Source organism: Andrographis paniculata, unplaced genomic scaffold (assembly GCF_009805555.1).
Source record: "Andrographis paniculata isolate CXL003 unplaced genomic scaffold, ASM980555v1 Contig80END, whole genome shotgun sequence".
Taxonomy (NCBI): Eukaryota; Viridiplantae; Streptophyta; class Magnoliopsida; order Lamiales; family Acanthaceae; genus Andrographis; species Andrographis paniculata.
This window is the reverse complement of record NW_026137618.1, coordinates 1,231,925-1,304,013: the sequence shown is the minus strand read 5'-3', so window position 1 is coordinate 1,304,013 and position 72,089 is coordinate 1,231,925. Positions and strand designations below refer to the sequence as shown.

The 72,089-nt window shown below is 36.7% G+C and overlaps 3 long non-coding RNA genes across 4 annotated transcripts; 2 read left to right on the top strand and 1 right to left on the bottom strand.

The window, feature by feature from the left end:
• Positions 1 to 27,119: 27,119 nt before the first annotated feature.
• On the bottom strand, positions 27,120 to 32,927 carry LOC127241139 (uncharacterized). The gene is made up of 3 exons (XR_007836471.1): positions 32,172 to 32,927; positions 31,085 to 31,134; positions 27,120 to 27,893 (listed from the first exon to the last, which is right to left on the bottom strand). It is a non-coding gene; the product is annotated as an uncharacterized LOC127241139 (long non-coding RNA).
• A 2,653-nt stretch (positions 32,928 to 35,580) lies between these two features.
• Positions 35,581 to 36,649, top strand: LOC127241016 (uncharacterized). The gene is made up of 2 exons (XR_007836425.1): positions 35,581 to 35,661; positions 36,066 to 36,649. It is a non-coding gene; the product is annotated as an uncharacterized LOC127241016 (long non-coding RNA).
• Positions 36,650 to 43,573: 6,924 nt separating this feature from the next.
• Positions 43,574 to 48,990, top strand: LOC127241009 (uncharacterized). Of its 2 annotated transcripts, XR_007836423.1 has the most exons (4): positions 43,574 to 43,859; positions 44,699 to 44,776; positions 48,517 to 48,656; positions 48,747 to 48,990. It is a non-coding gene; the product is annotated as an uncharacterized LOC127241009 (long non-coding RNA). The 2 variants fall into 2 exon arrangements; XR_007836424.1 differs by lacking the exons at positions 48,517 to 48,656; positions 48,747 to 48,990 and adding an exon at positions 45,825 to 48,508.
• The last annotated feature ends 23,099 nt before the right edge of the window (positions 48,991 to 72,089 follow it).

Sequence of the window (72,089 nt, the reverse complement as noted above, 5' to 3'; positions counted from 1 at the left end):
ATCATAGTAGCAAGCACACCAATATCACCTCAACTCCCTGAAAAATTGGCAACTAAGCAAATGAAATGTCAAACTTAAAAAAGAAAAAGATAAAATAAAATAACCTCTCATCACACTTATTATGAAGAAAATGCCAAGTAAGAAATATATATGTATATACATCCAATGAAGCTCGCAAGAGCTCTTTGACAAATACCACCAAACTTAGCCAACTTGACCCAAAATTAGACTTACAATTGTAATTTTAGTGATGCAAGCACAATTCAATCAATTTAGAGAATTCCTCCCAAACTAACATCAAACATATCACCAAAGTAAGAGTAATTGAACTGGTCGCAAACTATATCAGATTTCACACCATCTTGAGACACAATTCAACCAATAATAATCACCGTTGTAACCACATCAGGCCAAAGCAACAACAAGTCTATAATAGAATAAAAAAGAGTTGACAATCATGAATTTATCAAGAAAAGAATCGAACCCACATTGAATGTATTTAAAAATTAGAAGCCGATCCTGACTGAGCTGGAATATATGCTAACTAAAAGCAGTCCAAGTGTTGTTATGAAAAGAGAGATTGAATGCATGAATACTAGAATCTCATTAAACTGCTCTAGGAAATACGTCTAATACATATCCAACCTTAAAATACTATTTTCTAATCCACGAACACAATAATAGGGCTAACTAACGAGAAAATAACTTACTTCCTAAATTCTAGAACTTATTCAACAAAAAGTTTAATTCAAACTTAACAAATCTAAAAATAAGCATAAGTATTTTGTCCACTTTTTAGTAATGTAAAACTATTTTTCATAAATTTTTGGGGGATGTCAAACAGATGTTAATAGACTTGCTACTATTTCTACCTTTGCAACAGAAACAAACTATTGTTCCATTGCTTCTAATAGAACCAATAAACAATTAACTTATCAGTCTGTTTGTTAATTAGAGACCACAAAATCATATTATAGGCAAAATTCGACAACGGTGAGTCGGTGACAAACCTAGTATTTTGCTAACATTTTGTCAAATTCATTACAACATAAACCACGGTCAGCAAGAACCATGAACCCTACCAAACCTTCACAACCCACAACTACACAATCCCAATCAAAAATAAAATAAATTAAAACTCATCAAAGGCCCATCTCTATCCACCTCTAAATCAGACTGATTCTATGATCCAAATTGATGTATAATATATCTCCAAAATCTATATAACTATGACCTGCCCCAAAAATTAAAAACTCCATGTATGGAGGTCAAGAAGAACACATAAAAAACACCGAACAAAAGATCTTACCCTATCTGCAACTTTGAAATATGAGAATTAGCACACTAACTGAAAATTTGAAGCCAAACGCCTCTGAGATATCAAACTCACCAATTAACATCAACCAAACAGCTCAAGAAATCCTCTGCTTGTTATCAACCCGACTAATAGAATGCCATGCCCACCTTTGTTTCTAATCCAATTTAAATCCTCTTCAACTTCAGATTGCAAAGTCTTCTTTCAATGTAAAAAGCAAAATTCATCTATATGATTAGATCAACTTAAACACTTGTTCTGATTTCTCTGTCATTTCCTTAAAAGAAATTTGCCAAAAAAAAACCTTTGGCAATAACTCCCATTGTCTTCATCAAACAATATGTATTGTTGGAATATGAAACTGAAATTCTCTATTTCCTTGTAAAGTAGTCTTGGATTGATTCGCCTTCCTTTATAAAATTTTTTTTGAATTCACCCGTTAGAGTTTAAAGTGAAACCTTCTTCAGTTTGTCAACAGCCACGACAGATCTTTGAAGCTTATACTAAGCTCCCTTTGAGGTGGCCTCATTTGCAATTTTCTTAAACATATAATCATCAAAATATTGATGAATGATTATGAGAGCACATTGATCTTTCTTATGTAGCTTCTCCAACTCATTTCTCTCGTCTTGATTGACAGCTCTTTCATTCTCCGGCACCGTGTAGCTATTCTCAGCACTCTCACAAACACCATGTGCACCAAGTATAGCTTTTATATGAATTCCCCAATTCTCATAATTGTATTTAGTGGTTAGGGGTATTGGAAACAAAAAGAATTTAAACTCGTTGCCATTCTTTCCAGAAATGTGATATGGCTCTGAGAAAACATTGTGGAAGAAAATAAAAAGGAAGAAGAAGAAAACAACTAATAACCAAAACCTTTTATAGGAGAAAAGAGAAGAAGATACTTTCATTAATAATTAGAAATGAAATTACAACGCCTATTTATACACAAAAGAAAAGGCTAAGAAAGGTAAAGGAAAATAATTTCTCCTAAACCAATGCAAGCTAAATTTTCTACTAAATACATGCACGCTAATGTTTAGCCATGAATGTCTCTTAGACAAATGCAAGCAAATGGCATGATACTAGTCAAATTTCCTTCATGGGGTTGAATTTTATAATTTATTTATTATATTTTGGACAATGAATTAATTTTGATATAGTTCAGCAACTATTGTTTTTTTAAATCAAGTTTATTTCTCTACAGTTCTGGTGGTCAAATGGTTGTCTGCATATTGATGAAGACAAAATGTGACATGGCTCCGAATCACCCGAACCCGAGCTTAGACGGGGACCGATTGCAACCCGGACCCAGTCAAAGTTTTTTGTTTGCTTGGGAGTTGTGATCCCTTGATTTTAATTAAGATTTGTGGCTTAGGTTAGCTTGCCACTTAAGATGTGTGGGTTAAGTTAATTTGTTATTTACTATATATAGCTTTGTATTTTCTTGTTGGACACACAATCTAGACATGAAAAACAATTAGAAAGGATTTACCTTAGCTACCTTGGGGGAGATTCCTTAGAGTTGGAGTGATTCCATCCGCCGAGAGGGCAAATCGATTGTTTGAGCTTCGGATGCAATTACGTGAGAGACGGACGATGCATCGACAGCCTCGGAAAGTCCACGAATTCTCAAAAGTGCTTGCTCAAGAGGAGTTATTATTTTTTGGAATTCGATTTATCATATTTTTCTTTTGATTCTTCATTTCTAAGTTTGAGTTACCGTTTCCCAATTATATTAGACATTTGTTTTTCGAGTTTGATTCATGGAGATGATTCTAATCCATTTCATAAATGTATCAGAACGGTTGTTGATTTGATCATAAGATGTCAAACCTATTTTGTTCACAACATGTTTGATCATATGCCTTTATCTCCCGTTTGATCAAATTTGTGTTAAAATATAGGTTTAATTCATGTTATTTGGAGATAGTTCATAGTTTTCTAAAATAGCCATTTCACTATTGCAAAAATTCCCTCTCTAGTGGAAATGATAGCTAGTTCCAATCCATTGTTAGTTGCCAAACATGATTTGTGTTATTGAATTTGTCTCTCAAGCAAACACAAATAGTAGTGATTTTTGGCCGACACTAACAAACTTTGTTCGTAGTTTTCTAAGTATTCTTAGACCTTGATTGAGTCATATGGTTGGTTTTGAGCCTAAACACATCAAATGATCAAAGAATTGAGTGAATTGAGGGCTTAGAAGTGTGATTTTGTGAGTTTTGTCGGTAAATCGTATTTTGGCCGTAACTTTTGCATTAGAACTCTGATTTACTATTGTGATGAGATTTTGGAATCGAATCCTATATACCATCAGCACCAATATTCCGTGCTATGATCTGAAAATTATCAAAAGAAGCCCAGAAGACAGTTTTTAGTTAGTCTGAAAATTTTGGATCCAGCATTCTCTTTTTTGTTTTGAGCAATCAAATTGTTCGATTTATTCCTCTCAATTGGCTGGGAATTTTTGATTGATTTATTTTTTTTTTCTGTTAGATAACTCCTTGAATTTTATTTTAATGTTTGGAACTGTGAGATTTGGAATTGAATAGATCTCTGAAATAGTGTTTGAATCTGGTTATAGTGCAGTATGTTCTATTTTTGAGTAATGTGGAAAAAGTGCAATGAAAGAGCCAAGGTGGTAATATGAATTTGAAAAAGGTGAGCTCTAAAATTTAAGTAAAATCCTAAAGCATAAAAAAAAAATTAAAAAAAAATTAAAAATTATTGAGCAGCACACTTCCTCTTTATGTTACAGTGCATTGCCAATCATTTTGGTAGTCACGAAACCAGTTATGAGGGAGTAGTTCCATTTTTCTTAGGGGATTCTTTGAGTTTGGAGTGATTATCATGATCAAATGATGTTCTAGGGATTTCGATTCTTGTTTTTTGCTTAATTTTGGAATAAGAACTTGTGTCAAACCTTCTTTTACATTCTGTGATTATAGTTTGGCGTTGAATCCTTTAGTTTGTTTTCTAGTTTATGCGTCTTGTTTTTGTTCGACATTACGTATCCTTGAGTATGCATTTGAAGGGATTCCTACGTACTTTTTGAGATAATTTCAAAATGCTTCTTCTGTTTTGATTGTGGTTGCTTCTGATTTTCTTTACTGAGAGTTATGAGAGAGAGTGAGAGCACTTACCCTTCAATATACATATATATAATTTGTCTTTGTTTGGAGGATGGCTACTTTCAAACAATTGAAGGAGTTGTTGGAATCAAGTATGCAACAATTGAAGACCAAAACGGAAGAAACTTTATCCATGCAACAAAGGGCAACTTGGGATCATGTAGAGTACATCGTGAATAAGAAAATAAAGGACCTCAATCATAGGTTAACATTGTTGGAGATGGCACGAACTCAGGTTCCTTCTGGAGTAACTGATATTCGGGGTAGATATGATACAACTGAGGCTTCTCGTCATTGTGATATGAGTCTTTCAATGAGGTCAGACGCACACAATAGTCATAACTCAAAGCACTCATTCTATGAATGAGACCAAACTTATCATCAACATGGCGAAGTGGATGATGATCTCTCTACCATTAGGATTAACCTTCCCATCTTTGGAGAATTACGAGGGGCACAAGAATTTTTGGATTAGACGATGAAGTTCGATATGGCATTTGACTGCCATAATTACTCGGATGGCAAAAAAAATTTGATGATTTGTAAATTCAGGGATTATGCATTGACTTGGTGGGAGAATGTGAGACGTTATAGAGAACACCATTGACAAAATCCAATTGATACTTGGCCTCGGTTGAAGGAAATCATAGGAGGCATTTTGTGCTAGAAAGTTATGAACGAGATATGAATATTAGGTTACAGTCCTTGGTGCAAGGTTCAAAATCAGTGGAGGAATATTTTTTTATGATGCGATTGGATAATGATGAGAGCGAGTCATTGATAAAAGCTCGGTTTATTAAGGGTTTGACACGTGAGATAGGTGATACGGTTGAGCTGCACCATATTTGTTCTCTTCGGGAAGTTGTGGATTTGGCTATGAAACACGAGGAGCAGTTCAAGAGACCAACCTCAACAGGATTTTCATCTCAAAAGAAGTTCCCAATCATTTTCTATAGCTCGGTTCATATCTTCTACCGGATTTAAAGGAATTTTTTTCGCTAAGCCTTTCGATAAAAATATGAATAAAGACAAATATAAAGTAGTTGATAAAAAGGATGAGGCTGCGAAGTTCAAAGGAAATGAGTTTGGACAATGAAAATAAAAGATTGTAATGTGCTGTAAGAGTCATAGACAAGGGCACTATGCAGGTGAATGCCTCAATTGACGAACAGTTATGATTTTGGAGAATCGCAAATGGGGATATGTCGATGATAGTGAGGGCGATGAGATAGTAGAGGCTGAAGCAAAGGCTGGAAGTGGGTGATGACATTGAAGAAGTGTGCGATAGGATCCGTTAGTTAAATAGTCATGCGTGCCATGACCTCTTTACGGCGTGAAGATAAACATGCGGACAATGAGAAAATCTATTCCACTATCATTGCAAGGTAGCGGGACATACTATATCCAGGATAGTGGATTCAGGTAGTTGACCAATGTTATTAGTTTCTATGTGGTCGAGAAGCTGAGTTTGAATAACACCCCACACTCAAAACCATATAAACTACATTGGATGAGCGATGAAGGAGCTGTTAGTGCTGATAGACGAGCGATTGTTACCTTTTTTATTCATGGTTTAACCGATGATGTCCTTTGTGATGTGTGTCCCATGACTGCATGCCACCTCATTTTGAGACGACCATGGAAATTTGATATACGTGTTTTGTATGATGGATATAAGAATCAAATATCTTTCACTAAAGGTCGCAAGAAGCTAAGCATTTCCGCCCTTCCACTCGAGACCGTCCGTCGTGATGCTTAACATTTACATAGGACTATGCGAGATATGGTAAAATAAAAAGGGGTTGTTACAGTTTCGGCGAAACCTTCCGAGGGAGACGATGGAAAGTTGTTGCTTAGTCTGGAAGAGTTCCACAAATAAGTTCTCCAAAACAGTAACCAAGATGAGGAATATTAGTTTTATATTCTTTTACTCAAAGAAGTACTTGTTATTGATGATAATTTATTTCTCACTTGTCCTCTCATTTTGTAGACTTGATAAGGAGTTTGATGATGTCTTTCTGGATGATATACCACATGGATTACCACCATTGTGAGGCATTGAATATCGTGTTGAATTTGCACCGGGTGTATCAATTTCTAATAGGTCATCTTATAGATGTAATCCAAAAGAAAGTGAGGAAATTCGAAGACAAGTCCATGAGTTGCTTCTTGATAAGGGATGGGTTCGAGAATCTTTATCTCCTTGTGTTGTACCTATTTTACTTGTCCCTAAAAAGGAGAACTCATGGCGTATGTGCGTTGATTGTAGGGTTGTCAATGTAATTAGTGTGAAATACCGACATCCAATTCCTCGATTGTATGATATGCTTGACGAGTTGCATGAAGTACGGTTGTTTACAAAAATTGACTGAAAGAGTGGATACCATTAGATTCATATGGAACCCGGAGATGAGTGGAAAATAGCTTTAGAACCAAGTTTGGGTTGTACGAGTGGCTAGTCATGCTATTCTGGTTGACAAATGAGCCCAACACTTTTATACGATTGATGAACCATGTATTGAGAGAATTTATTGAACGTTTGTGGTGGTATACTTTGATGACATACTTGTCTATAATACTTTTTTGGATGACCATCTTGGACATTTTAGACATGTTTTTCATGCTTTAAGAAATCCTAAATTATATGGTATATTAAAGAAATTCTTATTATGAACTAATGAAATTATTTTCCTTGAATTTGTTATAGGTGAAGATGGTCTTAATGGTTGATGACGCTAAGTGATGACTCAAAATATGAGCATATTCTTAGTTTGACAAAACTGTGTATTACTCGAATTTCTGTATAAAAACCATCATAATAACCCGTTAATGGCATACATTATTGATATATATCGCTTGGCATGATTCAGATTTTGTTGTTGAGATTATTAACGATTTTTGACCTTTTTAAGCGGTAGTCTGGTACCAGAAACGCTAAGGCATGCGCCACAAGCGATAGTCTCCTCCGCTCGCAAGCGCCCAAAATATCTACTGAAAAAGACTAAGGCATGAGAGGCAAGCGGTAGCTTCCATCGCTCACAAGTGATAGCCCCTCCTGCTTGCAAGTGACAGCCTAGAAACCCACCACTGCAGAATGTCACCAGATTTCGACTAAGTGTTCCAACTGCAGCGGTTCAGCCATCTCATTTCCAGCCAGCACAAGAGAGCCTAACTGCACTGATGCCCTCAAGCTCTCCGGCAAGCGAGGAAGATCTGAGCCTTTACACTTCAATACAAGTGAAGTGGGCACCTTGGGAGTTATGGCCATCAACTACTTCAACAGAATAACTACCAGCAACCACCTAACTGCCCAGCGGTTGGAACCACCCAGCAACTGCTTCAACCGTCCCAGTTCATCTACTATAAATAGGGCCAGATATCTCTATGTAAAAAACTTCGATTTTTGGAGTATTTTGAGCAATTACTTTCTGCAGTCAAGTTGTCTTCCTGTCTCCGAGAGCTCCAACCCTGTAAGGGAGTTCTCCACAGGACTGGCCAAGGGAGTAGGGATTTTCCTCCTCCCTTGGCCAAGCCTTTATCGTTTTCTTAGATTAGATTACTGCTTTCAATTATAGCTTTGTAGTTCTAATCTTTCCAGCTTTAGTAGTAATTAATGAAATATCATTCAGTTCTCCATCCTCATTTCTTCCACACTTTATCCATACTTATATAAACTTTGAATTTAAAGAACTTCATTTCACTGGTTTAGAGCATGAGAATAATTGATTAATCTGAGCCTTGTTTTCCGCCAAAAGCGGTTTCAAGGTAGTTCAACGTAGTTAAGTACGCGGGAGCCTTGTCGACCTACTTAACTACTGTTTTGAATTCAATTTTGATTAAAGAGAGGCAACATAAGGGTAAAGCCACTAATGAGGTAGAAGTTTGGATAATTAATGGGGCATAGACGGTGGTCTATTAGGTCACAGAGATTCCTAGTCACAGTAGAGTTTATTTCTTATAATGTCTTGATTCTGGGTGTCATTGAAGTTATGCTGTAAATCCCTTAAGGTCAAATTCCAGTGTTATGAATTCTTTATACTTTAGTTTATCTAATTACATCATCCCCTTCTAACCGTTCCCGTAATATACATATATCTTCGTTAACACACTTACATCATTCGCTCATTACATCCAGGGGAATCTATCCATTTAGTAACGCACAATTCAGACATAACACCTCTCATTCACTCTTTGTCGCTTACCTATATACATATATATACATAACATAATGTGCCACCCGTCCATGTCCCGTTCACTCGGTCCCGGCTTCCGCTCATGTCCCGATCATCTGGCTACTGCTGGCACTTCACTTTACGCCTTTGCTTCGCTCGCTTCCACTCACCCCTTTTACCGCTTTACTTACCGCTTTCAAATAGACTAGAAGTTGTGATCTTCACCATTTGAAATTCATGACTTAAGTCCTTGTGTTCGACCTGGAAAATCACCAGTAAAAAGAGTATAAATAATTGTGATAACTACTCAGGGTCTACAACCACAAAATTTACTATATCTGATCGCTTTTCTATATACATCACTCATTGACTTTCGTATATAAATTCCCCGTGGATTTGTGCAAATTACAATACACACAAATTGAGTTATCACTAAGGTAGCTGCAATTTGGGAATGGAAAAAATGTACAAGTGTGGCCGAAGTCTGGAGGTTCCTTGGAATGCGTGGATGCTTTAGGTGATTCCTACCACACTTTAGTGTGATAGCAGCCCCCTTGACCTCTTTTTTGGAGAAGAATGTTCCATTTAAGTGGGAGGCAAGTCACGAAGCAACCTTTGAGAAACTTCAGGATAGTTTGACACATTCTCCGGTTTTGGCACTACCCGATTTTGAACGACCTCTTGAAGTCCAATGTGATGCTAGTGGAGTTGATATAGATGCAGTAGTATTACAAGAAGGCCGAATGATTGCTTATTATAGTGAAAAGTTCCATAGAGCAGCCCTAAACTACTCGACATATGACAAAGAATTATATGCGGTTGTGCAAGCCCTGAGAGTTTGGCAACATTACTTGCTTCCAAAGGAGTTTGTAATTCACCCGGATCATGAGACCCTCAACCATTTGCTTGGGTAGAAACAACTCAATCAGTGTCATGCTTGGTGGGTAAGCTTATTGAACAATTTACATAAGTGATTAAGTATAAACAAGGAAATAAGAATGTAGTTGTTGATGCACTCTCTCGGAGATATGTTTTACTTAATCATACTCATACACATTTGGTTGGATTTGCCCATATTTGTGAGTTGTATGAGCATGATGTAGATTTTGGTCATATATTTAAACTGTGTGAGAAACATGGTTTTGATGATTCCTATAAACATGATGGTTATTTGTTTCAAGGTGATAATTTGTGCACTCCTAGATGTAGCATTAGAGATGTTTTGATTGAGGAGAGTCATGGTAGTCATATGCTTGTACATTTTGGTAGACATGCTAAGTTTGATGTTCTTAGAGCTTACTTTTACTAGCCTCATATGCGTAAACATGTTGATTCTTTTGTTGATAAATTTCTTGCATGTAAAGTGGCGAAGAGTACTTTGAAGCCCCATGGTATGTATACTCCTCTTCCCACTCTGGAAAGCCCTTGGTTCGATATTTCTATCGATTTTGTCCTTGGTTTACCTCAGAGACCGTGTGCTAAAGATTCAATTTTTCTTGTGGTTGATAGGTTTCCAAAGATGACTCACTTTATTTCTTGTGCGAAAATGATGGATGCTAGTCATGTAGCGAAAATTTTCTTTCAAGAGGTTGTGAAATTGCATGGTGTTCCGAAAAATATTGTATCGGACCGTGATGTAAAGTTTGTATCATATTTCTGGAAAAGTCTTTGATATGAAAGGACGTGCTTACTTTTCTCTGCGACGTTTCATCCCGAGACGGATGGCCAAATTGAGACGGTCAATCGTACTTTAGGTAATCTTTTACATGTCATGGTACATGATAGTGGTCGAACATGGGATGAATACCTACCACATGTTGAATTTTCTTATAATAGGCATGTTAGTACTACTACTAAATTGTCCCCATTTGAGGTTGTTTATGGTTTTAACCCTCTAACCCCTACCGATATATTGCCACTACCTAGTAGCGAGCATTTGAAATTTAGTGCCAGGGATCGAGCCTACATCAATCAAGGAATTACATGCCAAGGTACGGGAGAACATTGATAAGGCAGCCACAACATAAGCAAACTATGCCAATCGCAGAAGAAAACTCGTGATATTTCGACTCGGCAATTGGGTATGGGTACATTTGCGTAGAGAACGCTTTCCGTAGTTGCAGCGTGGGAAACTTTCTCCTCATGAAGCTGGTCCATTTCGTGTGTTGGAGCGCATAAATGATAACGAATACCGCATTGCACTTCTGGAAGACTTAGGCGTGAATACGACTTTCAACGTTGCCGATTTGAGCCTATTTGACCATGCTAAAGATGCTACTAGCCTTGAGGACAAGGCAGCCGAATGGGGAGAGGATGACATGACTCCGGATCACCTAAACCCGACCTTAGACAGACGATTGCAACCGAGACCCGGTCGTAGTGAATTTTTTTCTTGGGAGTTGTGATCCTCTGATTTTAATCAAGATGTGAGGCTTAGGTTAGCTTGCCACTTAAGATGTGTGACTTAGATTAATTTGTCATTTAGTATACATAGCCTTGTATTTTCTTGTTGGAAATACAATCTAGAGTTAAAAACAATTAGAGAGGGTTTACCCTAGCTACCTTGGGAGAGATTCTTTAGAGTTAGAGTGATTCCATCCACCGAGAGGAAAAATCGATTGTTTGAGCTTCGGATGTAATTGTGTGAGAGATGGAAGATGCATCGGCAGCCTCGCACAGTCCGCGGATTCTCGAAAGTGCTTGCTCGAGAGGAGTGATTGTTTTTTGGAATTCGATTTATCCTATTTTTTTTTATTCTTAATTTGTAAGTTTGAGTTACCGTTTCCCAATTATATTAGATATTTCCTTTTCGAGTTTGATTCATAGAGATTATCCTAATCCTTGTCAAAATGTGAATTCACAGATACAACAACATTTTTTGTCTAGATCTTCATCCACAAAGTTGCTTAAAAATCAACCAACTATCCAAGTGGGTTTTTGTGGGAAATTGATTCTAATTTCTAGACAGAAAAGAGAAAGTTGTGTGTTTTGTCTCAACATTTTTTTTATAACTTTCTTCATGTTCTTAGGTTGTTCTTAGTATCCAGGAAGCTTCTAATATGATTTGAAGACGGAGATTTTAGTGTTCCAACCGGGTAAAAAACCAAGTAGTAATCGTGCTAACTATCCACTAGAATGTTGATTTGCTGGTGTCATGTATGCAGGATGACGATTTGTTTCTTGTACACTGTGATGTAGAGAAAGCTATTAGAGAGGTTAGCTTTGATGTAGGTTTTTGGTGTTCTAAGTTCTTGTAAACATGGTTATAAGTTGTAGTAGAAGTCTTCTGGATTAGACTCCCGAAGATGTAGGTTTTTGCATTGATTTAAGTTCACAAATATTGCATTTTTTCTTTGTCTCCCTAATCCTCACAAACACCCCGTTGTCCTAACCATTGAACAATCACGCATTTAATATTTGTTCTAAACATTTGTGGTTTTATATTTTTCGCTCATATATAATTGGAGGAGTTGGCCTCTTAAGCATGATTAATATATCCGACAACCGTGATAGTCAAAATTTTGAACGAAAACATATATTGGATACAATATTTTAGAATTTTAAATTTTGAAAAAAAAAAGTTAAAAATGGTATATTATTTAGAAGAAGAAAAATAATTTAGAAATAGAATTAAAAGTGTGAAAACACAGGGTAACATAATCAAATAAAGTAGATATGATGCTAATACAACATTCATTTAATTAATTTTCACATAAATTATATATATATATATATTTCAATTGAACATGTTAAATATTATAGATACATAGTATCCGTTTTGAATCATCAATGCTAGGCCCTTTCGAACGGCAAATTCTAGGCCTACAAAATACTTACCTTTTGTAGCGCTTATACATGCTGCAACAATAGGTTCATAGCAAAAAATAGTTTCAGTTACAAATTGTATCATGACAAAAATGTTTTTATTTAAAAAATATTTATTTTTTATTTTATTATGGTAATTAGTCCGTAACTAGTACAAATATGACATAAGTCGTCCTAAATACATTTATTACACTGCTATATTTGTATGAAATAAATTATATTGTTTTCTTAATAAAATTAATTTAAATTAAAATTTTAAAAAATAAAAAAATGCCTTAGCCGTTCCAACAACAACCCATACTCACTATTTTCATACAATCCCCTGTATAGAAACCCTCTGTTCTCTCTATCGCGTTGGTTCTTTGTTGATGCCCCATAGTGCTATACCCTAGTGGGTAAGTGTTCCCCCCACCCACCCCACCCTTCTGATGTCCACGGCTCCCTCCGATTTTACACAAATTTTAAAGAAAAACCACGAAAATAAGTTTTCTTCCTCCATTTACAAGAAAACATAATGATCTAACAGCACAAACCACAAAAACCAAGTTTCCCCTGATACCACTTGTGTTTTTCTTAATAAAATCTTATGTAAGAAACAAAGTTAACATATACACGAACATGTCGTAAGCAAACAAAATAATCTTGAACTTTGCATATATTAAAAGAAAACAAACAATACAAGTTTATTTCGAGGCCGGCTCAAGCCCGTAGACACACTGAAACACAAACAAATCAACGCAAACAACAGAAAATTAACCGCATCCAAACACAATCGGCCCCAATCTCAATAATAACCGAATGAAAATCCTTGTGTTGATGGTATTTTTTTTTTCAACAAACAAAAAGTAAAATCCGAAAATAGGAAATTATCTTCGAACTTGATTAATTAGTGCCTGAGATTAAGAATCTCTAAACACTGTACGGTACAGAAAATTAACTGGGGCTGAAAATTTAAATGATAATCCCCGAATCTCTTGACTTTGATGTTGATTGAAGATCCTCTGCCAGTTGCTGACCCCAATCCTTAAATACTCTTCAGAGACGGTACTGGAAACCGTCGCCCGAACGGTTACAACGCCTCTTTTTCAACCGTCTGCTAGCCCTTCTCCTGCTGACACGTGCCCTCAGCCGACTGAATTATCACTCTTACTCACTTTCAACAGTATCCGACCTCCATACCAACCGATCTGCCTATCCAACCACGAATCGGCCGACTCTTTGGACCGACCGCAGACCTTCCGCCTTTTTGGTCCGAACGCAGCTCTTCCTCCCTGTTCGTCCGACCGTAAACCTTCCGTCCTTTTTGGACCGACCGCAGTCCTTCCGCCTTGTTGGTCCGACCACAAACCTTCCAACTTACAAACCATCTGACTTGTTGGTCTAGCCGCAAACCTCCCGACTTATAGACCATCTGACTTGCAGTCCTTCTGACCTACGGACCTTCCGCCCTGCGGACTTTCCGACCTGCGGACCGTCCGACCTGCGGACCTTCCGACTTGAAGACCTTCCGACCTGCGGACCTTCCGACCTGCGGACTTTCTGACCTGCGGACCTTCCAACCTGCGGACCTTCCGACCTGTGGACTTTCCGACCTATGGACCTTTCGACCTGCGGACCTTCCGACCTGCATATCTTCCGACCTACGGACCTTTCGACCCGCTATTTCCTCAGAAATATGTCTATTTCACCTAATTTTCTCGAAACACTCCCTGATCGATCTAAACGGCTCAATTATAGGCCCATCTCCCTTTCTGACTTAGGCTTTTTAACCTAATCATAATTTTCATATGTAACAACTTGCCCGCCGCCATCGGACTTTCAAACGCCATTCCTCAATCGCCGTTTGGAACTTCACAACATAGATACTATCATACCTTTGTTACGAAACCGTCTCTGCAACCTCATAATCAACTTCCTTCATTCCTCAAAGTTTGCAACCCCAGAATCATGGCTAATCAACACCTACCTGCACTTCCTTTCGACGGATCAGCCCCTGAAACAACTTTTGTTACGACGAAAATGCTCACTCCGACCATTCGCCTCTACTACACTACCCCTGAAAAGTCCAATCGAATGAGAGAGGTCTTGGAGGCAAGAAATTTACTGGCTATCAACAATCCCAACTAAATGTTACCCGTCTTCATGATAACATCAAAACTCATCTGACGGACCCCAAAGATCCCTACCGCACCTGGTACCAAAGGGTAGCAGAATATTTCTAGGATCAATGGAAAACTTAACAGATCGACCAGGCCATACGTCTATCTACAATCCCATTCCATTTACATGAGAAAGTTCTTTTAGCAATGGCAGCGTTCTGGCACCCTGAGGCATGCACCTTCTTCCTTCCAACAGACCCCATCGGCCCTACACTCATGGATGTGGCCATGATCGCACATCTGCCAATCGTGGGAGAAGACCCTGTAATGGGTGCCGTAGATGGGCAAGAGTCCAATGCAGACCATTTGGGCTGGTCTCTGACGGATGTGAAGGAATGGGGCTGGACCAAATTTTTAAATGATCAACAAGGAGCAGATGGGACCCCTGTTACTGACCGGGAGCACACAGCTTTCCTACTCTTTTGGCTCTGTAAGTATATTGTAGTTTCTCCTTCGAAATGCGTCGTTCCCTCTCATCTTGACTTAGCCATACATATAGCCTCTGGCTGTTTCTTCTCTTTGGGCACTATTTTCCTTGCCAATCTTTTTGAGGGATTATCTAGGTTAGCATCCGCCTTACAGAGAAGGATGGTAAAAAATTAGATACTGCTGCATCAGGCCCCTTTTGGTTTTTAGAATTGTGGTTCAGTCTTTATTTCCCTGAAGTGTTTCAACTTGGCCACCCCCCTGTTGCGCCACCACCTGACAAATCTTTAGGGATAGCCCTTATCCGACTTTGTTTGGGTCGCAACAACCTCCAAGCGTCTGACCCCATCATAACTGTCATTCTTGCCGATAATCGTAATAACACCCATTTCTACATACATATAAGGTATATTGGTTATGCATCTGGCCTGTTTTGACCATTCCCTGTACCTTCACCTTTGTCTGAGCCGGACCCACTTCCGCACCCCACTTACTCCTCTTCCTGGGATGCTGCTCTTAAACCTAGGTCCTTATTCGTTAGCAAGAAACTGATAAAAAAGGCCCCAAAGCATTTTATACCGTCAACTATCAGCCTCAATTTTTGGCACGCCAATTCGGCTGCCAACAAGGCTTGCCTGGTCCTATTGCCCATCCACATTTAATAATTCAGAAACCAGATGGGAAAGTCATTCCTGATTTGATTGCCCCGTACATATCCCAGCTCATCAAGTACATAACTTCCAACTCCTATATCCCTTTCAAAATTTCTCCAGCTTCAATTGAAACCTTTCGCGAATGGTGGTCGGTCACCTGGGCCTTAATTGCTCCTGACAAAGATCGCCTGCTGGGCATCCTTCTTCCCCAACCTGCGCTGATATTAGGGGCGACCCCTCTGACCAACACCCGATGGAAATTAATTACTCAAGGCACTGGGTCGGGCACTCCACAGAGGAAAAGAAGAGCTCCTCAGACTCAACCTATTCCCTCATCTGGAAACAATCAACAGCCTTTGAGAGACTGCTCATCAGGTCGGGCACCTGTAAAGACCCGACCTCGTCCAGGTATTTTTCCAATAATCCTGATTCAATACAACTTCTGTACTTAACATTTTATTAACCATCATCCTGATAAACAGGTCCGACTTCGGTTAGAGCGACTGCCCAAACTGTTCCAACTCCAAACGAATTATCAGAATTACCAACTGACCAACTTCATGCACCTGAACCCCCGACCAAACGGCAGACCTTGATACAAGCACCTTTACCAGCCGAACTGACAACAATACAGATTTCATCAAACGGTGATGCAACTGCTTCTGCTGCAGTCGCCTCAAAAGACAGAACTATCCCTGAGACAGCCGTTCGTGATGCTTCCGACGAACTGGTTGCAACCGCCCCAGCTGCACCCTACCAAAGGGTAGCAGACTTAGGAGCAACCGACCTAGGGACTGCCGACTTGAGAGTAGCAGACCCGAGGGCAGCCGACATGGGGGTTGCTGACTTGAGAGTGGCAGACCCAAGGGCAGCGGACCTGGGGGTTGCCAACTTGAGAGTGGCAGACCCAAGGGCAGCGGACCCTCTACCAGAAATAAACAAAAACGAGAAAGAACCCGCAGCTGGAACACCGAGGGGCCTTTTGCAAGAATTTCAAGAAATCCCTTCCTCTGACTCAGAGACTTCTGTTAACTTGGTACACACTCAATATCCTTTTTTCCAAATTACAAGTTAGTTTTTTCATACTATTATATACACTGCATTCCTACTGTTCAGGGACCCAAATCCAAGCCTCAACGTCCATTCGAAGCAGCTAACGAATCAGTTAACGAAATACCAGTTGCTCATCCATCCAGACCTATGGCTATTCTGGCACCTTCAGTGACCACCATCCGTCCAGAGGTAAGAACAATTTCCACAATCAATTCCCAATATTTATGCTCCATTCAGTCTGAAATAAACATCTTTTCCTCCAGGGATGTTTTGATCTAGCCCTCTTATCAGCTGTCCCCATTCTGACGGACGTCCAAACTATAATTGCACAGGCTGTTGACCAGTCTTTCCCCGACCTAGGATCAGACTTGCTTGACAGCCTCCTTCAAGCTATTGGTGGTCTTTTGTTTCAAATGTCTTCAGAGTCGGCTGCTACCTCCATTTTTCACCAGCTGATGGAGCGACTATCTGAACTCCGAAATGAAGTTTTGTTCGCTCAACTTTTGACAACTGATACACCCTTGCCCGACCAGGAGCGAATAAATCTTGAGGCTTCTTTGACCAAAACCAAAGAATCCATTCAACAAGCGACTGGTCGGCTAGAAGGCCTTACTAACGCCAAAGCACAAATAGAAGGATCAATCCAACACAAAGAAGCAGAACTGAGGGTGCTTCATCAAGAAAAGTCAGTCCTTGAAGGCCACATAAATGACGAGCAGCGCCTGATTGATCGATACAAAAACAATGCAGCCGACCTGGACCAGGAGTTAAAGATTCACGCCCGATCCCAACTTATAAGGCAGTACCAGTCGGCTGCCAATAACAGGCGACTATCCAGGACAGAAGATAAATAATCCTAGATTAAACTTGTTTTAGGATCTCTTTTGTAAAATTTTGGAAACCTTGACTTGGTAAATAAATTTTCCCCCTTTTATTAATGATCGCCTTCCAAAATTCCTATCCTCCAGGGGACAACACCAACATCATCTCTTATTTAAACACTTGCAGTCTCCTGCAAAACAACAAACATCTAATCACCAATTATACCTTGAGCACCCCATAAATAAGGATTAACATGCCACCCAACTGTCCTCACGTTCCTGTAAACAATTGGCAGGGTGTTATTCAACCCTTTTTTGTGGGTAATCACCCAGTTGGAGGTCATGCCGAAGACCTGCTATGCATACTCAAACAATTAGATTTTAAATTCAGATTTTCCCAACGAGGCAGAAAAACCATTCATCGCATTATCCTCCTAATGGAAAACGTGCTAGAAGGATATGAAACTCTTCGGGACATACAAAATCGCCTTCCCGACATTGATCATCACATGGATTTGATTAAACACCATGTGACAGCCATACTCCCAGACCTTGGCTGGGATCATACCTTCTCCAATCAACGCGTAGTCTTTTCAAGATTACGCACTCTTGTTGATCGTAAACGCCAAGCCGTGACAGACATGAAAGTCCGAACCGACTATGATCTTGAGAAGATGCAAGATCAGTGGGAGAAGTATCGACCTAGCTTAGAGGACCTTGTTGATGAAGAGCCATAATTAATCCCTAACCACTGGAACGAAGATTCTGACTCAGGAGAAAGTAATCCTCTGCATGATTCAACATCTGATAATGAATGAACCCTTGTTAGGTTCGAACCCTTGGCAAATGGGTTCTGAATAAACTTACTGTTTCATGCCTTCTTGTTATCTGAAAAGGCAGGAAAATACTCTTCAGATATCTAACATTAATACAGTTGTGTACCCTTTTACCTTCTTGATTTATAATAATGAAGGCACTATTTCCGATCTCCTTTTGAATTATGAATGGTCCCTCCCAATTCGGGGACCACTTTCCTAATTGATCAATCTTCTTATATGTTGGAAGAATAGTCTTCCAGACCAAGTCTCCTTCTTTGAATGTTCTGTAAAAGATTTTATTTCCATAAGTCTTAGCCCTGATCTCATTCTGCTTTACAATTTGATCAATTGCATGAAGTTGGTTGACATCCAGACCTTCCAACTGCTGCAGCATCAGATGTTGATATTCCTTAGTAAATTCATCATTGGTAAAGCTTGTGCGTCCAGATGAGACCTGAACTTCGGCTGGCAACACAGCATCTTGTCCAAAGGTGAGTTGATATGGTGAAAACCCTCAGGCAGAACTTCTGTTATTCCTATGTGCCCATAAGTCTCGAGATAACAACAAATGCCATTTCCTTGGGTTCCTTTCAATCGTTTTCTTGATAATCTCAATAATAATCTTGTTAGCTGCTTCTGCCTGCCCATTAGCTTGGGGATAATAAGGCGAAGAATGGTTTAGATGAATACCAAACTCTGCCAAGAAGCTTAAAAACTTCTCCCCAGTAAAGACCAGACCTTGGTCGGTTGTTACTGAATGAGGTATACCATATCTATATATGATCTGATTCAGCACAAAATCGATCACCTCCTTTTGATCCACATTCTTCAAAGCAACCGCCACTACCCATTTGGTGAAATAATCTGTTGCAACCAGAATAAAACAATGATTCTTGGATGAAGGAGGATGAATTTTACCAATGATATCCATAGCCCAAGATTTAAAAGGCCATGGTTTTACCATAGCTTGCAATTCTGTAACTGGTAAATGAATTAACTGCCCATGCCTCTGTCATTCTTGGCAGCCCTTGGCAAATTGTATGCAATCTTAAAAAATCTTTGGCCAAAAGAAACCTAAACGATGGATAGCCCATCTCATATTCAGACCTGCCCGATGAGCTCCACAAATTCCACTGTGCACTTCTGTCATCACATCCAAGCCTGCTTGGGCCCCAAACATTTCAAGAGCAATCCCTCAAATGTTCTTTTGTATAGCACACCTTCTACCAATTGGAATCGTAAAGCTTTCAGTCGAATCCCAATCGGTACATTTGCTCCTGGATCTTGTAAATACATGACAAGTTCTGTCCTCCAGTCGGTTCCTGTTTCTATCTCAGGGCCAACCTCAGCACATATATCTTTTAGGATTCCCTTGCAAGCTTTTTGAGCTAAATCATCTGCAAATTCATTCTCCTTTCTAGGGACGAACTCAATTATCACTTCAGAGATTTTTTATAACAACCGACCTACCAAATCCCTGTACCTGCGTAGGTGGGGATAATTGCAAACATATTGTTTGTTTATCTGGTTAATCACCAATTGAGAATCCCCTTTTATAATAACCGACTGGACTTTCCTAGCTATCAAAGCCTCCAATCCCAAGATTAAAGCTTCATATTCTGCCGAATTATGGGTCATGGCTTCCAATTGCAACTGCAAACTGACCCTTTGGCCGTCTGGTCCTTCCAACAAGACACCTGCGCCCGATCTGTTTCCTGAGGTAGAACCATCAAAAAACATTAACCAATTTCGGGTGCCTACATAGGACACGCACCCGGTCGGTTCTTGTTCATATCCTGCGAAGTCTGCCAAAAAAATATGCTATTGCTTAGCCTTTGACCGTCCTCAAAGGAGAATGATACAAATCAAAAGGCGCTAATTTAATGGACCACTTCATAAGTCTGCCCTGCATCGTGGGTCTTTGCAAAATTAACTTGATGAGATCAATCTTTGAAATAACCTCAACTTTCCTGGGTAACATATAATGTTCAAGTTTGGTGCATGCAAACACCAATGAATAACACTATTTTTTTTGGCATTGTATAATTTAATTCTGGTCCTGTGAGAGTCTTGCTCAAATAATAAATTGTCCTTTCCTTTCCATCATCTCCATCTTGAGCTAGTAAGCAACTGACCACTTCATAGGTATTTGCCAAATAAAGTTTGAGGGGCCGACCTTCCATGGGAGGCATCAGTAGAGGTGGTTGAGCCAATGCTTGCTTTATAGCCTCTAAAGCTGTCTGTTGGTCTGGTCCCCACTCAAAGGCACTTCCTTCTGCCTTCAATAATTTAGTGATTGGTCTGACCTTGCCAGCAGCATTGGAAATGAACCGCTTGAGATAATTTACTTTCCCCAACAAATTTTGAATTTCCTTAACCGTCTGAGGTGGTCAGCTGATAAGAATTGCCTTGGCTTTATTAGCATCGATCTCAATTCCCTTTTCATGAACCAAAAACCCCAAGAAACTCCCGGCTGATATACCGAAAGCACACTTAGTCGGGTTCATTTTCAATTTGTACTTCTTCATCCGACTGAAAGCATCTTTAAGATCCCTCAAATGTCCCTCGAAACTAGAAGATTTGACGATAACATCATCAATATATACCTCCAAAGACTTACCAATAAGATCATGAAAAATTGAGTTCATGGCCCTATGATAAGTCACCCCAGCATTCTTCAAGCCAAAAGGCATAACTGTGCACTCATAAATACGTAATGCTCTTGGACATCTAATTGTTGTCTTGCGAATGTCTTCAATTTGTGCTCTGCTGCTGAGTCAAATAATATGTCGGCCATAGGCATCACATACTCATCTTTAGGAGTGGCCATATTAAGATCTCTAAAATCGATGCATATCCTGATCTTACCATTCTTTTTACCACTGGTACGATATTGGCCAACCAATCAGCATAACGGCAAGGTCGGATGAAACCTACTTTAAGAAGCTTCTGAATCTCTTCTTTGATTTGAGGCATCAAATCAGGACTCATACGCCTTGGATATTGCTTACAAGGCTTGAAATCCTTCTTAATGGGCAATCGATGTTCTATCAGACTTCGCTCCAGACCAGGCATTTCTGAATAGTCCCAAGCTAAACAATCAATATTGTTTCTTATAACCTCGAGCATCAATTTTTGTTGCTCTTCAGACAAATAACCACTCATCCTGATTATTTTTGGAACCAGGTCAGTTCCTAAGTTGAAATCCAATAAAGGATCTTATGCTGAGAAAGCTGGCTCTGTTTTCTCTAATAAATCAGGCCAATGAAATTGCTCATCTTCCTGGAAATGAACATCATATATCTTTTTATTTTTTTCTACTTTTTTCAAAAGCTGGTCTAAATAATACTGATTAATAAGTAAACTACAATCATGTAAATCTGCACCTTCCATAAGAAATATATTATAAAAATAGGTCTGGCTTATTCAAGAGCCATATAGTACAACTTGTTCTTTTAAAAGAACATTGAATTCTGGCCAATGAATTTAAAACCCATATTTGGGTATTCATTAGCCATAAAAAACTGAGACATTGAAGGTACATGACCAGAATAAAAAACTGATTCTTCAACTTGTTCTGATGCTCCGAATGGATTGTCATTTGCTTCCATTTTGAAGACCTGATTGCCTTCCCAGAACATTAATTGTTGATGCAGTGTGGATGGCACACATTTAGATGCATGAATCCAATCTCATCCAAGTAAGATTATGTAGTGTCTGCGTCCACCACAAAGAAAATAGAGGAAATCTTTTTTGGACCGACTTTAATTGAGGCGATCATCATGCCTTCCGGTGTGGTCGGCTGCCCTGTAAAGCTAGTCATCTCAAAATCCACAAGAGATAGATCGTGAATTCCCTTTCCTAACTTCTTGAGAGTCTTTAATGACATTACATTGAAGACGGCCCCATTATCTATGAAAACCTTTATGATTGGTTTCCCACAAATATGAGCATTAACGTACAGAGGCTTCAAATGAGATGCCGTGCTTTCTGGAATGGGAGGGAAGACTATTGGAGGGACCTCTGATTGAAAATCAGGATCCAAAATCTTTGCCTATTCTGGCTCTTCTATAAACCCATCCGCTAGACTTGCCCACAAAGGCTCTTCCTCAACCCAATTAATTTATGTCATTCGGCAGGGGATACGTGGCCCTAGTCGAGATTTGACGGACCTTAAAATGGTTTCTGGAATTTCATCTTTGGTTTCAATTTTAGGTTGAATCGTCAGAGATTCCAAATGAAATTCCTCCAGTGATGGGTTAATGTTAACCTTCCGCAGTGTTGACATCGGAAACCTTTAACATTCTTTTGCATGGACCGACCTCCTTCTGCCTCATTCGGCTGTTCAAACGAGACAACCCTGATAGACCGACCTCCTTCAGTATACTTAGCAGTACCTCGGGTGTCGTTCGGTTGCTTTGATAAGGCAACCCATAAGTACCGACCTCCTTCCGGAGAATTATCAGCGCCTTGCACATTTGGTTGCCTCGAGGAAGCGCTCTTGTTCCTGTATCTCACAGCATATCTGCGCTTGGCATTCTGAATCTGAATACGATTCATGCCTGGGAAGCGAGGGTCCACATCAATTGGTAAAGGTTTCTTATTTCGAGTCCATTTGCTTCCGACCGAACTCGTTCTCTTAGTCGGGTCGTCTCGAACCAAAACTTGCTCCTTCAATTCCACATTAAAAGAACCATCTTGGTTATCCCATTTTTCAGCCACTGTTTTTTCACAGACCTTGAGTTTCTCCTCTGGTCGGCCACTGTTTGATAAATTCGCTTTTTCTGATCTGGAACTTGCTTGTATATTAACTATTGTTGTGGTTACTTTTGGAAATGGTTGTTGCTCCACTCCCAAAGTAATATATTTGAGCTTATCTGCCTTAATAGCCTTTTGGATCTCATTTTGAAAAGTGCATTGACTTGTATTATGTGTGAAAGAGTTACGCCACTTACAGTATGGTCTCCCTTTGATTTCTTCCTTAGTAGCCAACCTCTGCCCTTTGGAATTCGGATCTGACCATCAGTTAGCAGAATATCAAATATCTCATCGGCCTTTGAATTGTCAAAGGTCGGTTGCCCTTTAGCTTCAGTTCCTGGTGCTGGCTTTAACTTAGAGCATACATAAGGCTTCCCTGAAATTATTTCGGCCGCCATCTCTTCTGTCTGATCAAATCAAAGTCGTATGCCTCTGTTTCCATACTACCCATATGTTGACCTTTATTACGCCTGAAATTCTGATCCCTTTCCCTGAAAAGAGATTCTAAACGTCCAGCCTTGGATGCGAGACTTGCCAAATCCTCGACATCATATACAGTGAGCGCATATCTCAAGCGACCATGCATATTTCGGACCACTAAGTTGGTCATCTCTTTTTCATTGATTATTGTAGGACATCGTCCTTTCATCAATCGCACCCTTTCAATAAACTGTGAAGCTGATTCTTCTGGATATTGTTTCATTTCCAATAAATCAGTCAAAGAAACCGTTGGGAGGGGATTGAAAAATCTGGCATGAAATGCCATCTCTAAACCTTCCCAAGTTTGTATTTGCCCAAATGGCAGACTTACAAACCATGAAAAAGCTGTCCTAGTTAGAGACAATCCAACCAGTTGTAATTTGTAGAAATGATTGTTACCAATTTCCCCTAACTGTGCTGTGAAACGCCCCACATGCTCTATAGTAGAGAATCCATCCTCTCCAGAAAAAGCATGAAAATCGGGTGGCCTGTAATTCCTTGGGAGAGGATATTCATTAATAATCCTTTCTGGAAAAGGTCTTTGATAAGCAGGTCGGTTGGCCATCTGAGGATTTAGACCAAACTGAACCCTCAATACGTGAGAAATTTTGTCACCCAAACGAAAATGTTGATGATCAGGAATATCAATGGGATTTTGCACAGGAATAAGAATAGGATCCTGCACATATCCCCCTGGCCTTTCCTTCCTTGTATTGTTCGGCTGCACATTCTCAACCCTTGGCCCCAAAGGAATATTATTTGGGAAAGTCAGAGGAGTCTTTCCCCTATCTGTTCGGTTGAAATTTGTGGCACTTGGAAATATACTATCAACATATGATGGCCCTGCAAAATTTGCTTGCATTCTTGATGGTGACACCCCTGGCGGCGTCTGAGTGGGTTGAAGCGTAACCCTTGATAATGCTTGATCTAACATGTTCTGCATAAAGATTTTATTGCTCGCGCAACATGTTTTGCATAGCCGAAGTTTGCTGATTGTTCAATTGTTGAACATAAGACAACCAATCGGTAGGTGGTTAGGGAATCTCACCTGAATTCGGCATGACATGTGGTGAAATATTTTCTCCCACCGGTGCTGATGATGATTGAGGTTGTGAGCCTGCCATATCGATCTTTCTGATGATTCGGCCAGACCTCAGTCGTATGAAATTTTATGATGATGTAGGATCAGCAATCTTGTGTTTCTCCCACTGTGGTTGCCAATTTGTTGATGGTATTTTTTTTCACCAAAAAAAAATTAAAATCCGAAAATAGGAAATTATCTTCGAACTTGATTAATTAGTGCGTGAGATTAAGAATCTCTAAACACTATACGGTACAGAAAATTAACTGGAAATTAAAATGCTGAAAATTTAAATGATGATCCTCGAATCTCTTGACATTGATGTCAATTGAAGATGATTGAAGATCCTCTGCCAGTTGCTGACCCCAATCCTTAAATACTCTTCAAAGACGGTACTGGAAACCGTCGCCCGAACGGTTACAACGCCTCTTTTTCAACCGTCTGCTAACCCTTCTTCTGCTGACACGTGCCCTTAGCCGACCGAATTATCACTCTTACTCACTTTCAACAGTATCCGACCTCCATACCAACCGATCTGCCTATCCAACCACGAATCGGCCGACTTTTTGGACCGACCGCAGACCTTCAGCCTTTTTGGCCCAAACGCAGCTCTTCCGCCTTGTAGGTCCGACCGCAAACCTTCCGTCGTTTTTGGACCAACCGCAATCCTTCCGCCTTGTTGGTCCGACTGCAAACCTTCCGACTTACAAACCATCCGACTTGTTGGTCTAGCCGCAAACCTCCCGACTTATAGACCATCTGACTTGCGGTCCTTCCGACCTGCGGACCTTTCGCCCTGCGGAGTTTCCGACCTGCGGACCTTCCGACCTGTGGACCTTTCGACCTCCCGACCTTCCGACCTGCGGACCTTCCGACCTGCGGACCTTCCGACCTACGGACCTTCCGACCCGCAATTTCCTTAGAAATACGTCTATTTAACCCAATTTTCTCGAAACACTCCCTGATCGATCTAAAAGGCTCAATTATAGGCCTATCTCTCTTTCTGACTTGGGCTTTTTAACCTAATCATAATTTTCATACGTAACACCTTGAAAAAATCCATATATTGTGCTATAAATACACTAAATATATCACACAAGGGAAACGCTAGACTGGTCAGTTGTGGCGTCATCTTAGCTCATGGGATTACTCTAAGCCCATGGAGTCATAAGTGACGGAACCAGAACCCAAGTCTCAAACTTCTCCGGACAAAAGTCAAGTACTCCCAAGGACCATGATGAAGAAAAAAGAAAATTGAAGAAGGGGATGTGTTTTTAGAGATAGATGGATAAGTGAATAATTAACTGATTGTGGAAAAACTGAGAGGTGCAGGTACAAACACACATGTATATTGTAAGGTTAGTTTTTACCAATGGCTCAGATTTAATACCTAGGTCGAATGGTGTGGTTTGCCAGGATTGTTAGGAGTGAGCCGAGATGCAAGAATTAATTGGTGTTGGATTTGAGGTTTCGATTATCATGGGCCCAAATTTATAACAGATATGTATACGAGCAAAATTATATAAATATATATCGAAAAATCATATTTTTTTCAACAATTATATAAACCCATGCTTTGAATCATCTATTATTCAATGTATGCTTCCTTCCCTATTATAACAATGATCTGAGCGTTAGATATTTCATACTGGATAAAAAGAGTAAATTCTAATTGTCAATCATTACAAAGAGTTCTCAAATCTAATTGCACCTTGAAATCAAATTTCCAAAACTATATACTGATAGAGAAGCAGAGAATTTGTCACAACCTTAAAAAAAATGTAAAAACCTAAAAAATATTTGTTTCAACATAAATTTGAGAAAACAGATGCAAGCAAAAACATGAACTGAAAGGAAGTAAAAGTAATTAAAGGAGGAAAGGAAGCAACCTTGATGGACATAGTTTAAAATTGAAGAAACACAAGGGAACTGATAAAAGAAGTGATGATGACCATGGTGAACGTAGACCAACACCGGTGAAAACCCCTGATTTCCCAACATCATAAAAAACCATGCAAATCAAGATATATTTAGCTGAAACGATGTCTTCAGAGAACAGAGTGCTTTTCCAAAAACTAGATGAAACTTGGTTTTGTAAATAGTTTTTAGATTGAAAAAATATTAATTATGAAATAAATGACATCCAACATCGTCTTTTATATGTAAACTCCCCCACCCTATTTTTCGTAGTGTTTCAAATTGATGACCATGGTTAGAATTTTAACCATATTTAGTAGTCTACCAGACATGCTTGGAAATGTAATTGGAAAATGCCAACACATTTCAGTCACTAAAATTTTGGTTAGCTGATTTCGATTTTCTTTCAAATTTTTGCATTACATAACAATTCTGTTACCAAATCAAAGCAATGGAATAAACCAACAATTATATTGTGGGGAGTGAGGAACGGCTAGACTCTGAGTGTCATTTATTGACAAGTATTCTGGTGTACAGAGGGTGGCGAGTATTACGATGACACGCCATGATCACAAAGGATCCAATGCATAAAGCAACACATGAATAAACTCTAGGAAAGTCACCGTGTTGTCAAGGGAACACTTACATATCACCTCAAGTGATTATTAAACTAGCTAAAAAGCTGTAAATCAAGACAATAGCTCAAATGCTGTAAATCAGAACAATACAACCTAAACAATGATTATCCAAGGGCATAAAGCATCAATGGTGCTTTCGAAATACCTCGTACATCAGTTATCTGTTGTGAACCTCAAGAACTCACAAAATCAAGACAAGTATTTGTGAAAGAGGGAAGATTAAAAGAAATAACTAAAAAAAAGGTTAGTGATAAAGATATGAGGAGTGAAGGAATAATCAATACGGAGACCGATTACAGAGCGAGAGAAATGTGGGGGAAGCGAGATGGTTCAAGTAACCATTAAAGAGTGCTATGTGTGTGAGAGGATGTGTATGGATATTGGTGAAGGCGTTGATGGCTTGCACGGTGAGAGCAGTGTGTGAAAGTGGGGCACAACGGCGGGGAATCAGGGTGAATGGATGATTGTGAATGGATGCTGGTGAAATCAGCTAGGTAAATACATATATATATGTGGACATTATCCAAAAGGAAAGAAGAAAGTGGACTCAGCCCAGTAACTCATACCTGGACCAAGAGTGAAGTGATGGCTAGGCCCAATTTTAACACTCCCTCTCACTCGAAGGGCTATCATTAGCAACCTGAAACAAATCAAACAACCTGTTAAGAGTACCAAGACGGTAAAGTGACTTACTATCAAGGCTTTTTGTGACTAAATCAGCATGTTGCGCATATGAGGGAGTAAAATATATCAAAATGATGCCTTTGGAAATGTAATCCCTTACCATGTGGCAATCTACCTCAATGTGATTAGTTCTTTCATGGAACACAGGATTAGCAGCAATTTGAATAGCAGCAGTGTTATCACAATACAACTCAACAACATGCCCATGATCAATATGTAAATCATGAAGTATGCTAAGAAGCTAAGTTACTTCATCACAAGTCCAGGCCATGGCTTTATATTCAGCTTGAGCAGATGACCGAGACACAGTCGACTGCTTTTTGCTTTTAAATAAGATTAAAGAGCTCCTAAGAAACACACAGAAACCAGTGACTGGCTTTCTAGAAATTGGGCAAGAAGGGCAGTCCGAGTCATTGTAAGCTTTCAAGGTCAGATTTTCATCTTTAGAAAATAGAAGTCCTTGCCTAGGCAAGAAGGGCAGTCCGAGTCATTGACTCAAGACTTGAACACTAAAGGCTATATCAGGCCTTGTTACAGTTAAGACAACTTACCAACCAATTGTTGGTAACCAACAACACTTGATATTAAATGATCAGCTTCGCTAACAACATTATCAAGCTTTAGGTGTTGTTCCATAGGAACTAACGATGGTTTGCACCCCAATAACCCAAATTCGGAAATTAATTCAAGGGCATATTTTCGCTGAAAGGAAACAGTTCCTTTATAAAATCTAATAGTCTCTATTCCCAGAAAATAGTTCAAAACTCCTAAATCTTTGATTTTAAATTTTCCATTCAAAAAACTTTTAAACTCTGTAATCTTCTCAACATTATTTCGAGTAACAAGGATATCATCAACATAAACTACAACAGTGATAATAATATCAACTTCAGCTTTTACAGACAAAGAATAATCATGGAGAGACTGTTTGAAGCCAAATTCAATCATTGCAGATTTTAGTTTCTCATTCCACTGTCTGAGAGCTTATTTCAAACCATACAAAGACTTTTGTGAAAGACAGTGTTTGTTATGGAACATTTCTGAATACCCCTCAGGCAGTGTCATATAAACTATTTCATTGAGATCACCGTGTAAGAAAGCATTGTTCACATCTAATTGAAAAATTTCCTAACCAGAGCTAACAACAACAGAAAGAACACACCTAACAGTGGACATTTTCACCACATGTGAGAATGTCTCATTAAAATCTAATCTTTCTTTTTGACTAAAATCTTTTGCAACAAGTCTAGCCTTATACCTCCTAACTATTCCATTGGAATTGTACTTTATTTTAAACACCCATTTACACCAAATGGGTTTTCTATCCTTAGGCAAATTACAGAGGATCCAAGTTTTGTTGTCAATGAGGGCTTTTATCTAAAGATCCATAGTTTTTTTCCACTTAGGATCAAGGATAGCTTCTTTAACACTTTGAGGTTCAACTGACTTATCTAAATTAGCCAGTAATCATAGGCCGTCATTAGATAAATCAGCTGGAGGATGACACACTATACTAATGGGATACTTAGTAACAACAATTCCCATAGAAACTTGATAATCATGAAGGTAGGAAGGAAAACAATGTCTCATACTCGATTGGCACCTATTAGGACGTGCCTCAAAATTTAAATTATCTTTTTCTGTTACAGTATCAGGGTCACTACACTGATTTGTGTTGCCAACATCGGTAACACCTGGTTGTTGATTCAAAGAGGAACTTTGAATCTCATCCAAAGGTGTCACAAGATGATTACCTTCACAATTTCCAAAAAAGATCATCATAGACATCTAATGGAGAGGCAAGCATACGAGCAGGAAGAAGAGACTTATCTGCTACAACAACAGACTGGAAAAGAAATGTTGACTCATGGAAGACAACATCACAAGAGACAGAAACACAAAATGTTTCTAAATCAAGGACTTTGTAACCTTTCTTATTTTCAGCATATCCAACAAAAACACAACGTCTGGCTCTAGGATGAAATTTTTCAAAAATATTCAAATTAGTAGCATGGCACAGGCAACCAAACACCTTCATAATGTTCAATTCTAGTTTTCTCCCATAGATTACCTGGAAAAGGTTTTTCTTATCACGAAGAGGTGTTGGAAGTCTATTTATTATATGGACAGTTGTAAGCAATCAAACTCCCCAAAGAGTGACAGGACATGAGCTTTGAAACATAAGAGCTATAGCAACATTTAAGATGTGCCTATGTTTACGTTCAACAACACCATTTTGCTGAGGGCTATAGGTACAGGATATTTGATGCACTGTTTCAGATTTTTTAAAATGTTCAGAGAGAGATGAGTTTACAAATTAAGTTCCATTGTCTGATCTAAAAACCTTGACACTTCTATCAAACTTGATTTTAATTAGAGCAAAAAATTCTTTAAGACACATGAACACTTCAGATTTAGCTTCTATCAAGAAAACCAAAGTGGCACGAGAAAAATCATCAACAAGAGAGAGAAAATATTTGAAACCATCTCTGATCTCCACATGATAGGGTGCCCAGACATCACCATGAACAAGCTCAAATGGAGCTTTTGTTAAGTGAATGCTGGGAAGGAACGTAGTTATGGTTTGCTTTGACAAATGGCAAACATCACAAATTGGCTCAGTAGTACTTGACATACCAAGATCTGCCTTAAGGAGATTTGACACATCATGGGAAGGGTGTCCTAATCGCAGGTGCCATAGGGTAAGATTGTCATATGCTCCAGCATTAGAGCATATGTACAGTTCAGAACTAGATTGAGAACTCTCAAATCTGTATAGACCCCCTACAAGTTTTGCAAACCCTAAAACACTACTATCCAAAACACTTAGAATCACACAAGAATCTTTCAAGAAATTCACTGTGACAATTCCTTTAGAGGTAAGTTTACTAACATACAACAAGTTTAGATTAAACTCGGGAACAACTAAAACATCTTCTAGAATGATCTTATGACATAAATGCATCTTTCCTAGTTCAAAAGTAGTAGCAAACTTCCATGTAGGTAGGGTAACATGAATGGGGCCATTTTCAACATATTTAATATCGCACAATAATGTTCTATCAGCTACCATATGATCTGTAGCTCCAGAGTCAACAATCTAACTATTACACACAGCCACATTGCAAATTTGGGTAGGGGACATACCTGCCATATTGAGTCGAGAGGAACTAGTGCCTTTCTTCTCATGCAAGAGCCTGATCAATTCATCACAAATATCAGGTGTTAGTGAAATCTTAGTGGAGGTCACATCAGATTCACTATTACCATATTCAGTAGTGACATTATTGGCATCCATAGTTGTAGGCTTATTAACCTTAAAATTCTATTTTTTATCTGGATATCCTATCAATTGATAACACCTCTCAACTAGGTGACCTGTCCTACCACATTGTGAACATTTAAGATTTGAATTTTCTGCATTAGACTTAATTGGCCATTTCACAGCAAAAGCATCACTGCTCTTAGAAGAGGCAACATCACTACAGAGTTTCTTGTGAGATTCCTCTTGACATACTACGTTATATGCTTCCTTAATGGAAGAAGGTGGACTCATAGAAAGTATTGTATTGCGAACCACATAAAAATTATCACTTAGACCCATGAGAAACTGAACTAAATGTTTAGTTTTCTCATATCTATCTGAATAAGCTCTGGCACTACAAACACAACGATCTACATTCTTAATAGACTTTGCATGGTCCCACAACTGTTTCAGATTAGTATAGTATGTGTTTACACTATCATTTCCTTGTCTACAGTTAGCTATTTCCTTTAAAACTACATATATACTAGCTCCACTAGTACTTTCATATGTACTATTGATATCCTTCCACATCCCAGAGGTTGTTTCAAAAATACAAGAGTTCTATAAATCGACTTATTAACAGAATTCAACAACCATGACATGATTACAAGATTACACATACTCCATTTTCAGCTAAATCAGAATCTAAAGGCACAGGGACATAGCCTTCAACAAAATTAAGCTTATTCTTACCTTTTAGAGCTACAGTCATAGCTCTATTCCAGATCACAAAATTTTCACAACCAGTAAGAACACATGAGATTAAGGATATGTTTGCAGAATCCGAAGGGTGAAGATACAGTGGATCATAGTAATTAGGAACAACCAAAAAAGGATTATTAGTCATACAAGAGGTCAGACTGTTGTTTTCACCCATCGAGACAATTAAACGACACTAGAGAACTTATTGTTTTTTGTTTCCCTTACCACATAAAGTAAACAAAAGAAGAGGATGATACCTGCAAATACATAAAAAAGCAAAAAAAAAGGAGTTAACCTCGTTCTGATACCATGTTAACAAATCAAAGCAATGGAATAAACCAACAATTATATTGTGGGGGGTGAGGAACTCCTACACTCCAAGTGTCATTTATTGACAAGTATTTTGGTGTACAGAGGGCGGCGAGTATTAACATGACACGCCAAGATCAGAAATGATCCAATGCATAAAACAACACATGAATATACTCTAGGGAAGTCACCTTGTTCTCAAGGGAACACTTACATATCACCTCAAGTGATTATTAAACTAGCTGAAAAACTGTAAATCAAGACAATAGCTCAAAGGCTGTAAATCGGAACAATACAACCTAAACAATGATCATCCAAGGGCATAGATCATCAATGGTTCTTTCCAAATACCTCGTACACCACTTATTTGTTGTGAACCTCAAGAACTCACAAAATCAAGACAAGTATTTGTCAAAGAGGGAAGATCGAAATAACTAAAAAAAAAGGTTAGTGATAAAGAGATGAGGCGGAGTGAAGGAATAACCGATACAGAGACCGATTAGAGAGCTAGAGAAGCATGGGCGAAGCGAGATGGTTCAAGTAACCATTAAAGAGTGCTCTGTGTGTGAGAGGATGTGTATGGATGTTGGTGAAGGCGTCGATGGCGTGCACGGTGAGAGCAGTGTGTGAAAGTAGGGCACAACGGCGGCAAAATCAGAGTGAATGGATGGTCGTGATTGAATACTGTTGAAATCAGCTAGGTAAATACATATATATATATATATGGAGTAACCGCAAGGAAAGAAGAAAGTGGATTCAGCCCAGTAACTCATACTTGGACCAAGAATGAACTTAGGGCTAAGCCCAATTTTAATACCCCACAATTAGAATGAAATTAAATTACATTTCAAAACACACGAACCACTCGAAATACATTAATTAACATTACATTGAACGCAAAAATGAACTCTTCTACTATCCCCTATATATTTTCAAATTAGCTGTCATTAATTGTTTGATATCTAGTATGTAAAAGGAAGGTAATTATGAACTCACCATGTAGACTACCTTGAAGGAAATACCAAAAAAAATCTACAAAGTTGCTGGTAAATAAACATGAATTATTCTTTTTTTTTTTCATTTTTTGTTTACGAAGAAAATTTGCAGTCCTCAATCCGAATCCATGACTTGAAATTGGTACAAAGTTCATCAGCACCAACACAGATCCAGAAAGTGCAACTGCAGTTAGAAGTTGCCGAATGATGTGAATTCTTTCGAAGAGATAACTGTAGCCATGCCTCAATTCTTTTCAAATACATCTCATAATTCCCTGACAATAAAGTGCAACAGTGATCTATATGTATCGAGTTTATGGAGATGGAATAGATGTAATTATTAACACTCACTATAACACTCATCATGAACTCTGCGGCCCGCATGGACCAGACGTGCCTTGGTCTTCTGCAGCAACAACTCTTTTCAAGATTAAGTTCCCAAGTATTGTATCGCTACATATAGGTGCAGTGTACAAACGCATGTCCACACATACGTGTGTGTGTATATATGTGTATGTTAACATTGAAATTTCATGCATCACAAAAATACATTTGTAAATTTTTAATACATACAAAATGCATACACCGGGGAACAAGCACCAACAAAATATAGGTGTAAAGTCACCACTTTAATTGATACTGGTATTTTTCTTTTAGTTTTTTTTTTAATTTTTTGATACAGTGTGGTGAGGTTAGTGGAAAAATTGCCTTGGATTTTTGCTAATGACTTTTACAAAAATGGGGCACGTTTGTAAGAATAAATCACAAGATATTACCGATGACACTTCCATAATTAACCGTAACGAAAGTTGCAATGATCTCGTGACCCTAGATTGTTACAGAAATCATGGCATTGGCATGGTCTTTTGAATAAGAAAACCTGCAATGCGATTGAAACAATATTGTGATTGTTTGTAGGTGCAAAGATTGCAACATTGACATGTTGTAGCATTGCCATGATTCTCTCTTGTATTTCCATTACTATTGTTGTATTTTAATTCAAGTTTGGTGGGCTAACTACTTGGGAATAATGGGTGATGAGACGGTTATGAATAAACAGTGTTGTCACTAAAGCGTTAGTGTTGGTTCTGCCATTGTGTAGGTGCAGTAAATTGTAACAATATTTTCACTTACTTCATCCATCAACGGTGTTAGAAGAATTTTCATCAGTTATATTGAGTAGAGATCTAAATACTAAAGTTAGAAAGAATTACTTTGTCAAAAATTAAGAATAATTAAATAAAAAAATTAATATTTACCTTATCAATTATTCAAGGCCTTTTTTTCAATTAAATAAAAAGTTATCCATTGCCTATTAAAAGAACACAAATAACTAAATAAATAAAAGAATCATGGTACAAATTTGGCTTTTTTCTTTTTTTTTTTTTAATGATTTTTAGTTATTACTTTTTTTTTTCTTTTACATTGGATCAACTCTGTAAAGTAGTTTAAATTTTGTGTTTTTGTATCCATATGTGATTCTTGGTGATTTGATTGCCACATTACAATAAAATTTCACAACCGAAGTTATTGAGAATTAGAAATTAGTGTTCAGATTCATTAGAAAAATATAGGAATGTAGCAATCATTCTTATTGTGTTATTTTAGAAAGGATCGAAACTTTGTTTTCTTACAAAGATAGTTATTAAACTATTAGATTCATACAACACAAGGAAGAACATAAACAATCTAAGCAGAAAATTAAAGATTTACTATATATAAAACAACAACACAACAAAACAAGTTTAGTTCAAATAGGCACGGCCCTAGATTTACTTAAACATGAAAAAACCACCCTACAAACAAGAAATCAACCATATAAAAAGCCTCCAAACACAAAAGGCAACAGCCGCTCCCAATTTTTCTACTACGAAGTTTGAATTTTGTAGAAAAATTGTTATTGTGATACTTTTGATTAGTCCAATTGTTTTAACTTATGTAGTTAAGTACGGACTAATCACATATATTTTTCTTTTATAAATTCTTATTCTATTTTTTTTTTTTGTTTTTTTTGCAGGTAACAAATTTGTTTATTTCGGCAATTATGACACCTAATCACCCAAGTTTTGTGAGCTAAAAAATTAGTTGGAGGATTTGTTGAATTCTTGGGTCAACATAAAATATTGAGACCCAAAATTTTCCAATTCAATACCTAATCCCACACTTGATGCAACAAAATTTATAGCCCACCAAATACTTTGGCCCACTCCTATTTCGAGGATGAATCTAGGCCGATTGATCAAGCGTACTACAATTTGGACCCATGGACCCAACATTAATCCGAAAACCCTAAGTATAAATATACTAAACTTGGTCGACGTAATTCATTTACTCCCCTTTGCTTTCTCTCTTTGGCTGCGCAGTTTTGTTTCAACATCGTCTTGGCTCTCTTCGTTCCTTCTTGGATTCTGGTGATTTGATTTTAGCCTTTTATGGAATTGCATATTATTTTTTAGGGGATATGAGGCAACTAAATAATGTGTTTGTTGTAATTTAGTTGTATCTTGGTGGGTTAATATCTGTAGTTTTCGATTTGGGTTGTTTTCGGTGTCTGATACTATATCATCATCTTGATAGCTTAGTGTGTGATTTTGAAACAACGATTCCCATATTATTGTTTGTTTTGTTTGAATTAGTTAAATCAGTGTTAAAAGCAAATTTTCACTGGAATAGATAAAAAAATTTCCTTCAAAAGTTTCCTTCTAAAACATCAAACATTTGACTTAAATTTGTTACCTATCCAACAATGTTATGTACTCGAATATGGTGGATTCACATCACATTTTAGATTAACAAGGTGCACTTGTTGATGCAGCACTGTTACTTTGGCTCCGAGACATTAAGTTGTCCTCAAGTCATATGCATTTCTACTGTCCTTTTTGGACAGTACACTCTACGCTTCCGACAATATCTGAAATGCACCTTCTGCCCCTACTGACTTGTTCTTGTCAGGGTACAGCGAGAGGGCCATTCTTCGGTAATGTCTCTTCAGTGTATCATCATCAACCGATGAATCAACCCCCATTATGCCGTCGTATATCTTGTGGCTGCTAGCGATGTATATTTGGATGATCTCAATCAACTGCGACAACCCATCCAGTCCTGGAAAGAGGCTGTGAGCCCTTAAAGCCAACCTCTTGGCTCCCTGAAAGTCTCTTTCTAGAAATTTATTTTCAGCCATCTCTTTGGCTCTTATGGTTTCATCTTTGTTGCATTCTATTTTTTACTCTTTCTTTATTCACGTCAAACATTGTACTCATAGTTAACAAGAGCACATATAAGAACAAGGAAAAAAGGATTTGATATATTAAAGCATATATGATCTACTGCATAATCGATTTATAACAATCGATGAATAATCTTGGAGGAAAATTAGCATTCAATGCTTGTTCTGAGATACATCGAGTTACTATTTTATTTTCTTCCCATATACAGCTTCATTTACGAAATTATATTAACATCCATATCCTCAAATTACATGTTTTCAAATATTTTATAATCCCATGGTTTGAATCATCTATTATTGAATGCAAGCTTCCAGATTATACAATGATCTGTGCCTTCTAAGTAATAGTTCAAAACTTAAAACTGTAATTTTCAACATGTTCAAAGATTTTTGAGATGTAATTGCAGCCTTGAAATCCAATCTCCCAAACAACTTATTGAGAGGCACAAAATTTGTACCTTCTTGCCCAAAAAAATTAAAAACCTAAAAATCATTTGTCATTCAAATTAAATTTGTTGTCAATCGGATGCAAGCGAATAACATAAACGGAAAAGAAGAGAAAAAGATGGGGAAACCTGAAGAAGAATATTAAAAAATTGACAAAACCCCATGAAAGGAACATTGTTGTTAACCAAAAAAGACCCTAATTTCTGAAAATATTCAAAACGCTAGCTACAAAATCAAACGATCTCTCACAAACTGTGACAATTCACTACCAAGATTATTGAGTGCGATCACGTTATTACCACAAAAGAACATATTGATTCAGAAAACCTTTCAAACATCAAAAATTACCTTCTTTTAAAGCAATGTGTTAACTACACGGCGCTACTAAAAGAATTGCTGCTCTGCGAATTTAGAACTTGAAGATTTTTTAATACCCAAAAACTGTCTTCGGAAAACAGAGAAGTGTTTTCCGGAACTCCTGGTAACTATTTCTTTTATATTTAAAAAATATATATATTATGCAGAAACTTAGTTACTTGCAAACTCTGTCCACCATTTCTGTGGCAATGTTTTAAATCCGTGATCAGGGTTAAACTTTTAACCATAGTTAGTAGTATTCCAAAGTAGCTTAGAAGTAGAATTGGAAAATGCCAACACATTTTAGTCCCTAAAATCTTGCTTATCTGGTTTTCATTATCTTTTAAATTTCTCAGTAGTTAGAATTCCACAGTTATAATCAATCTGGTATATTCAATTAAGATTTTGTAAAATTTTATACTTTTAAAATCTGTGTTTTAAAATGAGGAGGTATTGAATTCAATTTTAAATTTTTTTTTAATATCTGTATTCAACAATCATGAATTTTAAGAGTAAGTGGATTTTAATGTAAAATTATGAAAAAAATGTACAGTATAAAATCTATCTTGATAAGCAGAGATTTTGATGAATTTTTAAAATATATAATAATAATAATAATAATAATAATAATAATAATAATAATGATGATAAATATTATGATAATAATTATTACTATTGTTATAATCTCTTCATAAAATATTAATAATTTCAAATTTTAAAATATAATAGCAAATTATTAGCAATTTTTTTAAAAATATATATATTTTTAATTGAAATTTTAAATTAATTCTTTTTTTTTTTTATGAATTGAATCCAAGTCACTCTATTGTCATTTCACATCAAATTTTTTAAATTAGTAATACATATACTCATAATAAAATTATGCTAAAATTCTAAGCAATTAAAAAAAATTAATATATTGAATAATATTATAATAAAAATTATAAAATTAAAAATACTAATATATAAAAATAGTATTATGCTATAATTATTATACATTATTATATATATATATATTATATAATGGTGATGGAGATGAAGATGAAAATGAAGATAATGAAGATAAAAATAATAAATAATTTAATGTATTTTTTAGATATATTATACTTTTGTATTTTTATTTAATTATTTAAAAAAATTTTATCTGCAAATGTATTTCATATAAATTTATACATTTAATATAAATCAATAAAAATAATAATAATTACAATCCTATGAAATCTTTATAAATTTATAATCAGTCAAATCAAATCTATAAAACTCATTTAAATAAATACATAAAATTCATCAAACTCTATATAGACTTTGTGGATATTATAAATTCACATAAATCTATAAATTTTATAAAATCTAATATAATAGAATAGAATCTCAAATAATGAATGCCCCTTGGTTTCGTAACTATTTTTTATATTTTTAAAAAAATATATATTATGGAGAAACTTTGTTACTTGTAAACTCCGTCCACCATTTTTACGGCAATTTTCAAATCTGTGACCTGGATCAAACTTTTAACCATTGTTAGTAATCTTCCAAAGTAGCTTAGAAGTATAATTGGAAAATATCAGAGTACATTTCAGTTACTAAAATTTTGGTTATTTGCTTTTTATTGTCTTTCAAATTTGTGCATCACATAATACTACTCCACAATTATAATGAAATTAAATTACATAGGTAAACAATGAAAATCTTCAAATACATTAATTAACACTGCACTAAACGCTCAAATAAACTTTCCTACTATCCACTATATATATATTTTTAAATTAGTTGTCATTAATAATTTATGTTTGGTAAAAGGATGACAATGATTAACTCACCATGTATATTACTTGCAAGAAATTATCACAAGAATCCGTTAAAGTTGTTGATAAAAATACATAAATCTTTTGTTTTAAGAAAACTGGCAGTCCTTGATCCGGATCCATTATATAAAAATCGTACAAATTTGATTGACACCTTTGCAGAGTTGGCAAAAAAACTTGCAGTTTGAACTTTTGAAGAGATAAGACGTAGCCATGCCTCAAGTATTTCAAATACATTGCATAATTCTATGACAATAAAGTGCAATTTAACATTAAATTCCCAAGTACTATCTCGCTATTTATAAGTGTAGTGTGCACATGCATGTGCTCTCATACGTGTAAATACATGTATGTTCACATTGTAATCTATTACAACACGAGAATGGATTGTACATTTATACAACATAGATAGTTCATATATCCGGAAAACAACCACCACACAAAAAATTAAGGTGTAAAGTAGTCATTTTAGTGCATGTTGGTGTTTTTTTATCTTCATTTGTTGTAAATGAAACCATAGGTGGGAAGAAAATAAATACTACCTCCGTCCCACATACCGTGTCTGCTACACTGTAGACACGGTATTTTAGAAGGGGTATAATTAGTAAATAATTATCCGATAATATAAATAATTATAAATTAAGATTAAGATAACTGATTAGTTTAATTAAAATTTTTTTAAAAAATTAAAAAGTTTAAAATGAGATTAAAGTGTGTAATCATTTTCCAAAAAACGGAAGTGACACGGTATGTGGGATGGACAGAAACGGCAACGTGGACATGGTATGTGGGACGGAGGGAGTAGTATTTTGACATTGCTATACCATGTAAAGGAGCCGACATGTTGTAGAACTAGCACAAAATACTAATTTTCCTGGAAGATTATTTACTTATAGAGGAGATATTTAATCACATTATTTGTCAAATATATCCGGATTGTTATACCTTAATTATGCATTTGATATATGCTTTAGTTTTTTTAGGTTTTCTTTTTTCCTTTTCCTCGTACGTGCACTCGTTAACTATAAATGCAGTTTTTTTTTTTTTTTTTTGTGAAAAATGGCCGAAACTGAAATGCGACAAGGATGAAGCAAGAAGACAAAAAGAGATGCAATACAAAAAAAAATCAATTTTTGCTACGGTATATTTCTGTAGCAAAATGATTCTAGGCATAGCAAACACAAATCAACTACAGAAACTGTGACACACTTTATTTTATAGCATCTTATTTGTTATAACTATTTGCTACGATATTTCATAGCAAAATTTTGTGACATAAAATTATGACAAAATGCGTAACAAACTTTTTTTGCGATAAATATTTTCTACAGCATTCCGTAACAAATTGTTAGAGTAGTATTTGTTATTTATAGCAAATTGCTAGGGTTGTATTGGAGGAATCCCATGAACTAAGATGACGCCACAACTGATCAGTGTTGTTTCTGTTGTTAATTGAGTTATTCTTGTGGTTTCCTTATGTAATATTGGAATTTTAGCATATTAATGTATATGTGTCTATATGGTTTTAGTTTAACGGATCTAATATGAAATATCAATTGCACAAAATGGATATGGAAATGAATTAAATGTCTCATTGCCGTCATTTGTGCCTGAAAGCTTGAAAATAGAAAAAAATATATTATTTACAATTTGGGTATACGTATATATATACATAGAATCTAATTATATATGGAGTAATATATATATATATATAGTTACAGTCTTCACAAAAGATTAATTTAAAAGGTGTGTCTATGTTAATAGGTATCTGCATGAATTGAAAAAGTACTTCATAAGTGAAAGGGTGCTTAGTAGAGGACACCTGCACGCATAATTCATAGAAATTAATTCCATTCACCAACTGAAATTTATTTTCTGGAATGTAGAAATCTCTTTGCAGGAATATACACACAATCCAGAAATCTTCAACATTATTATTAATTATTTTCCAAGTTCTATTATCTTCAACATTATTTTCACAACTAATTCAATTACCATTAATTCAAATTCAATTTAATTTTCCATCAAATGCCTCCGGTAAATTGAATTTGCTCTTGACTCCCAAAGCAGCAACATTTCTTGAGAAATCGGGCCCACCAAGCGGTTTGGGGAAGATATCGGCCAACTGCACTTCGCTTGGGCAATATGTAATGTCAATTTCACCTTCATTAACAAGATCCCCTAAGAAGTGAAACTAAGACAGATATGTTTTGATCTTCCATGAAAGACCGGATCTTTGGAAATAGAGATAGTCGATTTATTGTCACAGAACAATGTTGTATGACCATGCTCCTTGAAGCTCAAACTCTCAAGGATTCCTCTAAGCCACACAATTTGACTCCCAGCCAAAGATGCCGCTATGTACTCCGATTCGGTGGTGGAAAGTACCACAATTGGTTGTTTCTTTGAACTCCATGAAACAATTCCACCTCCAAGATTAAACACATAGCCAGATGTACTTCGAGAATCATCACAGCTTCCTCCCAAGTCACTATCTGTATAGCCAACAAATTTGATGGGAACGTTAGCTTCATAATATATGCCATAATCCAATTTCCCTTTCACGTACCTTAAAATTCTTTTGGCAGCCTCCGAATGATTCGAGAATGGCTTCTCCATGAATCTGCTAACGAAGCTCACAGCGAATAAAACCATGACATGTCCGTGACTTTATACAAATAGATGTTTTCTTTTACAATCTTGTTAAACGTTATGTTTTTCTCTTTTATCTAAATAGTAGACTTGAAGATTAGATTTAAATAAATCAACTAATTGAGTTTGAGTAATAAAAAAAAAATGATATTTGTTATTTTTTTCATTAATTTTTATCTTATATAGTACCCTTAAACCATTCTATCTAAGGCAAAAATCTCATTCAAACAATGAATGAAATAGTTATGTTAACATTAATAATATTAAAACAAAAACTTTTGTAAACCAATACTATTTTATGCTTTTATTTTTAATCACAACTTCTTCAACTATCTCGATTATCATGCTTGATATTCACCATGTATTATACATATCCATATATGTTTACATATATTGTTTTAGCAGTGATTATAGCGAATATAGAATTACAAGATGAATTTCAATCTTAAGCTATAAACAACAAAGATACTTTTGCAAGAAAATTTCTAACAAAACATTATACAACTAATAAAATAAGACTGCACTCAACAATATTCAACATAATATATATACATATATATTTGAAGCTTGGAACAATCATATAAATCTCAGAATGTTTAATATGTTTATTAAGAAAACACATAAATAGGCGTAAGGGGTCACAAAAATTTTGATATCCGCTTCAAGGAAACTAACGAACAAATGCAATGAACATGCTATTTGCAGCGGAAAAATAAGAAAAAGGAAAAACGTAGCTATGGTAGTCTATTGTGATGTTGTGATGCAAAGTAAATGAACCATAAAATTTATAGTGGAGAAACGTTGGTAAACATAATCATTGAGTATCTATTCCTTTTAATAACCTCAGATTTTTCATTATCATTTTAGTAAACATAACATAAATTTTAATTTTGTACGATAATAGAATATCGACAAAGATAATGAAAATAAAAAAGTGCAAATAAACACGCAAAACGGAAAATATCAATTGGTTTATGCACATATATATTTATATGAAATCTAGAAGGTGTTTATTAAATGCGAAATCAAAATAAAATATAAGTGTAGAAATTTATATATTGTTAATTTAAGTAAATAAGCCAATTGAATTCAAAGAAAATGCATGTAATTATTTAAAAGAACATGAGTATGGTCTGTTGTATTTCTTCTTTCCCTCTTGCCCTATTTTTTATTTGTCTTCTTTCGATTTTCAATTTTTAATTATTTATTAGATTGTTTTCTTACAAAATGAGATGCATGCACATAACTTATTTTTCAGTCAACCAGCTCTTTTTACTTCCAGGTAATCAACCTCTTTCTATAGCCAGGACATGTTGAAGGATCAAAGTTTGAACCCAAACCAATATGCGTCTTTCCAGCGATTTGACCATTGTCAGAAAATGTACTTTTTGTACGTTCAGAAAAAGGCTAAATGTCATTAAAAAGGCTTTCACTACCACAAAAATGATAAATTATCTTGAAACATTACTCAAAAAATGGCTATTGTAGCGAATCGTAGTGGCTACAAATTTTCTGTTACAAAAGCTATTTTTTATTCCGGATATTACCGTAACAAATGGTATTTTCGATTTGGTCAACATCTTTTCTTTTCTTGCTGTATTTTTTTGTTACAACTACAATAATTTTATTTTAAATTTCAAACTAAATCTAAAATAATATATCATATTTACATATATATATACTGTCATATATAATAGATACATAATACTTATATATTAATGTATACAAATTAATATTAGAATAATTATTTATTTAAAAATAAAAGTATTATATACATTAAAAAAAATAATAAAATTCTCAACCTATTACACATAACCCTAATCATTAATCGCGGAGCCCCCTCTACTTTCCTCTTTCTTTCTTGCTTTGTTCGTCTTGTATTTCTTCTTCTTCTTCTTTCTCTTTTGTTTTCTTCTTCTTCTTCCTTCGTCTTCTGGTTCGTAATCTTCTTCTTCGTCTTCTTCTTCTTCGTCATCGTCGTCTTCTTCTTAGTGTTCTTCTTTACCGACCGGCTGTCCTCCGGCCTACACCCCTAACAGTGCACCGCCTCACCGTCTTCGACCGTCGACCGCGCTCCACTGCTGCCTGCGGACGTCCTCAAACGCAAACCCTAGCTTTTCCCGTAAGTTTGGATTTATTTAATTTTGTTTATTTTTGCATTTTTTTACTAGTTAGGATTTTCATTTTTTAATTTTTGTTTGTAATGTTAGATTTCTGGCTTATAATTGTTACATAGATGATGAGTGATTTTGTAATTAAATGGTTCGTCTTGACACTACTTGATTCTTAGATCCATTCCTCTTGTGCGTTACTTTAGGTCTGACAAATAGCATTTGCCGGAAAGAAATAATTCAGACATTTTTAATTTACAAACAGAGTATAACTCATTACTAGGCAACTAGATATAATATTTTTAGTTCTAACATAAGTTTAAATGGGAAGTTTGTTCATGGCATGTCAAATTGTTCCTGAACCACGTGATAGCATAAATTTTATTTTTACAGGTAAAATTTACTATATAGTTGGTGGAGGAAGAACACATTTATAAGTTTATATATATGTGTATTGTTTGTATGAATTAATATTGCAACCACAAATGGGGAGGGTTGGGTACATCAACCACAAGAATTACTTGGAATATAAGGTTTGGGGACCACCTCCAAATCTAAATCCAACTGCCACCACATCAATTGATTTCTTCTTCAAACAGCTTTTGTATATATGTATATATATATATGTGTGTAAGAACATAGTGGTGCATTCTACTGTAGTTCCTATTCCGTGCTGATAAAGCACAACAACTACCAAAAGTCCAGTCTAAATATACTATCATCACTTATATGTATAATATTGTTTGTGTATTTTCTGTTACTCGGTATTGCTTTATAAAGTGTTTTGCTGATTCTTCGATCTACTAATATGTATTATGGATAACATGAGACCGTCTTTGAAATTGAATAGGTGTGTGATACCCGCCATTGAGGGACACCGTACTTTTGTGCATAATTCTAAGCGGCGATCCAAGCTTGCTGCATAATAGTAAGTTATTCATGCATCCATAGTATATCACATTACTTGTATAGTTTGTATGATATGAACATTTGAATTATAGTGCTGATATCCTATTTTTAGTTCAATACTACTATTATCCGTTTTTATATAGGCCGAGAGCAAGTTAGTATTAATAATGCATGTCTCGTGTATTAATTAATTTTGCATTGTATTATTTCGGGCAAGTCATGTTGTTTCATACTCACCTCTCTTGCAATGTTCTAACCGCACCGATGGAAGGTCAGAGACGCCGGGTACTGATGTCCATAACCCATTGACAGTTAGTAATTTTTTGTGGCTAATTTTATTTGTATTTCTTAACTGAATCACCCTTTAGATAAAAAATTCCACTACTAATACATCACTACCACCTGAGAACATGCATGTAGATTATAAGATTGACATATGATAACGTTTTTCATGTAGATCGGGTCTCGTGTTCTTCTCATATCTCGTAGTTTGGAAAAATGCGTTATTGGTTAGGGCGTGTTGCTATCCGATCCTACCCCAGGTTTTTGGTCAACCTAGTTATATTCTCTATATGAAATCGGTTTTGGTTGCAACTGTTTTGAGTAACGCATCTTCTATGGCTATTAGTGAGTCAAAATAGTAATACATGATATTATGACAATGCTATTCATGTGGAACTGTAATTGGGTGGTTGATGTGGTGCAAGGGGATCAACCCTTGCAAGTTTATCATCGACGGAGACGGGCATGAACCCATATTCCGTGGGTTAAGTTTATCTGAAATTCAAATTTCAATTTCTAATTCATTAGATTTAATTTTAATTATTGTCTTTAATTTCAATTTATTGTCATTTATTCTATTTCTAAATTTGGAATTGCTTAGTATAAATCCTTACCTTAGGACTTTTGGGGGATTATGGATGAAATAAATTATTGATGAATTATCCGTTTGAGAATGATAATTGGGGGAACACACTATTCTTCTTGTTCTATTTCTAACAATTGCTCTGACCTGCCGGATCCGTTTCCGTCTGGATGGTTGTGTCGCACGGGGAACGTCTGACCAGATTGGAGTCAGATCAGAATGAAATCACAGAAAAGATGGATGCGCAAGATGCGAAGTTAGATGCGCAGGGACTGAAGTTGGATGTGCAGGCGGCGCAACTGGCCGATATTGCGGCATCCCTGGCAGCCTTGACGGCGGTACTATCTCTTCCGCAGCCGGCTGTCCAGCCAGTGAATGGAACACCACTGCAGGAGAAGGCGCCGGGGGTGGCAGAAGATGAGACGAGCGCAGCCAGTGGACAGCAAGGGGGCATGCCGCAACCGGGTGGCAATGCGGCGACAGCCGCATGGGCGACAGGAGCACGGGGCGAAGGGGAGCGCATGACACACAGTAGGATGATAACGCAGTTGCCGTCCTTTTCCTGAGATGATCCAATCTGCTGGGTGGCGAGGGATGAACAACAATTTGAGATTTACTGCAGATCATCAAAGCGGAAGATAGCAATGGCGTGGTCGCAATGGAAGGACCGGCATTATATTGGGTGACATGGCTACGCACACGTCACCCGGGGCTGCCATGGGAGGAATTCACCCATGCACTAGTGGCGCGGTTTGACACGCGTTTTAAGGGCAACTGTTTCGAGTGACTGTCAGAAGTGAAGCAACATGGAACGGTGGATGAGTATATATCGCTCTTTGTTCAATTGGCAAGTCAAGTTCCGGGATTGTCGGAGGCGCACTACTTGGGGTATTTTATGAGTGGCCTAAAGGGTTCAATTCGGGGCTCACTTCGTCTGCTACGGCCCACTGATTTGGAGACCGCGATGGAGTTGTCCAGGGACATCGAAGATAACCTGGGTTTGCAAAATGACAAACAAGGGAGCCAGACAGTTAGTAACTTTGGAAACCGTTAGTGGGGGTTTTCCCGATCATCAGGCGGCGGTCCAATTTCTGGAAATATGAGCAATATGAGTGGTAATAGCCCAAGGGTTGGAAACCAGACTGTGGGTATGAGCTCAATGTCATCTGGACAGTCTACGGCACGTTCTCGGTTCACCCGACTTTCACCCAAGTTATTGGAGGAACTACGTGCAAAAGGATTGTGTTTTCGTTGCAAAAAGCCATTCTCGCCGGGGCATGATTGTCCCCTCAAACAACTACGGGTATTAATCGCTGAGGAAGACGAGGAGTTAGCTCTCCACCAGTATGAATATTATGAGGTGACCGGTCTAGAAGGAGGCGAAGAGGAATAGGCAAGAGAGTTGAGGGACTTGCCACTGTATTCGATGACTGGGGTGATGTTTAGTCTTCGCACGATGCGGTTACGGGGCATAGTTCAGGGCACGGAGATAACCGTATTAATCGACGGTGGAGCGAGCCACAACTTTATATGTTCTTCTTTAATTGACAGATTGGCGCTGCGCCCAAAATCGACCGGAAAATTCGGAGTCAAAATGGGAGATGGTCGTCGGAAGGAATCAGAAGGGATGTGTCGGCATTTAGCCATCGGACTACAGGGATGTGAGGCGGTGGCAGACTGCTACGTATTTTCCTTAGGGGGTGTGGAAGTTATCTTGGGTATTGTGTGGCTCGCCGCACTTGGAGAAATTGTTCATAATTGGGCAAAACTTTCCATGAGCTTTAAGGGAACTACCGGTCAAGTGAAGCTAAGGGGGGACCCAATGTTGTGTCGAACTCTTGTAGAGGGAGATTTACCGCCATGTTCGGAATTGCCTGTATAGTCGGTGTTTAAACCTGCAGAGGTTTTAGCGCAACAAGTAGTTCAAAAGGATGGGGCCCTTGTTGAGCAATTGTTGGTTAAGTGGAGTGGACAATCATTGGATGATGCTACTTTGATATCCCGTCCTGACTTCTTGGGATACTTCACAAACTTCAACCTTGAGGACAAGGTTATTTCCAAGGGGATAAAATTGATGTGGTGCAAGGGGATCAGCCCTTGCAAGTTTATCATCGACGGAGACGGGCATGAACCCACCTTCCGTGGGTTAAGTTTATCCGAAATTCAAATTTTAATTTCTAATTTATTAGCTTTAATTTTAATTTATTGTCTTTAAATTAAATTTATTTTCATTTATTCTATCTCTAAATTTGGAATTGCGTACCATAAATCCCTAACTTAGGACTTTTGGGGGATTATGGATGAAATAAATTATTGATGAATTATCCGTTTGAGAAGGATAATTGGGGGAACACACTGTTCTTGTTCTATTTCTAACCGTGGTTGTTTGCCCCGTATGACCTTGTTGGGTAGCATATAAATCTATATTTAAATATTTTTGTAGAGGCCGGTGAGTGACAGGATTTTATCCCCGAACCACTTTAATTTTTGATCTAATTTATGTGTTTGGTATTTGGCTACATTAACACTCAATTAATTGTTTTTTTTTTAAATTGATCATGTTTAAGTTGGTTGTTTAAACAAACAGCTTTCACACGTATCAAATAAATTGAGCACGTTGTTGGTTGTTTATACTTGTGGGGTTGTATAGATGTTGGTCCGGGTGTCATCGAGATAGGATCCATGCTATAATTATACTTATATTGATTTATGTTTTACAATTTTGATTACGTTGTTGTATGGATGGTTAAATTAGGCAAATCATCTCCGACTTTTTCTCTTACGAATACTATAATGTTTTACTTAATATCTTTAATATTTTATATTGATTAAATATTTCATGAGGTTTGTTTTCTTTCCGATAATATGCACATGTTTTCTTTATATGTCCGTAGGTAACACCGTTGACATAGTGAGGGTTTTTTTCACAATTGCTACCGTTCCAGAGACTACGCTCATTCTACGGATAACATATGGAGCACAAACACTTGGTGAGGTTGTCCGCGTTGAGCCAATCGACTGGACATTCAAAGATGTATGCAACCATATTTACAAGACTTTCTATTGGATTACAACTTAACCATATTGCAAATAAATTCTTATATAATTTTGCACAATTTGACAGCTTTTCGTCGCCTGAAACTGTGGTGTGTGTTTACATTGACGCTCCATGGGGCTTTGCAGCATGGCACGCAATTCTATGATGATTGACTTTTGTTTGTGGATTGATGCTAACTAAGTCCTTTATGTTGGTTGAACTTGTTATCTCTGCTATATTTTGTGTGTTTGTTGCTATGTTTTGTCGTATATGTAAGGCTATATTGCGTAATATTTATGTTCCTAGACAGTGCCTACTTGCTACAACTGATGGTGATACAGAATTTATGTAATATTTTTATATTTTGTAATGTCACTTGGCAGTATTTTCTCATATCGTACAGGTTTTTCGGTTCCGATACCAATTTTTTTAGGTTATTACTGAAAAAATACGGATACCTTTTTTGTTACGAAAAATTGGCCGTTACAAATACTGGTACAAAAAATATTAACTAGTTTTTTGACAACCAGCTATTGTATCGAAATTAGTACCGTAACAAAAACCATTACAAATGGATGAGCATTTATTGTAACGATTGTTTTATAACGATAAACGGCCGATACAAAAAAATCGAAAGTACAATGCTAGCGTTACAAACATTGTTACAATAAAGGCGTTGACTGCCCATTTTCTATTGCGGAAAAAGTCGGTACAGAGACTTTTTGTAGCTCGAGTATATGCATCGGTCAAAATTCGGTACAAAATCATTACAAATAGCTTTTTGTAACCAAAAAATGCCATTTGTGGCGGTTATTGAACTACAACAAATAGCCATTTTTTTAGTAGTGTATGTTATGTTCTTTACGTTGTTCGTTTGAAAAATTTGTTTGTACAATACTATATAGTCGTCACACTTTTTTCTTAGAAAATGTAAAAACATCGTTCAGTTCTAAGGAATTAAAGCAGAAGGTGTCTGAAAACTTTACTGATGATCAAACTTATGGTTTTGTTGCTCGAGGTGGATCGAGTTCGACAAATAACAAAGACAGATCTGCATAAAATTACAGACACTACCAGAAAATTAGGCTATAGTTGCGGTAAAAAAAGTCAGTAGGAATTAATGTCATTACTTCAAAGAAGAAGCTCACTTGAAAGATAAATGTCCAAAACTTAAAAGGTAAGAAAAGTATTTCCGACTCCTTAACCTCTAAGGATTCGGTTTGCGTTGCCAAGGAAAATATAGAATATGAAAAATTTCTTCCAGTATCAAATGGGTTAGTTAATGACAGTTGGGTACTTAATTCGGATAGCTCCTATCATATGTGTTGTAATATAGATTGGTTTTTCGGGTAGCATCCAGTTGAAGGTGTAGTTATATCTATAGGGAATGATGTAGTTTGTAAGGTGGCTGAAATAGGAAATATTTGAATAAAGATGCATGATGGTATTGTGCGTACATTGACTAATGTTTGATATGTGCCATAGTTCGAATAAAAATTTTATTTCGTTCGATTATGAAAATTTGGTAAATAGTCTCTATTTACTTCAAGCCAGCATTAGTTTCCACAAATTTTCCATCAAATCATGATTCAAACAATGCTCGTTTGTAGCATATTCAGTGACTACGAAAATAAACTTATTGGTGGTATCCGAATTCAGACGCTTCTTAAACTTGATCGGTTGATGTAGTACGTTAGTCCCCCAAGGGGCATTGGAGGAGGTGGCGTTGTGGATTTTTTTTTTTAGTTTGATAATTTCAAGTAAATGTGCAGATTTATTATTTTATAGATTGAAATAAAACATATTTGTCAAGCCCAATAATTAACCCGTGATTAAACTTAATTAATTACAGCTGTGAAATCCAAGAAAGAAACCATAAAACCACTGACGTCATTTGTTTCAATTAAGACAAGCTGTTGTTTGTTTGGAATTTTCAAAAAGGAAATTCGGTATTTTCTTGATTTATCCTTTTGATTGATTTATGCTGATTTTCGGGGACAAATTGTATTTGAGACTCGTTTTTATTAGTGGAATTCTTTCCAGTCTCTATCATTGGATGTATAAATTTACCTAGAACCACATAATAGTGTGTCTTTAGTTTTTCACTTATTTATGGATTAAATAATTTTTTTTTGGGGTTTTTTCCATTGATTTCATAAGAACATCAAATAAATATTCCAAATTAAAATTTTACTATTTAAAAAATTCAAATCCAAAATTGATACCTAACATAAAAAAAAAAAAAAAATTACTATAGATAATTTTTAAAATTAAAATAAGAAATTACTATGAATAATAATAACAAATTAATTTTTAAAAAGAGAGATAAAATAGATTTATTAAATACAATAAATATAAATAAAAAAATAGAAATAAACATAAATTCATGCATATGAATAAAAAACACTTTAACTATATTATAGATTTATTATGTAAAATAATTAATAACAAAATAGAAGATAATAATTAATAAAAAAAAAAATCTATAAGTATAATACCCTGCAAAATAAAATACGAGAAATTTGTGAGAACCTGCCGGAATCTGAGACGGAGTTGAACAATTTTCTTTTGGGCTTTGGTGTATAAAATAGATAAATTGCATTATAGTTTAGGGGTAAATTAGATTTTGGACAATTTTGGAGTCAGGATAAATAAAATAAGAAAAATAAATTCATATCTATTTTTTTTAAAAAAAAAAACGACAGACAAGACACATTCAGTTTCAGTTTTCTTCCTTCTTCTGCAGCTCCAGGCTCAACTCCCTCTCTTCTTTTTTTTGAAAGTTTTCTGCATCAAAGTTTCTCTTCTTGGCTTCTTCTTGGTAGGTAAGTCAAATGAATCTTAATGAAATAATATGATATATATTTTAAATTTATTTATTAGTTTTATGTGATAGTTTTTAAATTATTTTCAAATAGATTTGTTCTAAACATATTAGCTTTTGCTATTTTATTGAGAAAGTTAATTAGAAAGTTATTCAGGGCCTATGAGATTATTATGGTGTTTTAAGTTGAACCTAGTTTTGTCCTAACTTAGTCTATGATTTTTTTTTTGGAAGATTCTATGATTATCTTTAAATATTATAATACTTGAGTTAGATTATGTTTATTTGAACAGACATAATGTCCAAATGATTTTCTAGCAAATTAATATGAGATTTTCAATGAATTTGTTGAATGTCAATATTTTCATTCTTGTTTAGCTATTAATTGAAAATGTTGATAATTGAAAAGTGTTTTAAGAGTAAACCTGAAAACATGTGTTTAGTTTTCGCTTATGTTGCAAAACACGATTCTTAGTCGATGCCTTTATTGACTAGTTTTTAAATATTTTAAAATGATATATTTTGTGGTGAACTATTAAGATTTGCGTAATTGTATAATGAATATTGGGTCATTAGTGATTGAAATTAAATCGTTGATCCTATGATATGATAAGATGTAGTCTTCCACCTTTGTGCCTTGAAAATACGTCATAGTATACCGGTATTTTAGAATAACTAGGTAACACTAAACTAGATCCCGAATGGACTAAGTCGTGGCATCAAGATGACGAGTTTCGTCTTGGGCGATTACGAGGTGCACGTCATTCACGATGGAATGATCTTTTCACCATCATATGTAATGGAGAGATTAATTGTGTACAATCCCCTCTTGTTATGTTATGTATGAGACTAGATGGTTTGATCGTTGTCCATCCCTCACAAATTCTAAATAAGTTATCATACATGTATTTTGGGTCTCTAACCCTTATGTATCAATTGTGGAGTTCTTTGAGGGTTGTGAACCTATATTTGCAATGTGTATTTGTGTGACGTGTTGGACGAAGCAATAAGGTATGTAAACCGGGTTGATTCAGCCCTACTTGAGACCTAATGGAGTTTTCTTTGTGATGTGTTCATCACAATTAGGTGAGAATAACCGAAAGATATAAAGGAGAAACTAAAAGACTTGTGTGTGTGAGTTGTCATTATGTGTTTTTTGCAATTTCATTTAATCTATCTTTTGAAATTATTTTTTGATATTGACATGTGAGTCTTGGCATATAACGTATTAATTTAGCTTTCATTCATTGTGCTTACTCAATTGTCGCGTTAATTCTCTTTCTACGATTTTTTGAGGTGATGGTACTCCCATTAAGCTTAAATGATACATCCATGTCGCATGATCCATTGGGGAAAATAGAACTATATCATCTTTTTATATGATAAGCCGGTCCATTTTATTTATAAGTCTCTATTTAGATGCTTATGTTGGGTATTTAGCCTTAGTGCTACAACGTAAGGTTTGTTAGTTAATAAACAAGTCTTCCAGTGTGGCATAGCGGTAATACTCTGACTTGAGCCGACCAGTGTGTTACACATTTAGTAATTTTTTGGAAACAAATTGTTATTAAATTTTACAAATAAAAAAAAACTATAAAAAAAAAATCCATCAACAATTCATTATTTTTTATTAAAAAAAATACTATTTTAGATATTTGACATTTTTATTTATATAAAACTTGCATAATTAGGTGGAAATTTACAAGCAAACATCGATTTTGGACAATGACATTGTTTTGAGTGTAATTTAATTTAACACAAGGGGTTTTTGATGCAATAGTAATATATGGTATTATAAAATTTACCCTTTGGAATTATGGAAATAATATATAAAATTTAATACTAGTGTCTTTATATACATTTCAATGTATTGCAGAAAAAATAATATTATATATATTTAATGCAAAATCTTAAAAGTTTTTAAAATTTAATTAACATAATCCTTTAAACTAACTATCGATAAAAAAAAAAAAAAAATAGTTGGTAACTAATAATAAATATAATGATTTTTTTTTTTAAATTATATATATCATTCACATAATTAGATTTAAGAAATTATAAATACAATTTAATATTAACCAAATTTTATCGTGTCTCAAATTTTAGTAGGTTTCAAAAGGCAAAATAATAATTTTCTTAAGTTTCCAAAAATTTTAAAAGTGTCATTTTTACTTCTTTGTTACACTCAAATTTCTTAGGTTAGATCAAAAACCAGAAATTTTCTCAAAACTCCATTTTGATATATATATTGACACGCAGTTAAAAATTAATTTGTGTGTATTCTTACTGGGCATTTCACATGATTCAGAGTTTCACAGTAATTTCTAGATTTGTATTTTGTTGGTACTTAATTGGATCTCTTTACATCATTTGCCTGTGTAATTTTGTATTACCTAGAATTCATTTACTTATCCGGTTATAAGATGTGTTTTTGTTATTCGATCTAGTGTGATGGGAATTTGTGCTTTTGTGACTTTTTCTTAGGAGGGGATTCAGCTTGTTAAAAATTTAGTAGGTTACCTAACCACCGCATATATATGTATAGGGTTTTGTAAAGGTTAGATTTAATACATTCAGTGAGGTTGTGTTTGATTGTGTTCACAAAAAGATGTGAAGTTTTGAAAATAATATAAAAAACTAAAAATAGTTAATGGAAAAGATTTGGGCTTCTAAATGGAAAAGGAGGTTTAATACATTTATTCTTAAATTTCGATCAAATAAAGTTACGAATTTATATTTTTTCAAATGGTACTCTTAATATATGTAGGACATTTAATCGTATTAGTAAGGACTTCTGATCTAATCTTAATTGTTTGATAAAAACTAACAGCCTATGTTTTTGGAAACACTACAGATTTTGTTATGAGAACGTGACGCTACAGTTTAAATTGAAAAAAGTATTATCACAACCAAAATGATATGCCATTTGTACTGCTATCCTAATCTTATAGTAGCTTGCACTTGTTTTAAGTCAAGTTAAGGAATTGCGGCATGTGGCTTGTTTGCATCTCATTAAATTTTATTATTTTTATCTATGGGTTACATTATTAAATGCTTTATGTAATTTTTTTGTTCATATAAATTATATATTGATTGTACTTTTTTCAAATATGATGCTTTCGCCTAGGAATTATATGTAATATTTATTGAAGTTGTTGAGATTAATATTTTGCAACAACCCAAATAAGAAAGTTTTATTTTTTATTTTTAATAATTTTGAACAGATGTATATTAATATATGTTGAAAATTATGAGACCAAGTTACGAACCACTTTTGGACACATGTTACTAGTGCCGGTTTGTTTAACATAAAATCTAATTTTTTTATCATTGTTATCGGTTGAATTAATTGTCATTTATCTAAATATACTAGAACAATGCATCCTTTTTAATTATACCTATAACAGGAACTATGCAGGGCTGCTTATGTCTTCCATTTAATGATGATCTTCGCTAACATTTATAAATTGCAGATTTTTTTATTTGTACATTAGTTGTCAACTTGATTTTTACAATCAGAGATTCATTACTCTCACCACGTGTGTTGCGCGGGTTGTGAAAGTTGCTGTGATTTTAAAATTAGAGGAAATTAGAAACTAAATGTCTCTTAAAATTGCAAATGAGGAGGCATTTAAATAAATTATAAAAGCCAAAGTAAAAACTACAAAAACTAAGTGCCCTTAATTCTTCTTTAATAAATGCTGAATTTTTAAGTATCACTAGTAGTATATGAAAATTAACTATTAATGTTCGTTCTCACCATAATGGAAAATATGTGTTAAATTTACGACTACTTTCATTATTGAATTAATCATTCATTGACATAATCAAAATTTTCCTTTTGCCCTTTGTGGCTTCTAGTTCCTAACTATTTTTTGGATTCAACGACTTAAAAAAACTAAATTTCATTTCGCATTTGATGAATGAGTATACCATTTCGAATAATAGATTTCACAGGGATAATATGCATTGAGATTTCAAAGGGATTGAAAATACCCATTTAACTTCATTAGCTATTGAAAATAGCAAGTCTTATATGCATTGAGATTTCACAGGGATAATATGTCTATTCATGTGTTACAGAATACAAGAGTAAATATGACTTCTAAGTGTTTTTAGTATGCCACATTATCCGCAACCAATTTCATATACTTACCCAACACAACTTGTTGAACCACTGGTATGTAATCTTATCTATATTATGTCAAATACATACACCTTTTCATGTTACTCTTTTTTTTCTCATATAGTTTATTTTAGAATGCTGGTTCAAGTATGATATGTTAACAAAATTAACATGTGTTTTTTGTATTGACCTGTTTTTGTTAAAAAAAGTATGATGTCGCTAACTTCATATTTGTTTCAAAGAACATGAGAAAATATTAGAGTGTTTTCGAGGAAATAATTTTATACCAATATTTAATAGGATTACAAATATTAATAAAATTGAATATATTTTAAGAAATGCTCTTCGAGGAAGTGTCATATCTAAAGGACCTACATTAATTCTAGAAACAATGATATCTATAGAAAATTAACTTTCGTGTTACCTTCTAGTCTAATATTTGTACTTTAACAAAAAAATATATAAATGGATGAAAACATGAAAAATTATAAGTATTATACTCAAATATTTGTAGCCTAACATTAGTTCTAAAGCTCAATAGTAATTCATAGAGACCACACCAGCCAATGTGTCATAATTGTTTCTTCGAAATATACTTATGCAGACATAAGGCTCAAATAATTTCCTCAACTTATATTTACTTCAACCATGTAGTTCAATAATTTATATGAAAAGAAAAAACCCTTTATATATATATATTTTTTTTTTTTACTTCACAGCACCCTATTTGTGGATATTCTTATCACTCTCGTAACAATTCAAAACACTTCCTTTGAAAACATAATTCATATGAAACACCAATGTTTTGTGTCTGTATGTGTGTGTCGAAGTCATTGAATAGGTACATTCTGAAAAAGCTAAAATGATCTGTATTAGATATGAAACAAAATTTCTGTCAAACTTAGAACGTTTTACCTTGTTAGACAGTGACAATTTTCGAGGAAAATTCCAATCGTGTTATGTACTTTGCCACTATAATATTAGCTACTGCAAAAATATCATACTTAATTTGATTTGCTTCATTATTTTCAGTTGTATTAAATTTCTAATTACTAATGGAAATATATTTTGTAAGAACAAACTGATCTCTCTTTAATTAACAAAATCGTTCAAAGGAGTTCACACCGTTTATTAACAACCACCCGGGAGAAGACATGGAGAATATTTTTTAGACTTCTTGAAGAAAATTTAAACTGCTGCATATTAGAATTGCATGAGGTACAAACAGAATAGCATATAATATGTAAAAGTTTAATTTTCTAATAATGTTTCAATAGGTTGATTCTGGGAGGATTACAAGATATCAATCTAAAGTACATGAAATGAAGTGACAATGAGAATTCTCACATTGGGGGAGCAAATTACCACAATGCCTCTGGTTTGAGTATTTAACCTAACCCATATCCATCAAAGGAGGGGGCTTCTGTTATATAAACGACTAGGCAATTGGGTAGTAGAGCAAAGAAAGTACAACTATTCCGAACGGAGGGATAAGGTACCTATCTTACTAAACATTCTTGTTACGTAATTGAAATATAAATATCATACATAGTAGTTGGTCTGGTTGTTAACTTATTCAAAACTATATCAGTATTACATCCATGCTGGTGTAACGAGGAAATTTAAATCCCTAAAGGAAGTGGCAACGCTTATTTTATGTGACTGCTTTATTAAAGATTTGAGGGTTACATGACGTAAGCCATAAATAGGTCTCTATATTTTTTGATGTATCTTTCACTTGATTTCATGTTGTAACCAAGTGAAATGCTCTAAGTTATACTAACAATCATATTATCCTTTTTAGAATGTATATATTCAATGGCTCAATTTGAAGTTGTGGTGTCTAAGAGTGAACATTGAGCTTTAAAACTTTTGTAAGGCTACAATAAAGCAGTCACACAAAATAAATGTTGCCAATTCTTTTAGAGATATATTTAATGAACCTCACCATACTAGCTCGGATCTAATACTGAAATAGCTTTAACTATGTAAATGATGAGGCCAACAATTTAGAATATTTATACTTTAACCAAGGAAAGAAATTTCAATAAGATAGGCACCTTATCCTTCCATTCCAAATAGTTATAATGCTTTGTCTCAATTACCCAATTTCCCACTTTTTTATACGTTGTCAACCCACTCCTTAGATGGATATGTGTTGTGCTAAAAACTTGAACCATAGGCTGATTTGTAATTTGCTTACCCAAGGTGATAACTCTCATGGTCACTTTATTTTCGTGCACTTTCGAGTAATATTTTTCTAATAGTTCCACAATCAACCTATTGAACCATTATTAGAAACTTATTTTTTAAAGTATTACATAATATTTCTTGTTGTGAGCATACCTCATGCATCTCCAATTTGCACCAATTAGAACTTTGGCTCGATTGTAGATGTCTAAAAAATATTCTTCATGTCTTTTCAATGGTTGTTGTCACTAAACGATGTACAGTTCTTCGAAGCATGTTGTCAATGGAGTAGAAATGAGATTGTTCCTGACAATAAATATCCGTTGGAAGTTACATATGCATTGTGAAAAAAAAAAGCATGGAATATATGTAAGATATTTTATGACCCAAAAACATGATTTCTTTTCGAAAAACACTTGAACGTGATTAAATAAGACCAAAGATAAAATAAAGATTGATTCGAAATCTACTTTAATTTGACTAAACAAAGTAAATTAGGGCTCAAGCCCCTAATCAACACCAACCAAGCCCATAACGATACAAGAACAATAAACTAACACAAAAAATGTGACAATAACAAACTCTAAGGCACATAGACCCTCACATGATTTAAATACAAACCCTTACTTGCTAAACATCAGAACAAATATCAAACAAAACCATGAAAAGAAAAGGCACACCAACAACAATGGAGAGAGAAGTTACAACCTCCAAGTCACTGGCAAATCAACGAAAGTTCATAGGCCTCACAGGGGACAAAAATGAAGAATGAAAGAAGAAATAGGAAAAATTCTAGAGAGGGATGAGATTAAAAGATGCGAGAGAGAGTGAGGAGTGACTAATGAGCGGCGGTGAGTTGAGTGCTATATATATATGTAGGTCAAATAAAGAATGGATGGCTAAGATCATAACCCTTGATCGGACCGTCTAGATTAAATCTGATGTGGATCAATCAAACTAGTGTGTGTTATTGATTTTGGATTGGGCTTTTAATGTTTTTTTTATTCACCTATTGGGCCTCGATTATCATCGTGGGCATCAGAACTCAACATATATAGTTGAAAATTTCAATTTGTATTATAGTTTTGAATTTTAAAACAAGTGTATCAACATATTCATCAATCAAAATTCTCCACGTAGATATAACTTAACATATTAAAAACTTAGAAAAACAAACTGATAAATTGAAGGCAAATAATATAAAATAAAAGGAGAATAATTAAATATATGAAGATAATAAAAAAATATATATGACAAGAACCTTTTATTTCTTCACTAATGAAAATTAACTCACAAATTCAAAATTCAAATTCAAATTATTCATTAATACTATTTAACAACCAATTCAATTACCATTTAATTCAAATTCAATTTAATTTTCTATCAAATGCCTCTCGTAAATTGAATTTGCTCTTGACACCCAAAGCAACAACATTTCCTGAGAAAGTGGGCCCACCAAACGGTTTCGTGAAGATATCAGCCAACTACTCTTCACTTAGGCAATATGTAATGTCAATGTCACCTTCATTAACAAGATCCCTTTAGAAGTGAAAGCGAAGGCGGATGTATTTTTATCTTCCATGAAAGACCGGATCTTTAGAAACATGGATAGTCAATTTATTGTCACAGAACAATGTCGTAGGACCATGCTACTTGAAGCTCAAACTCTCAAGGATTCCTCTAAGCCACACAATTTGACTCCCAGCCAATGATGCCGCTATGTACTCTAATTCGGTGGTGGAAAGTGCCACAATTGGTTGTTTTTTTGAACTCCATGAATCAACTCCATCTCCAAGATTAAACACACAGCCAGATGTACTTCGAAAATCATCACAGCTCAGCAGTTGAAACCACTTCCCAATTGCTTGCAACTGCTATTTCGACTAGCTATAAATAGGGTCGGATATCTATTGTAAGATATACTTCGACAGGAGTATACACTTGTATTTTTTTCTGCATTTTTCGTAGCTACATTCTTGCCTCCCGAGAGCTCCAACCCTGTAAGGGAGTTCTTAGCAGGAATCGCCAAGGGAGTTAAGATTTTTCTCCTTCTCTGGCCGCTACTTCAGTGATTTTTAGCTTTAGTTTACAGCTTTGATTTACAGCTTTTGTAGTCATAGAACTTTCTAATTTCCGTATTAAGTAATGAAATATCAATCTTTCTTCATCATCACTTCTTCTCCGTTTTCACATTTGTATAATCCTAAGTCACAAAGAATTTTGAATCGCTGAGAAAGAACTAAGTAGCATCGAGTATCTAAGCCCTGTTTCGCGTCAAAAACAGATTCAGGGTAGTTCAATGTAGTTAAGTACGCGGGAGCCTTGTCAACCTGCTTAATTACTGATCTTAATTTGATTTTGATTAAAAAGAGGTAACAGAAGGGTAAAGCCAGTAGTGAGACAGAAATTGGGATAATTAAAGGGGCGTAGGCGCTTGTCTATTGGGCCACAGAGATTTCTAATGACAGTAAAGTTTCTTGGTTATAATGTTCTAATTCTAAGTTTCTTGCACTACCTTCATCAACCACCAATTTCGCTTCGCTCACCTCTGCTCATCCTTACCGCTTTCTTCCAATTTTGTTCTTTTGTGGTTCCATACATGGGCTCGCTCATGAGCGGGCCTCTCTATTTTTTTTCCATCGCTTTTCACTAGATTAATTCTTGATTTAATTTCGTGACTTAAAATTCATGTGTTCGACCTGGATAGTCACCAGTTAAAGAGTATAAATAATTATGATAAACTATTCAGGCTCTACAGCGATATCTTTAATCTATATCTGACTACTCACAATAGTCCATTACATTTTTATTTCGACCAAAATTCCATGTACTTGAATTTACAAAAATCATCTTGTCATAATTTGGCGCCGTTGCCGGGGATTTTAAACTCAAGAAATTAGAATCTTGATGAGATCTTGTGATGCGCCATAATTTACATTTAAATTATGTAATTTTTGTTTCACTATTTGTATAATTCTCTTACTGTAATTCTAACTTTTTATTTGGTGTGTCAATCTTTATTCAGGGGTCCAAAGGATTTTCATTGTTCAACCAGTACCACTTCTTCTTCTCGCACACAAAGACGTCTGTTTAGAGAATTGACAAGAGACAGGATAATGGCAAACCAAGGAAATGCCGATGCCCCCTCCATTGTTGTCCAAGCTTTACAGAATGCCGAGAGGACTTCCTCTAATTTTTCCACATTTGCGTCATCGCAGGAGGTGCCGCTCCAGGTCCCCACTGTAGTCCAGGTTACTGTCATCCCCCATGTCCTGACAGCTACCGAGCAGCAGCTTGTTAGGACGCTCACTAGCATTCAGTAGGGGATGGTTGGATTACAAGCGCACCTTGCTCAGGTTGAGAAGACTCAAGCAGCATAGGCCGTGTTCATTGTTTCCAAAGCGAAGAAGGCTGATCGCGCCGCTGCGACTCCCGCCATCATCGCTCCCCCTCTACCTACTGCTAAGCCTAACCAGAGGTAACAGGGACAAGGGCTGCTGATCGCCCACTTGCCAAAGTCACGATGGATGTTCACTATCAGTCCCTTCTGGATAGCAGTTTGATAACCAATACTGCACCCAAAGGCTCTGGTAATTATGAGGTGAAGCCAACGTTGGTAGAACTTCAATTGGATCGCCGCCAACGTTGCTAGAGCCAATTTCATGGAATGCTCAACGAAAGCCGCTACGAACATCTGCAGAACTTCAACTGGATCACCGCCACCTCTAAATCACACAGCATCACTAAGGACGTTACGAAGTTGATACTGTTTCCCTTCTCTTTAACATGAGAGGCCAGGAAGTGGTTTGATAACCTTTACCCCATTCCAACCACCTTCAAGGAAGCAGCGCAGACCTTCATCAGCAAATATCATCTTGTATCAAAGACTATCAGCCAAAGGAATGAAATACTGAGTTTCAAGATGGCTGGTGATGAGACCTTGCCCAAAGCCTGGAGCTGCTACAAGGAGCTGCTCCGCAACTGCCCTCATAACGAGATTCCTGACTTTATGGATCACTCAGTGATCACTCCAGAGTTGAAGATGTCTATGGATGCAGCGCCAAGTAGGTCGCTTATGGGGTGTTGTGGTTCAGAAGCGATGGCTCTGATAGAAAAGATGGTGGCCGATTAGACCAGTTGGCCAGAGACCAACAGACCAGAGCCATTAAGTTTCCTGCTACAGTTTCACAAGATAATAGGATCGACAGCCTATCGGTTCAAATCAAAGAGCTTGCCAAGCTCGTAAAGTAGGACCCCGGTAATAAAGGAAAACATGTAGTAAGCGAGGCCGTGGCCACAGAGGAGTGCGCCTCTGTTGACCAATCTAGCCCGCAGGTCCCTGAGGGCTCTACTAAGCAACCTCAGAACCTAGCGGAGGTCTTTTACATGGTGAATAGAAATACTCCTCAGTTCCAACAGTTTCAGAAGGGGCAACCCCAAAGGCCCACTGGACCACGTGCTGAACAACAATTTCAATAGCCGCCACCGTTCGCTGTGCAACAATATTATCTGGGGGGATTCTACCCATAACAACAATACTTTCATACCCCTCATTTTCCGCAGCAGGCACCTGTTTTCGCTCCACCTCTCACAGTGGCACGGCATCCGCTGAGTCTGGAGGAACTTTGGAGAAATACCGAATAAGCGAATCAGGAGTTCCAACGCAATACGTCTGCCTCGATCAAGATGCTGGAGATTCAAGTCGGGCAAATAGCCAAAGCTATGATGCTGAAGCAGAAAGGAACATTGTCTGGGATAGTCGAGACTATCCTGAACCAAGTAAAGGCAGTCGAAACAAGGGGTAGAAAGTGGACTCAATCGCCACCATTGCCGGACAGAGGTACTAGCTTCTCTTCTACCTTTATTTTTGTAAATTCACCTGTGCAGAATGAAAACATCCAAATCCCAAGGAAGAAGGTCCATCCCAGCCATGAGCGATACCAGCCATTCGGGTACCTGAACAGACAGAAAAAGCCCACGCTCAAGCGATAGCCAGGGCTCCTTTCCCAGCCAGGCTTGGGAAGAAAGAAAATTCCAAGGAATTTGAGAAGTTTGTACATACTTTCCGTAGTCTTAAAGTCACTATACCTTTTGATGATGCTTTTTTCCAGATGCCACATTACGTTAAGTTTGTAAAAGATATAATCAATCGAAAGCGGACATTTCCGGATGAGGCTGCAGCAGTGCAATTGGAAATTGTGTGCAACCCCATGTTTAAGGAGGACCTCCCAAAGAAATTAAGCAATACTGGGAGTTTTATTATTATTTGTACTATTGGAAACCTAGAACCGAGTAGGGCATTATGTGATTTAGGAGGTAGAATCAACCTTATGCCTTTTTCGTTTTTTAGTAAATTAAGGCTTTATGAGCTTGAACCATGCAGAACTATAATACAACTTGCAGATAAATCAATAAGACTCTTGAAAGGGATTATTCGTGATGTACTGGTACAAGCAAACAAATTTATTTTCCCTGCAGATTTCATATAATGGAAATGAGCAAAAATAGTGAAATTCCAATCATTTTGGGAAGACCTTTCCTAACCACCGCTCAATCAACTATCAACGTTGCTCAAGGCGAAATAAAACTGAGCATAGGTGGAGATAAAGTCATATTTTCCATGAACAACGCCATGCGCCAACCAGAGGAAGAAAATTGTGATTTTATTAATGAGTTAAATGAATTATCCACTTTTGAGAAATGTTTAACAATTGAAACTCTAGAAGAAATTTCAGAAAATGATTCGCTCGAGCTTGAGCATATTCTGGACTTTGGTGAGCGAAGCGACAACATATCACCTCCCACCGAGCCTATTGAAAAAGCGAAATGAGAGCCGGAGAGCGAATCCTACCAAGGACGAGTTTAAGAAACTATCTAAGCACCTCAAATATATATACCTTGGCCCGGAGGAGACTTACCAACTGATAATCTCCTCCTTATTGCTGCCGGACAAAGAGACTCAACTCGTCTCCCTTCTCAAAAGAAGAAAGGCGGCTTTTGCATGAAAGATCTCAGATATAAAAGAAATCAGCCCAGCAGTGTGCATGCACCATATAAGACTGGATGCTGAAGCGAAGCCATGCAGACAGCCTCAGCGACATCTGAATGAAAATATGCAAGAGGTAGTGAAGAAGGAGGAAATAAAACTTTTTGATGCACAGGAATTATCTATCCAATAAGTAACAACCAGTGGGTCAGCTCAACCCAAGTGGTCCCCAAAAAAAGAAGGCTTTGTCGAGCAGACAAGCGACAAAATAGAGGTTTTCATAGCAAGACCTGTCACTGGACGGAGAGTGTGCATTGACTACAGGAGGTTGAATGCAGCGTCCAAAAAGGACCATTTCCCGTTTCCATTCCTTGATTAATGCTTTGAGAAGCTTATAGGACACGAATACTACTGTTTCCTCGATGGCTACGCAAGCTACCATCAGATTCCCATCAAACTGGAGGACTGTGAGAAGACAACATTTACATGTCCATATAGTACATTCACTTATAGGAGGATGCCGTTCGGGCTCTGCAACGCCCCAGCCACCTTCCAGCGGTGCATGTATCATATCTTCAGTGATTTCCTGGACTCCTGCATTGAAGTCTTTATGGATGATTTCTCGGTTTATGGCAAGACATTTTCCCGATGCCTGAACAACTTGGAAAAATTACTCCTCCGCTGCTTTTTTGAGACTGATCTCGTGCAGAACTGGGAGAAGTGTCATTTAAAGTTAAATGAAGGAATTGTCCTGGGCCATAAGATTTGACCACCGGAATTGAGGTGGACAAATCAAAAGTTAGTGTAATAAAAAAAATGCCAGGACCCTCAAATAAGAAAAAAGTGAGAGCTTTCCTTGGACATGCTGGTTTTTACCGTAGCTTCATCAAGGACTTCAGTAAAATCACACAACCGCTTACTGCACTCTTATGCAAGGATGCTCACTTTGAATGGTCGAGCGAGCCATTCAAGTTAATGACGGATGCAACCGACTACACCATTGGCGCTGTATTAGAACAAAAAGTGGATTCCAAGTTAAACATCATTTATTGCACAAGTAGGATGTTGGATTCCGCTCAGAGGAATTAAACTACTACCAAGAAGGCGTTGTTAGCTATTGTCTTCACTTTCAAGAAATTCAGGCAATATCTTATCAGAAAAGATAACTGTACACAAAGATCATGCAGCGATCAAGTATTTGATGGAGAAGAAGGAGATGAAGGCCCGGTTGATTCGATGGGTTCTTCTACTTCAGGAATTCGATATAGAGATCAAGGACCGAAAGGGAAAGAAAATCATGTTGCTGATCACCTCAATAGATTAAGGCAACTGAAGGACACGTCCCCATGTATAAATGAATCTTTTCTGGATGAGAAGTTGTTCCTAGTACAGGGGAAAGAGCCGTGGTTTGTAGACCTGGCAAATTTCTTAACTATGGGGAAATTTCCCTCTCACACTGTACAAAGGGAAAAGAAAATATTGCTCAGTTTGGAAAATGATTACTTTTGGGATGAACCTTATTTATTCAACATCGGCTCTGGTGGGATTATCCGTCACTGTGTAACAGAATCAGAGGTCCCGCTGATCTTGGATGAATGTCATGGTTCCCATGCAGGAGGACATTTCGTTGGCCAGTGCACAACGGCCAAAGTTTTGCAGTCAGGCTTCTTTTGGCCTACCCTACAGAAATATGCTGATGCATTTTCCAAGGCTTGCTATAATTGCCAAAGATTAGGCTCTATCTTAAGGCGAGATGAGATGTCTCAAACTGGAATCTTGTTTGTGGATATTTTTGATGTGTGGGGAATAAACTTTATGGGACCGTTGCCGAACTCTAATGGGAAATTATATATTCTGGTAGCGGTGGATTATGTGAGCAAGTGGGTTGAATTGAAGCACAAACGCTCCCTAAAAATGATGCATGCTCTATGATCCGCTTCCTAAAATACACCATATTCCCAAGGTTCGGGGTCCCCAGAACTATCATAAGCGATGAAGGCACCCATTTTGTAAATAAGGCGCTGCAATCTTTCCTTCAACTATATGGTGTTCGCCAACATCTAACAACTCCCTATCACCCACTAGCAATCGGTCAGGTGAAAGTTTTTAACAGAGAAATTAAATACATCCTCCAGACCACAGTAAATAACAGTCACAAGAATTGGGAATTCAAAAATTATTTTCACAAAAACTGTCTGTTCTTCAACCTTTGTGAAAATTTGTGTAACTTCCATTCATGTGATTCTATGTCTGTTATTTACTAGATTTATATATAATAGTTGATATTCTTGCTTTGTATGGATCAACTTTACAATAGTCTGGGCGTTTGCTCGTTATATGATTTTCACCCTATTTCACAATGAAACCCTCCCTGGAGTGTTTTGTTTCATTGTGAGGATGAAGAACTAGGGTTAAAATCAGCAAGGTTTAGGAGATTTTTGCGTATTACTTGATTGTTGTTTCCAAGGGGTTCGGCCTTATCCCCAAGCCAAGAAAAAAGAAGGCGAAGATGACTGCTCCTCCCCCCACCGAAAATGAGAATAAAAGTTGTTGGGGAGGAGATCGTCTGAGAGGAAATAGCATGCGAAGCCGATCCGAATGAGGCAGCTGCTGAAATAGACTCGGAATGCATTGTCTCCAGTGAAACTTCCGCTGACGAAGCGGGGGAATCTCTCCGCTTGGCTCGGGAGATAAATGAGAGCTTATTCGGGGAAGAGCAGACCCAGAACGATAAGGAGGGAAAGGCTCCGGTGGCAACCGCTGGTTAGAAGAGGACGAAAGCCAAAGAAGACCCTGTTCTGAAGCCAATTGTCAAGAAGCAGAGGGTGAAAATGACTATCAGAAAAATCATAACACCCCCTCAACGAGTGACAAGGCAGAAGAAGGGGAAGGGCAAAGTGGTAGATGAAGAAGCAACAGAAGATACGATCCTGGTCTCCCATCTGAGGAAGGGGATCACAATTAGAGAACCTACCACTCAGCCCGGGCGACTCTCACCAGCGGGACACAGAGACGAAGAGGTGCCACTTCGTCAAGTTAGTCCAATTGGCGATAAACCTACTACCTTCGTCCAGCAATGGGCAGGTAAGCCAACTGCTGCTGGAACTCCAGGTGATGAACTCGCACCCGTTAACCAGCCGCAATAGAAGCCGGAGACCATCATCACAGAAGAAACTATAGTCGGAATAGATATTACAGTAGAAGCTTTCAAAGAGCAAACTGCTGAGGTCCCTGCTGCCACAACCGCTGAAACTGCCGATTAAACTGATGAGGTTGAGGCAGTCATAACTACTCTCCCAATCCTGCAGGTGTCTCCACAAGCGACAGAGACAACAATGGGGGTGGCAGAAGGCAAACCCATGCTTTATAGCCCCAAAACACCAACAAAAACTGGGCACCTGCAGAAGTTTTAACTCCGGCCTCGGTGAAATCCGACAAAACAATCATTGACGAGGATGAGGATGAAAAAGAAAATAAATTCAGAGAGGAACAAGCTCAGCTGCTTACAATAATGCAACAACTTGAACTAAAGCGACAACGCGAGAGAGAGAGAAGAAGAGGAAAATGAAGGTGCTGGTCAAGCTGCTGAAGTACTGGAAGCCGCTGACCCAACTCCAACTACGATACAAGAGATTCTTATAGCGAAAGAAAGCTGAGCAGCTGGAGTATGAAGCATTGACGTAGCTTGTCTTTTTGAGGGATGTCACTCCCGAACCAATACCGGATTCTGAAAAGGAAGACGAGCCAGTAGACATTAGTTTAGGTGAGTTAGAGCGACAGTCACCAACACCAACTGTGGCAAGCACCTCAACCTCCCGCGCGGCATTCGAAACTTTGGGAAACCGACTAGATGAACTCGATGAAGCGATGCTCAGCCAATACCTGCTGCTTCAAACACTGATAGATTCTCATGTCGTAAAATTGGCTAAGGTACTGACTACTGGCAGAAAGGTGAGCGCCGCACTAGAATTGCACATGCCACGCTGGAGGCTCAAGCTGCAAGCCTAGGTGTGACTCACACCGAGATTCTTAAGGCACTTGCAGCCATCACCCAGTAGAACACAATCATTATGGAACAACAGTTTGATACATCAAAGAGTCTCCACATAATTGAGGAGCTAGTGCGGCAGCAAGGAAAGATATCACCTCTGGGACGTGGACCCACGGGTGCAAAAGGAAAATGACTTATGGTCCTTTCCCCTGGTATACAATTTTTGGAATTGGCAAGACCTTTACGAGTTGAATTTATCATTACTGTGTACCTATCATAATCTCAAGCATGTGTTTCTCCTTGAAATCCTTTTAATACCTCGCTGCGTTAATCTTGTAATATGTTTTAGAGTAGGGTAGACAACTTGCAAGCGCCAAACTTAGTAATCGTTCCTTTACCTTATTCAATATTGTGAATGTTGAGTTAAACCAAGTAACCGCTGATATGACTTGTAAAGGTTAGTGCCCTCTTCGTTTCAATTTTTCCATACTCAGTAGGGCAAGCAAACTTCTGTCTATCGACTTCGCTCAAATGAGATGACTTGAAAAGAGAAATCCTTAAATATAGTGTAATACACATTGTAAGCAAAGAGGGGATGACCTATTATTACTACAGGGGACTGAAAAGGCCTAGGCACGTGAAAATTAAATAAGGTCATGACCCATTGCAAAATTTAATGAGCGATGCAAAAAAAAAATGATTCTCCGCAACCTTCGGCTGAAGGTTCCCTTATTCAAAAAAATAGTCCCCACTAAGCGAACAGAGTAGACTATACCTAGATAACTTTGCTAATGTTAAATCAGATGACAAGTTTTGAATGCTTAAGGATCAATTGTTTCTACTTGAGATTCACCTTATCCACAATCATGGCACTGATCTTAGGAAATACTTGACCGCATTGAACGGAATAACGCTTAGTTCACATGATTGAGTTTGTTCGAGGACGATCAAAGGTTTAGTCTGATGAGGTTTGATAACTCCAAATATTAGCATATTCTTTGCTTAACAAAACTATGTATTACTTGAATTTCAGTGTGAAAACTATCACAATATCTTATTTATGGCATACTTAGCTTCCTCCGAAGTCACTATCCATATAGCCAACAAGTTTGATGGAATTGTTAGCTTTATAATATATGCCATAATCCAATGTCCCTTTCACGTTCCTTAAAATTATTTTGCCAGCCTCCCTATGATTCGAGATGGCTTCTCCATGAATTTGCTAAGTGATAACTCCAAATATTAGCATATTCTTTGCTTAACAAAACTATGTATTACTTGAATTTCAGTGTGAAAACCATCACAATATTTTATTTATGGCATACTTTCTTGATCTACTCTGGTTAGCATCATACATAATTGGTTTGGTGAGATTATTAACGTTTTTGGCCTTTTTAAGCAGTGATTCTGGTCCAGAAAAGCTAAGGCATAAGAAGTAAGCGATGGCCCTGACCGCTCGACAAGCGACGCCTTCCTTGCTTAAGCCAGCGACCAGACACCTACCGCAGTGAAACACCGACAAATCACTCCAGAAAATGCCTAAGTGTCCAAACCGCAGCGGCATAGCCATTCCTCTACCAGCCAGCAATGATAGCTCCGCTTAGTTGCACTGATGCCCTCCAGCCATCTAGGCAAGTAAGGAAGATCTGCGCCCCTACAAGTCAAAGTAAGCGAAGCGAGCACCCTGGAGTTATGGCCAGCATAACTGCTTCAACAGAATAACTGCCGCCAACTGCCTAACTGCTCAACAGTTGAAACCACTTCTCAACTGCTCGCAACTGCTATTTTGATTATCTATAAATAGGGTCAGATATCTATTTTAAGATATACTTCGACAAAAGTATGCACTTGTATTTTTCTGCGTTCTTCATAGCTGTCTTCTACCTCCCGAAAGCTCCAACCCTGTAAGAAAATTCTCAGCAGGAGGCTAGGGGAGTTGACATTTTTCTCCTCCTCTGGCCGCTACTTCACTGTTTTTTAGATTTCATTTACAACTTTCATTTATAGCTTTTGTAGTCATAGAACTTTACTGATTTCCATAGTAAATAATGACATATCAAATTTTTCTACATCATCACTTCTTCTCCGTTTTCACATTTGTGTAAACCTGAGTCAAAAAAAAATTTTGAATCGGTGAGAAAGGACAGAGAAGAATCGACTATCTAAGCCCTGTTTCACATAAAAAATAGATTCAGGGTAGTTCAATGTAGTTAACTACGTGGGAGCCTTGTCGACCTTCTTAATTACTGATCTGAATTCGATTTTGATTAAAAAGAGGTAACAGAAGTGTAAAACCACTAATGAGATAGAAATTGGGATAATTAAAGGGGCATAGGCGCTTATCTATTGGGCCACAGAGATTTCTAGTGACAGTAGAGTTTTTTGCTTATAATGTTGTAATTCTGGGCGTCATTGAAGTCTTGTTGTAAATTCCTTAAGGTCAAGTATCAGCGATTTGAGTTCTATATAACTATGTTTATATGATAACATTCACACCTCCTATCGCTCTCGTATTATACATATATTCTTCGATTAAGCAGCATCCTCATTCGCTCATTTCATCCATTATAACCTAGCCATTAAGGAACACATAGATCAGACGCGGCACCTCTTGATGACCCTCCACCACTCAATATATATTTATATTTTGCGCTCATCACTCTCGCTCCCTTCCGCTCACAAACCGTTTGTATTACCTTCATCAACCACCAATTTTGCTTCACTCATCTCCACTCATCCTTACCGCTTTCTTCCAGTTTTGTTCTTTTGTTGTTCTATTCCTGGGCTCGCTCATGATCAAGCCTCTCTATTGCTTTTTTTTTCCATCGCTTTTCACTAGATTAATTCTTGATTGAATTTTGCGACTTAAAATCCTTGTGTTCGAACTAGAAACTCACAAGTTAAAGAGTATAAATAATTACGATAAACGATTCAGGGTCTACAACTACATTTTTAATCTATATCTGACCACTCACAATAGTCCATTCATTTTGATTTCGACCAAAATTCTCTGTACTTGAATTTACAAAAGTCATCTTGTCACTAACCAAGCTCACAATGAACATAATGTCAGGCCGAGTGGTTGTAAGGTACATCAAGTTTCTGATTAGGCTACAAACCATTGTTGTGTCAACCATCTTACCTTCTCAATTTTTCCTCAACTACAAACCTATTACACAAGGGGTTGTTACTGAATTGACATACTCTATATTGAACTTTCTTAGAACCTCAGCTGCATATTTTTCTTGAGAAATGAAAATTCCAAATTTTGATTGTTCAACCTTGATCTCAAATTCCTTCATTATAGCCGCTTTAAAATTTTCAAGCGTCTTAAAATCATTTCTAGTGAAGATAAGATCGTCAACATAAAGGCTCACAATCATAACACCACCATTGCAACATTTTTTTACATAGAGAGTATGCTCGAGTAGGCATCTCTCAAAGCCAAACTTCAAGAAAAAATCATTAATGCTTCCGTACTATCATCAATCCTTCTTAATTGCAATGAAGATCGTGTTTGAGTCGATCAAAATGAACAATACTTGGAGCTTGATAGATCTGCTCGAGGGACAGCAACCCATTGGCTTAAAATGGTTAGTATAATTAAAAAAGGACGATGCAGGAAATGTAATGAGACACAAAGCTCGCTTGGTCGCAAAAGGATATGTTGTAACACCCCCAGTTGGCTTATACTGGAAATGCTACCGCCACACTGCATCATGAGGTCGTCATCTCCTACTTCGGGCCCCACAATACAGTGTTAAGGCTAAAATTAACCATAAAAGCACATTATGATATAACAAAATCTGGTTTATGAATATTTACAAAACACACCCCTTAACAAGAGGTTTTTCCGGTTAAAAATTTACATATAATACAATAGACGTAAGTTCAATCACTCAGCCCGTCCTTCTATATCCGGAGACGTCCCCTGTCTCGGATGTGCCATGCATACCTGAAAGAAATATTTTTTTAAAAGCAGTCTAGAATTAAATCCATTTTAAGAACTACGTGAAATATGTCATTTTATACCTTTTTAAAATAAATTTTAATACCCGTTAATCATAAAATACGTGTCATGTCATGTGAATAGTGAAATGATGCAATACAGATATCAAACTCGACAACAATGCACATCCACACATAAATACACATCCGCCGAAGTGAGAAGCCGGAATAACCTCGGCTCCATAATAATAGGCTCACTGCATCTGTCTAAGTGAGCAGCCGGAATACCCTCGGCCCCGCAATAACAAGCTCACTAGACCATCATCAATAAATAGCCGGAAAATCCTCGGCTCAAGGAAGGACCT